Source organism: Mya arenaria, chromosome 10 (genome assembly GCF_026914265.1).
Source record: "Mya arenaria isolate MELC-2E11 chromosome 10, ASM2691426v1".
NCBI classification, from domain to species: domain Eukaryota; kingdom Metazoa; phylum Mollusca; class Bivalvia; order Myida; family Myidae; genus Mya; species Mya arenaria.
The window spans coordinates 61,460,195-61,525,007 of NC_069131.1; the positions used below are offsets into that span (position 1 = coordinate 61,460,195).

Sequence of the window (64,813 nt, forward strand, 5' to 3'; positions counted from 1 at the left end):
TACAGTAATATAGTTTTGACAAAGTCGTTTTGTTTAAAACATTTAAACGTTTAGACGATGACTCGAGGGTGAAGGTTAGAGACAGCGGCGGTACAGACTACATAAACGCAAGCTTTGTTGATGTATGTACACTTAAATGTTATTTTACCATGTTTTAGTGTGCTTTCTCTGGTTTTGTCCCATTTGCACAATGACATCGTTTTAAACCTTGAGAAAAGAAAAATTTAACAAGTTATAATTATCATTTGAAACTATCTTTTCAGGGGTATAAAAAGCCAAAGGAGTATATTGCCACATTAGGTAAGCGGTAACAGGATACATGATACGTAAATTACGAAAACAGGTGTCATTATATGTAAGATAAATTACTTAATTTGAATAATTTTGTTAAATCTGCGGAAATTTATTTTCGTTATTTACCGGCATTAACATTGAATGCATGAATTTTAAGTTATTATGTTAATGATTTTATGGTGCAACGGACTTTCGGCTTTATCTTTGGAATGGAATTTAAATTTCCAAATTCAAAATGAATGTTAATTGAAAGCCCATTATCTTATATAATGAATTAATATTCAATAAGAATATTATACTTATTCTTAGAGATGCCAAACTTTTTAAAAGCAATTAAAACACTCGTATTTTACACTAATTTAAGTTAATTTGTTCATTGTATACAGCAACAGAAAACGATACAACTAGTCAGACGCCATGCAACGCTAGTCCTTCTTATCAGTTTTTGAAGGGGACTTATTTAACAATTGTAAATGTATAAGCTACATCTATTGTTCCTTCCTCACATTTGAATTAATGTATTCCCGTTCGAAACTGTTCAGTGCTATTTGAATATTTCAGTAGTATCGGCGTCATTCCATTCCAGGTCCAATGTCCCAGCAATTAGGAAACTTTAGTTTATTTTGGAAAATGATTTGGCAACAGAGAGTTGAAAAGATTGTCATGGTAACCAACCTAATTGAACAGGGGGTAAGTATACTCCAAAAATATACTGTGAGTTAAAGTATTCGAAACAATATGATGAAGAAACAAATCATTACTTTGTCGAAAAAAGACTAATAGATTTCGTTCAATGACATTCTTGATAATAATATCCTTGTCATCATAACTATAGGAATAATTGACAATTAAATATATAATTTCAAATACAATTCAGTAGAGTCAAGATAGTTTTTAAACTATTTGTCACGTCCTTTTGTAGTTTTAGAATGTTTTGTAACATGTTGAAATAGCAATGGTGTTTTTCTATGTAACCTCGAAAGTTTTTATGTCTTTAAATTAGTATGTCCAATATTCCCAAATCCTTTAAAATAATACGTTGCATGAATTATTAAAACAGTATGTAAATTGTCTGTCGGAAATAATAGAAGTTTTCAAGCTGTACACAACTGTTCCCATAGTCACATAAAACAACAGTATTTCAAAAAGTATTTCATTTCACATGTTCTAAAAGTTGAATGTTGGAAACCCGATAGGTCAACATACACATTTAAGTCATGTGATTTATGCATGTATAATTATAATTTCAAATAGTTTCGTTGTCCGCTTCAGAAGCTGACGTATGATTCCTAATTATCACTTCATAAAGTGAGTGTCGTCCAGGAGACAGCTTGAATTATGAAAACGTCTGTAATACCTAGTTTACTTTTTAAGAGAACACGTATGCATTTTAGGGTTGTTTCCTTGAAAATGAACTGCTATAGGTATATTGATTATCGTTTACACCTTAAAGTATAATGAATGATATATGTTGGCTTTTGTTATTGGTGTATTATTGCAGTCTCCTAAATGCGAGCAATATTGGCCAAATCCTGGGACAACTAGGAAGTATGGCGATATAAAGGTGGAGAGCTGCTCGGAGGATGAGTATGCCGAGTTTACACGAAGGGCTTTCACAGCGACCATGGTGAGTCGACACGTTCTCTCTGTTATTCGATGTCATTGCATATTTATATATGACTCATAAACAAGTAATACAGCTTATACTGTACTAAGTGACAATGGACTAATACCATTGGTCAATAAGCTGTCAAATTGGTCCCAGTCATACCGAGGCTGCTTTTTAAACGTTTTGGCGTATTGGGTGCTTCAAGAAAATCACTCGTCAAGAATTAATTTGATATAATCGAGACAATTAATTTTGATAAAAAAATATGGTATCGTTATCTTCCGAGTTCTCACGTTAATGAAGTATAGTTCATATCGTAATAAAATAAGATATCAGCATGATGCATCACTTACGAAAGCCACTTCGGTTTATACAATTATTTGATCTATATTTAAGACACTTTTTCCTCTTTTGTTTAATGAATATAATCTGACATCAGACCATAGAGAGAACATAACTTCTTACCTAACTTTATTTTCATTCTTTAGTACTTCTACAAAGTGCATGCTTTAGTAATTTTATTGAGGTGGGTTGTCACTTGTCTATATTGACTTTGTATGCTTCAGCACTTAGCTTTCATAGTTCTGATGAGAGAAACTTTACCGTAACTCGAAACTTTAATCTTAGTTTAAATAGACAAATTGCCCACGCTTATTGTAAATAAAGCCCTTTGTGACATGACAATGCCATAAAAATTATCATGATATGAAATTGCTGTGCTAGATTGGTTTACAATTTATATAAGGTGGATGTGCATAAATTATATAAATGTTTTAAAGGTCAGCTATTTTATTTAAGAATTATACACGTTCCTAAGGCTAAGATATGCCTTTATATATATATATGTGTGTGTGTTTCTTTCTCAAATAAAGTGCGTTTTAAAGACAATGCAAATTCATACGAAATTTAACAGTTACACGTATCTCAATCACACTAAGAGAGTTGAAGTTGATATGTTATAAGGGCCTTATAATGAGACAATTGAAATGCAATAATAGCGATGAACAATAAATTCGTGTTTTGTATAAAAAGATACTTTTTGATCATTGTCAGCCGCTAAGTTCGTTTAGTGGAGGGATACATATTTGGCGTTGATCTTCGACAAACAAATAATGCAACTTACATCAAATGTGCAAAACAATAGTGCAAAACACGTGTAAGATTCATCTGGATCGGTTCATCAACCTATTGTTCTTTAATAAATGAATAAAACCAAAACGATGCCGATCCGAATGACTTTTACAGTGACTATGGTCTGTTAGCACGCGATATTATTTAAAATCATAGAGTGATTATTAATGTTTCTTAAAAATAGTTTATCATTGAAGCCAGGGTTAATGTTTGATGAGATCTTTCCTCTAAATATATCATTATTTTTAACAGATAGCATTAACGTAGACTTTTACTCTCATGCCAAGTTATTGTTTTATAAAAGATCAAAGAAGTAATAATGTTGTAAACATAATCTGATATTGTACTTGATTGTAAAAGTTTAACTATTTTAGTGAACTGATTAAGCTTAATTATTGTGAAGAACGCAATTGATACATGATCTTTGCACATTTATCTAATTCAATATTCTGCCCGATCATTTCAAAAGTGACAAAATTGAGACATTTTTTCATTTTTTTTTAAATATAATACGAACAGAGACGAAAACAATTTAAACAGCAAGATGATACTGCAAATTTATGACATCCAAATTGACCGTAAAGCATTTATCATTAAAAACCTTCATATTTAAGACGGTAGTCACACGCTCATTTTCTTCCTGGTTTAAATTACCCATATTCACTGTAATTAAAGCCTTTGGTGACATGACCAAAGTATAATAATTACCCATATTATATTTTCAGCTAGATTGAGTTACATCCTGTATTAAGATTTTCTTCATGAATAATTCACAATTTTGTAAAAATTAATCCGTGTTTATGAAGCGAGTTTTACTTATTTAATCTTTGGATAATTTATCATATTTTCCTTTACCAATTCAAGTACATTTTAAAAGTATAATTCGTTTTATAACAGATAACAAAAACCAATTATACATATTTTAACGTTACTTAAGAGACGTTTACAGTATGAAGGCATTGATGGTGTACTGTATTATGCTTATATGATCATATGACAAATTCTATGTTTGGTCACTACTCTTACTAAATGTACAAATTTCCGCTTATAAATGAAAAACAGGAAATAAGAAAGGAATCATGCAATAATCAGATGGAAGAAAATGCCAAACGAACAACACGGACAATTCCAATAGCACTTCAAAGTACTGAAGGTACTGCGAAGGATTTTTGGCAAGATGATACTGTACTATGTCATGGAAAGACATATTGACATGTTTCTATTGTGTATTAAATATTTGAAGAGCCATTAAATGCTTAATTCTATATATATGATATATATTTAGTTTATAATTACAAGAGACAGATACACAATTAAAGCGTCATCTTGGCAACACCAAATCTTGTATGTTGTTGTTCATTTCTGTAAATATATATGATCAGAGATAATGTTTAAGGTATATATCCATGTGGCTAGGAAATAAAATAATCAGATTTCCCTATGGGTAAAAAATGTCCGTAGTACTTTGTTATGTCTGGTACAAAACAGCCGCTTTAAAGGAGGTAACGGAACATTGATGAACTTTAGTTTCGCGAATGAATATTATATATTTATACACTGCATGTTTTGTGTTTGCAAAAGCTCTACCTTTTAACAGTTTTCAAACTCAAAAACAAAGTTTAATGTTTTTCCTCTAATTATTTTCTGTTCATCCTCATGTATAATTTCAATAAATTTTATCAAATTATCAAACATTTCCATGTGAATTTTTTCGTTCATAGCATTGCACCTCTTTATCGACGGCGCACTAGGCGGTTACCACAAGTTCAAAATAAGTCTTGATCTTTTTTAATTCACGGCAAACTTATTGTAAATACTCAATTTACACAACGATTGAACTGCCACAAGATCATACGTACGTACGATCATTTACAACTTCCGTCCCTAAACCTCACTCAGAATATATATCACACGTAAAAGTGGGACTTTAAGTCAAAGAAACCATTGCTGAAAGCATTCAGCAAAATGTAACATCGTACAATAACATACTAGTATAAGGGCTACTTCATGGAAATTGATAGCAAAACCTCGGGGACAAACGAAGGTTTAAATTTTATAATAAACACATATTAAAAGTGTCATACTCGGACCATTTTATATCTGAAGGGATCCGAGGAAAGAACGTTGCACCATTTGCACTTGACGTGTTGGCCTGACAAAGCAATACCCGACGATGTTACTGCGATGATAGAGTTCAGACAGCGTGTTCTGAGTACGCCAAGTACATTGAATGGACCAACGGTTGTGCATTGCAGGTCCGTATAAACGTTAAAATATAAATAGCGCAATTACAGAGCGATGTAACAATTTTTAGCTCTTTGGGTTAATCCTCATTGTATTATAAATGGTAAATATTTGTTTTTCAAAGCATTTTAATGAAATGAATTATGTTTAAAAAACTGTGTACTTCTAGTGATACTCAGATTAATACGTTGGTACGTGTTCAGACGTTAAAAGATGAAAATGTGTAAACAGAAAAGTGAATTAAGTATATATTCTTGTTAAATAATTATATATCAACTGGTTAACATTTTTTTATTTGATACAATACTGTCCTCTTTTCTTACTTTACAGCGCTGGTGTCGGGAGAACAGGCACCTACATTGCTCTGGACATACTGACGAAAGAAGGGGAAGCCGAGAAAGCCATTGACATCCCCGGGTGCGTCCATAAAATGCGTCAGAATAGGCCGAATATGGTTCAGACACTGGTGAGATATAATGTGTTATGAATATTTATGCAAAAAAGCTGCAGAAAGCTGTTATTGCTTAACACCATAACATAGGTAAATCAAATCAGAGTACATTATTGCATTTTATATAGGCGGATTCTTTTGATTTCGAAAATGATACCATCATGATTGAAGACCTCATGTTATCATTTCGTATAATGGCTGTGTTAATTTATTGCTTTTTCTACTAACTGCGTATGTTAAGCTTGTTCACACTATGCAACTAAATTTTATGCATTAATAAAATATCATATAAAAGGTATATTGTGCACATGGTATTGAGACTGGTTCTTTGGTTATCATACAATTTAGCTGCAACGAAACGAGTCCCATTCTATAAATGGTGCCAATATATATGTATATATCATTTAAAAAAGTATAGCATAGCATCGCTGCTGTACAAACAGGAGTGACATCACATTCTTATGAGTGTTTATGCGTGTCATTTTTACGTTTCAGGGGCAGTATCAGTTTCTGCACACCGCCGTGGTGTATTCACTTACTTTTGACTGCAAACAAATCAAGGGAGAGAACTTCAACGAGTACATGAACAAACACACGACACGAGTACTAAATAAACAGTTTGAGGTACAGTTGATCAAAGTTGGGTTTATTTTTAAATACTGATGAATGAATTTATTGATTTTACTGCATGCACGAATACCTTATGTTTAACAATCTTTTTCATTTGAATGATGAAATACCTTATCATCAACTTATTTTAAATGTACTGTAAGAAGCTTACTATAGGCAATCTGTCACAAGCAGGGAGCCCATGTTTCATACTCAACTATTGGTCATTCTTTCTAAAGCAAAGCCGACAGCCCAATGAAATGGATCTGAACGTTATTCAGCGTGCATATCTTATTTGACTATGTCGTTCTTGTTTTTCTATATATAATTAGTTTGATGTAATCGCCTCACGATTGTCTCCCTTAGTTATAATTGTTCATTTTTTCCATATACAAGGTAGTGCTATCTCATCGTTTGATGGTGTGAATTCAGTCAGTGTGCACAAACAATAGGTTGAGCGCATTTGTTCAGAGTGCTTTTGATTTACTCAAAGATAAATTACTGTTTTGATTTGACTAATATTTCGTTGACAGTTAGGGTAAATATGGACAGTGTAAGACCCGTACCTTGTAGATGAAAAGCATTTGAAATATTCAAAGTATTCAACATGAAATCTTAAGATCATTTAATCATTCACATTTGTTATTCAGTAAATAAATGATATTCAGCTAAAAAATGGTTGTATACCGACCCACCTTAAGTAATTCTGAAGAGGTATGCGCAAGCCGCAAATTTGTATTCTGCCATTCCAAGATTCAATGAATCATGATTCCTTGCACTTGCATTAAAACTCGGTTCAGCTCATCATAAGTCAGTCCGACACAAGTCGCTGGCCTGACTCATTGGAGTTGTAGGCGGTAGTCTGAAACGGGACGTCAGACAGTTAAGATTGCTGGAATAAAAGTGGCACCCATTTTGTATGTGATTATTCTTAATTCTAACAATTTGGTCTTCCAATATTTCCTCTGTATTGGTGTTGGAAGTGTGAAGTATAGTCTGGACGGAAAAGTCAGTGTGTGTGTTTATTTTTTATAATTTTTTTTCAATTAAGAAAGCCAATCAAAAGTAAATTGCACAATGTGAATGTTGCCCTGTCCATGATGTTTGAGAATAATCTGAAATACGAGTAGCTGACATATCCGAATGTAATACTCAGTAATACGTATATTAGTATGTTGCATCATGTAATGATACTTCCACTCTAGTTCTGTACAATTTCAAATATGGTCTTATAATTATATATGTTTTTGATTTTTTTTTCTATTCCAGCTACTTCAGCATACGGTCGAGACACGATCTAAAGATGAAACAGAAGCAGTTGACCGAAATAAACAGCACCTGAGTAAAAACAGAGCACGCGCCGATATCCCGGGTAAATTGCTTAAGTGGGCTAGACGCGTGTTTACGTAATCGTTTAACAAAATTTAGTCTCCATTAATTTTGATCGTTTAGAAATATATGTCAAACATTTGCACCGAAATACTAAAAAAAATGTACATTTTAAATAAAACTGATGTTGATGATTTTTCTTTCCTGTAGGTAATGAAAACAGACCAAGACTTTACCTGAACCTAAAACCAGGAGCGTCAGACTACATCAATGCTGTTTATATTCATGTAAGCGAGTTTCCTTCGTTGGTAAATTATATTTCTTTTAAATTCTTCAAACGTGTCGTTAAAAACCTGTACTTTGCCATCATGTACTTCGTCATAAATCAATGTTGTGTCTAGCTTTTAAAACGTTTCCATCAGTATTTCGGATTGTGTTTGTTCGCTTTTAACAGAGCTTCAGAATGAAGAAACGCTACCTGGTAGCACAAACTCCACTACCAGATACGGTTATCGACCTTTTGACACTAGCTGTGCAAGAGAGGTGTTCATGTATTGTCAGCTTCGAAGCTGACATGGACAAACAAAAGGTAGGATACGATTTTATTGGAAGGATCGTATTAACATCATAAACCATAGATTAATAGACATTCACTGAGCCGGCAAATCAAGAAATTAGTTTAATAAATTATAACATATGGTTATTTTATCAGATCTCGAACAGGCTTTAACAAATTATTTGACGAGGCCAAATACTAAATATCACACAGTTTAATGCAGTATATTTATGAAAATGTTCGCATCAACATGTGGCTTCTAATAATTCAATACAGTAACATGCTATTTCAATTTGTTTGCGATCTCCTTATTAATAACACGTGGTGCAGAATATTGGGATATACTACCCTGCGGCAAACCAAGAAGTTTTGAATAAGGGAACATTCCAAGTTAGCTGCTCCAGAGAGGAAAATAAAATATTCTACGCAGAACGAACATTGACAATACAGCACAAAGGGGTATGATGTAGTACTGACAATAGTTTAATTGTTTCACTTACTAAATAAATGCACACTGATATACTAAAATTATAGGTTATGACAATTCCTGTCCACTGATTGTCCACATACTATATTTTATAAAGTATGATCCCTGTTGTGACACTGGCCTTTCATCTGCAGACAATTTGACGGAAACGTAGTTTGTACAGTAGTTGAACATTCAATACACAAGGTGAATATTTACTAGATAACATGTACATTGGTGCAATCGACAATTGTTTGTATATTGAATGTAAATAACACAAATTGTTCTTAAAAGCTAACGTGTAAATGATTACCGTTTTAGACGAGCACTTATCGAACCATTTCACATCTTCAATTTACTGACTGGGATGAAATGGAGAACATACCACGGTCAACTACAAACTTCCTGTCATTTCTGAACGTGATAGATAATGTCATGAAGCAGCAGGACGACGGACCGATATTGGTCCATTGTTTGTAAGTAAAAATATTTCTTATATATTAAAGTTTTAGTTTCACCCTTGCAAGCGCTACCATTCAACACCAACATTATCAAAATTAAAGGTATGTGCAGTTTTGGTTGCGATAAATCTCAAAATGTACCCTAAAGGCATAACAATGCTAAATATCAAATTGAAATAATGTACGTTATTCTAAGTTATACTTGGTGTAACATGTACGTATTTCTAAGTCATTATAAGTTGTGTAACATGAACCTATTTCTAAGTCATTTTACTTGGTGTGACATATTCGATTGTCTAAGTTATTATAATAGGTGTAACATGTACGTATTTGTAAGTCATTATAATCTGTTTGTCATGTCATGTCAATGACGAATGGGATCTGTTATAATTATTGCATAACTACATATTTATTAAGGTGAAAAGAAACAATTAGTATTATTTGCAATCAAAATTTCTTTAACAAAGTGACGGTGCGGGCAAGAGCGGTCTGTTCTGTGTGGTTTCGTTGCTTCTCCACAAAATGACGGTGGAACATGAAGTCAGTGTACTTAATGCTGTAAGGAAGGTCAAAACCACGCGGAGGCTGGCAATTCCCAATCAGGTGAAAACTTAATCCTATCAATCAAACCATAACGAACAAAACATTAAAAATATGATATATCGTATCACTAGTTTCTATTCTTTCGAAAATCTCTATATTTTTAAAGTATTGATGGAAATGATGCCCCGTTGATTAATTATTGTCTAATACGAAGATGGCACATCTCAATTATGCTACACATATATATATGCACTATATGCTAAATAATTGGAAACCTGTGTTTATTTGTGTTACCAGGAACAATTTGTGTTCTGCCATGGATGCGTTTCGGAGTATCTTCGTGCGTTCGACGTCTACGCCAACTTTAGCGATGACACTGGTCAACTTTAAAGTGCTGTCCTGTCGACTGTCGAGTGTAAAACTGGAGATATTTAAGAATATAGACAATGTAAATAGTACTATGTATGTGCGTTTGGTGCAGTGCCTTGTGCATACACTTATACAAAGTTATGCAATTGTTTGAAAGCTGACAGATGTAAGCTTATCTCTATTTAATCCATTGTTGTATTAATGACATTGAAGTTATGTACAAAAATATGTCCCGTTATCCGTTTTATAAGTGTATTGCTAAAAAAGGAAAACATGCACTAACTTCCACTTTAGCGTTCTTAATAATAAACATCAAAATAATTAGATGTGAGTGATGAAATGTTTACTCATTTACAGTGCATGTATGAAAAATGTAACTATTGCTAGTTTCTATTAAACATACACATACTAGTATGCATGGTTGTATTATTTTTATGAATTGTAAAATTGCCATTCATCCTTAATCATAGTACATGTTACACGATGTCATTGTGGTCTTCATGAGCAAATAGAAAAAATCCATAACTCAAAGAACAAATATGTTAATTTTAGAAACGTAAGTTATTCAGATTTTCATTGATAACACACTCACCCTTAAGTGATATACATCATAACACTGAAGAAAGCAAAGTTAAGTATTTGAATGCTCAAGCTTGATCATTTATCAGACGAGTTGATGATTTTTTGCAATTACTTTGTTTCTGAGTTCCTCATACAAGGAAACAAACAAGAACTACAGTAGGCAAATAGAAAAAGACGTTAACATGTTTAATGTTAGATATAAACATTCAAGTTCAATATAATATGTCATTTTTAAAATACATCCATGGAACATTTAAAACAAATTTTTGACACCAATTTTGTCGGCAGAATTCATATTGTCATTTAAATAGCTGTTTTATATATGATTTCATCCCCCCTTTGCAAAACATCTTTATAAAGGTTTGGCATTATATTTTATGGACAGCCATATATTAATCTTATTTTGTTACATTTCGTAATGCTTTTAATACGTGCAGATTGCTCCCATTACCAATGCTTTATATGATAATCAAGATTTGTATGCATTGGTAATATTTTATACTGTTTTTTATGTTTTTGACCCATTTCTTTTGCACGTACAAATACATGTATGTGCTATATGTATATTTTGTATCAATTTTATACTTTTTGACTAGCATGTACATAGCTTTGGTACTTGATTTCATCCTATAATACTGTTAAGGGTTATTATTGATACTAATTATTTTAATAAAACGACTTCACACCGATCTTCAAAACCGAAAGTTTGAGTAAATTTGTGATCCCTTTTTTCAAACGTTTTTTTCTTACTGATTGTTATTTGGACATGATATGACGTTAGCAGTAACATGAAGAGACATTTGTGAAACTTTAAAAGAGAAACATACTGTACTATGATACATAATGTATTAAGCAAAAAATGTTTAACATTACATATGTGTGAACAGTTTGTGAGATTTTCTTTGTGCAATTTCAACATTTACATCGGTGTGAGGCTGGTCAGCATTACCATAATTTAGAAAGCAAAAAGTGACTTTAGACCAATATTTTGAACATTATTAGGAGTCTACAAATTATACCTGCCTTTACCTTTTTTGTTGTTTTTCATTGCACAGAAAGAGTTATTGTGTTGGGATTATTTGTAGTGGCTATCAAGTCTGGATATACCTAAAGGTGATTATGTTGACACTTCTCATGTTTTGAATACATTGTGAACATATTCCGTATACCATGATATTTTAAGATACTCATTTACAAATTGATTGTATAAAACGTCTTTTTGTTCTTTATTGTATAGCCATTACAGTTCAGAACAACTTCTCCTTAACTGTTCTTCTCTTTTTTTTCTTTTTTTTATTGTTTGTCCACGATTTATTGTTTCAGACAATGTATGAATATGTTAATCATTATTAATCAGAGAAGTTATATTTGCTTATATTCACTATACTATTATTGTTCTTGTGTGTGTAATGTTTGTTCAATATGATAGGTAATTGGAAGCTTATATTTAATTTTCCTTTATACGAATAAAACTTTTAAATTACATGTTTTCTAAACTTCTTTTCCGTTTCATAATAATACAATGGAAACTCCAGGAACAATCCTGTATATTACGCATGGATATTTCCGTGCTAGCCATCAACGTAAGTGGACTCTCAGGGTCACACATATATCATGGCAGCATTCACCATTATTTAGTTCATACGTACATTTACTTTAACTTAATCTTGTTGATAGCTACATACTTCTAAAATTCACGATCGAGTCGAGGAAGAACCCAAACATACTGTCCATTTTAACGGTCTAGGGATGTAAGGCGTGAATATTACCGTGCTAGCCATCAACGTACGCTAATCCTCAGTGTTACACATATATAATGGCAGCATTCACCCTTATCTAGTTCATAGTTACAAAAACTTAATCTTGTTGACAGCTACATGCTTATAAAAGTTCACGATCTAGTCGAGAAGGAACGCAATAAGTATGTCCACTTTAATGGCCTAGGGATTAAGGTTGTTTCTTAATTCGGCTTTTGGTTCCCTGTTTTCGAAAAGGGCACAAATAAATCTACAAGAAAATCCAACATTCGAGTGTCTCTCTTTACTCTCTCTTTACAGAAAATTGTCGTAAAAAGCACGTCCCAAACTTTCTGTAAGATCTGAAGTTTGACATTCATAAGCGTCAACCACTCAATGGCTGAAAAATATTTTTCTTTTAACAATTGTTATTCGTCACAAATCGTACAAATCTTTAATGAATAAATAAATAGGCGTCATTGTAGTATTCCTAAATCTTAAAAGCTGCAATGAAATAGTGACAACTGAGATTTGAATGAATGCTTTTCTGTCAGCAAGTTCCCCTGTGATAGATAATATGCTTCTCATATAAAAAGGCGTGGATAACTGCCGAAACTGCCAGGCAACAGGTAAATACAGACAACGAATTACGTTATTCCGAATAATTCAAGGAAGAACATGGGATGCTATAGATTTCAATAACAATAATAGGCTTTTTTAAAACATCAAATTGAAAATTATTTTCAAAATAAATAACAATGAAAAAGCCATCCTGAAAATATCATGCTACATTTAACAAAACAATCAACACTGTGTTTTCCTGTCATCTATGTAATTTTTTACTGTTCTGAGTGCAGCATTTTGAATTGAAAACAAATGTCAATAATAACTAATACAGTTTAGACAAGATTGTATTCCATAGCCTTCAAAAAAGGTAAGCATGAAACACTATCCTGCGTATGTTGTTTTCATGAACAAACTGCAATGAACACTTGTGATATCAAAGTTACGTTAGGGGTCAAAACCATTTACGAATCAGAGACGTATACGCATCTTGGAATACTGACTAGTGATGTATTGATGTAAAATTTCTCAATTCATAATTCAAATTGCGAAGTGTTGATTAATGTCAATTAAGGTAGCTGTCAATTTTCTGAAAGCTTTTACTTAGATGTTAATAAACGGTGCAGGTTTGCCGTCTGTCCATAATGGCACACCTGCACCGTGTTTTAACCTTTTTATTGCATATGTTTTTTTATTTCATTTTATAAAAAAATAATAAAAAACATTTCGGCCTTTACTCTACAATAGGTATTTTTTTTGTTTAATTCGACAAGTATCTAATATCGCACTGATTGACCTATGATGCAGCTATTGCATTCGTGACGTCATCAGAGTCATTATTTCTAGGTGAAAATAGTGTGGTGTGGAATGATAAATCCTGGATAAATTTAAGATATTTCCTAAGGTAAGGTCATTTAAAACATAGATATGCTATATATCTATAATATGTTTAAGCAACATCAAAATCACACCACCACGTGTTTGTGTTTTAATTAATACTATCTTACTATTTTTATTATTGAGCTGTTACAAAAAATGGATGACTACAATATGTCGATGACATATTCTTGACAAATGTAAATGCAGAACTTGGAGTAATATAAATGTGAGGTACCATCATGTGATGAAAAACGCCAATGCTTGATTTATGTATCATTTGGTCGTGGATTACACTAGACATCGATTACTTATACTGAAAATGGCACTGGAAATGATGGTAAAAAGATGTATCAGGTAAAAGCATACTCTAAGGTAAGATTTCGTTAACATCGATATTATTTGTTATTTAAATTACTCGCGAAATAGGGGCTTGTCATGCAAGCTACCTTTCTCCGGCCAAGTTTGCGTTGCTTAGTACGTCGAACTCTTCCGTTACCTGTTCAGGTGCGCGTTTTACCGGAAGTAGTCTCATTATGGATTTTTGGCACATCTCGATGTACCAATGATATGACCAACACGAGGCTAGTCAGTGAGCTGTGTGAAAAAGTTGTTATTGTTTAGTATATTCAGAAACAGACAATTAAAAATGTATTATTATGATACACCATAGCTAAGGTAGGCGATAATTAAGACAGCATGTTGGTGCCCACCTCATTCTGTCCCACTACTTCATTGTGTCAACTTAAATACCGGTTTGAGTGAGTCCGTATCATGCTATACGCTTTGTCCACAAACTGTTATCTCGACAACAAGTCGAATGAATATTATATTTAAAGCGTTTTTTTTAATTGAAGTATTGTTACTATCATCTTGATTATAAAACTTGGATAAAAGTTGGTGTATGAAATTGAATATTAATATTTTAGAGGGGTATACAGGGCGGTTAGTCAACATTCGTTAAGTTTTGATAACCTCGGCTGCTTTAATGGTCGACAGTTTTCCCTTCCGGCGATTAGATACACTGTTTTCCTCTTAGGAGGTCATTTATTATAACACTTTAAATAGTAAAGTGTTTTTACTCCTCATTTTCTGCTCGAAAATATATCTGGCCATTGCAAGAGCGTGTACGTCATTAACTTAATAACTAATGTGGTCCAGTTATCAACATAATACATTGCAGTATCAAATATAGAGTGGTATGAACACAATCAATAATGTCATTCACAAGTGGGAAAGAGCATATTGTCAACCCTTTGAAAACATTGCGTGCCCTAGAATTGATACAATGAGATTGGATTGGAAATTATTTACAAATACACCATGGCAAAATGCCCATAAACGGATAAATGATGACAAACATATTACAAAATATAATCTAGGCACAAAACAAACTATAGAAGGAATTCTAACTTCCGTACGATCCCAGCAATTTATCGTAAAGCGTAGAAATATTCAATGGTGTCCGTATTACGCGTAATACATGATGAATATTTCCCGTATTTCAATTAAATTATACTTTGTACATAAACATATTCTAACTTGCCCTGTCCCAAACGTGGAAGGCAATGTGGTTTTATAGTTGATAAATTATATGAGTTAAATTATTATATCGATGCTATTAACAATTATAATAGTATTAATTAGGTGATTGGATATTGGCGCAGTTATTTGTCCAATGTGAGCTGTATTGGCCTGCGCCCAAAGGGCGAATACAAATAATGTTGACCGAGGACAAATAAATGGGCAAATATCAAATCACCTAATAAATAAGTATTTTATTAATTAACTATTACGTATAATACGATATTTTGATTGCAGTGTACAGTTTTACAAAACACTTTTTGCGATTACTGCATAAATCGTTTGCCAAGTGTTCAAAATGATTTTCGCGATTGTTTTCACCTTCGTCGTCCATTTTGTCGGTTTCCAACATTCAAAAGGAAATGTCATAAAATCAGCCAAAAGGTTGTATACAACTTTAATATTAAACCGTACAAGGTAGTTAAAGTATTTTATAGGGTAGTTATTCCAAATATGTTTCAAACAAGGCACACAAATTTCTGTAAAACGGAAAACAAAATGGCTGCCTTTTAAAATAATTAACAGTATTCTAATATAAGGGCGAGCTTAGACATCCAATGGGAATGCTCCGTTCATCAAATCCCGTATTTGGCTAGATTTTAAGGAATCAAAACGGCAGAATCTCGTATTGGCCGACTTTGGTGGATATTGGGCCAGTGTTGTCATATATTGTCGTCAATGATCGAGTTTTAGTACTACGATTGTTCCGGTATCGCTTCAATAATTAATAGCTGATTAATAATACTTTACATTATTGACTGACTTACTAACAAGACTGACAGCTTAACCAATAGACGGATTTTATTCACGCTCAAGTTACTACTGAATTTGAGAAAGAGCAATAAAAATGTTCTAGATTTTTTTTAATTGAACAATTAAAAGTTGTCAATAAGACGAAGAAAACTTTAAGGACATGCCATTCAGTCCACCATCAAGATGTTAAGGTAAGATACTTTACAATTTAATTTATTGTCACTGATATTTTAGATTAAAACTCTAGTTGCAAAAATATCCAAGCAAAAAATAAGACACTTTATTTAAGCATTTGAAACTTCTACAGTATATCATATGTTTGTTGAGTAAGCAGTGTCTAACTTATATACCAATTCAACATCAGCTTAATTTAATGTATAATGATTTATGATTGCTTTGAATATTTGGAAAACATTTTTATGATTGTATAACTTTTAGGCCAGAATAGTTTTTCTCTCTCACATACATCGAGGTTACAAGCCACGCTCATACAAAGGCCATAATAAGGCCATCTTATAAATGGGCGTACGACAAAATACCGTAAAAACAAGATATCTGGTCAAGTACTATTTCAGTGTTACAAATTTATTTTAGCTTCTTAATCACATAATCAATTTAACATTGAAGATACTGACGAATTAAACTCTTTGTTTGGCGTCATTAAGTACGTCTTCTCAAATACACTTCGAAATAGCAATCGCACGATACTCGCGGTGAACAGTTGGTAACACTCTCCTGCTTTTGACACATGCCTGGTCCCAATTTCAGGCAATTATTGCATTGAACTGAGGTTAATGTAGCCATAGGTTAATATCTAATCAGATATTATTCGCACCTGAAATGCAATTATTGTTTTATAATAAGATAAAATGGTGAAAATCATTTATCATTTTAGATCTAATAAGATTTTAGTTACAAACAAAGTAAAAATTAATTTACATTTTACTGATCGTTCGAAGGGAATATCTAACAATCCTTGATAAACACACCTAGGTTTTTTAATATATAGTTTATATGAACTGTGTTGTTTCTGGCGTTTTGTGCTGTTGTTCTATTTTTTTAGTTTGTGATTGTTTGTCTTTGTGTTCTATGTCTTGGGCGTTCACCCAGTGCCATTAAACGGGGTTAATGTTTAAACTTTCGGCTACTGAGCTTGTTTCTGTAGCTTTTCATATACTAAATATTCTAACGATACCATATCAATTATCATATATAGTTCATATGTGTGAACAACACCAATTGAGTTAAGCCTTGTCCTTAACATATGTTTGGACCATACACTCGAACCCCGTTGGATCGAACTCGCTTGGTTCGAATTCATTGTTGGCTCGAACTGATGTTAAGGACCGATTTCATTATACTGAAGGAAAGCATTACCGCTTGGTTCAAATTTTCCGAAGCTCGAGGTATTTTCGCCGGTCCCTAGGAGTTCGAGCCAACGGGGTTTGACTGTTTTAAAACAAGTACGAAGTATTACAGTAGTAATAACCCTTTAAAAATAAAAACCTTAATTACTAACAGTACTCTACATATATCATCATATACAGAAATTAACTATATTTAACTTTCAAAAATCAGTTACAAAAAACGCTGGTGGTTTATGACAACGAAACTTCTTTTTGAAGCTTCTTTTAACATTTAATTCAAATCGTATGTATGGATGACGTCAATCAAAATGGCTTTTCAAATGATATATTATTTTTGTATACATAATGCATGTTTATTTTGTCATGTAAGCTAGCGTGGTGCACTGTGAAAAATAATCCGATTCAATAATATCTCGTTCACTAATAGTATACATCGTAAGAAATATATCTTGTTACGTTAGGACAATTATATATCAAAGCTTTCCCCATGAATCAAACTTGTTTAACGGCCAATATTTAATTGGCAGTTATGACTATATTTAATTAACAATAAATATGGCCAACATTAGTCAGAAAACCGTTTTGTAAGATGTAATATGGATTTTAAAGTTCTCTTAAATATGTGAAAAGCCGTCCATTTGCTCACTGGGAAATTATCAAAACAGTGCAGTTACAATTTTAGGAAAAGTGTATTAAAGTCATCGGTAAAAAATGTTTTGTAGAAAAAAATCAAATTTGAAATATGATTTTTGTCTGATGTATGTATTTTGAATTACCTGAAATGTACCTGAAAGACATACGCAGGAAAGGAATTTATTATCCTTACACAGACAAATTACCTAAGAGTAAAGATGGTTTAGAAATTTAAGATTTCCTAATTCACAGTTGTATCGCTTTATGTGTTTGTTTTGGACTGTCATACCTGTAAAACGTGATATTTCTACTGACGCCAGATCCGTTTATTTACATTACATGATACCGGAAATTAAAATTGATATGAATTGTTTACTAGCATACTGTGTTTGGTATGAGACTTTACTCGGACTGCCGATCGTCAAAAGTTAACTCGGAATTACAGATATGTTTTGCACACTTTAATCTCGAAACGAGCATCGGAAGGTGCTTATTTGTTTTGTTGTTTTTCTTACCTCTGCAGGAAAAGTAAATGGTTCGTCAGAAAAATATTTGTGTCTGATGTCTCCGAGAGTTTTTGTCGCGGTAGGCTACTGCAGTTTCGGATTTTTTTTCCGAATTCAACTTTTACCCTAGAATATGATTTATGTCACGGAAGGCGACTGTTATTTGGGAATTAGAATTATGTCGCGGAAGGCGACAGTTATCTGGGAATGAGATATGTGTCAAAGTAGCAGACTGTTATCTGGGAATTAGAATTATGTCACGGAAGGCGACTGTTATCTGGGAAAGAGAATAGTGTCACGGAAGGCGACAGTTATCTTGGAATGAGATTTGTGTCACGGTTGGAGACTGTTATCTGGGAATAAGATTTATGTCTAGGAAGGCTACGGTTTTCTGGGAATGTAGTATATGTCACGGAAGGCGACTGTTATTTGGGAATGAGATTTGTGTAACTGAAGGCGAATGTTGTCTGGGAATGAGATTTATGTCACGGAAGGCGAATGTTGTTTGGGTGTGTGATTTATGTCACGGAAGGCAAATGTTGTTTGGGTATGAGGTTTATGTCACGAAAGGCGAATGTTGTCTGGGTATGAGAGCTATGTCACGGAAGGCGAATGTTGTCTTGGTATGAGATTTATGTCACGGAAGGCGAATGTTGTCTGTTTATAAGAATTATGTCGCGGAAGGCGACTGTTATCTTGGAATGAGAATTGTGTCTCGGAAGGCGACAGTTATCTTGGAATGAGATTTGTGTCACGGTTGGAGACTGGTATCTGGGAATAAGATTTATGTCTAGGATGGCTACGGTTTTCAGGGAATGTAGTTCATGTCACGGAAGGCGACTGTTATCTGGGAATGAGATTTGTGTAACTGAAAGCGAATGTTGTCTGGAAATGAGATCTATGTCACGGAAGGCGAATGTTGTCTGGGAATGAAATTTATGTCACAGAAGGCGAATGTTGTCTGGGAATGAGATCTATGTCACGGAAGGCGACTGCTTTCTTGGAATAAGATTTGTGTAACGGAAGGCGAAGGTTTTCTGGGAATGAGATCTATGTCACGGAAGGCGACTGTTTTCTGGGAATGTAATTCATGTAACGAAAGGCGAATGTTGTCTGGGTATGAGATTTATGTCAAGGAAGGCGTCTGTTATCTTGGAATAAGATTTATGTCTAGGAAGGCGACTGTTGTCTAGGAATAAGATTTGTGTTACGGAAGGCGAATGTTGTCTGGGTATGAGATTTATGTCACGGAAGGCGACTGTTATCATGGAATGAGATTTATGTCACGGAATCCGAATGTTGTCTGGGAATGTGATTTATGTCACGGAAGGCGAATGTTGTCTGTGTATGAGATTTATGTCACGGAAGGCAAATGTCGTTTGGGTATGAGATTTATGTCACGGAAGGCGAATGTTGTTTGTGTATGAGATTTATGTCACGGAAGGAGACTGTTATCTTGGAATGAGATTTGTGTCACGGGAGGCGAATGCTGTTTGGGTGTGTGATTTATATCACGGAAGGCGAATGTTATTTTGGAATGAGATTTGTGTAACGGAAGGCAAATATTGTCTGGGTATGAGATTTATGTCACGGAAGGCGACTGTTATCTTGGAATGAGATTTATGTCACGGAAGGCGAATGTTGTTTAGGTATGAGATTTGTGTCATGGAAGGCGAATGCTGTCTGGGGATGAGATTTATGTCACAGAAGGCGACTGTTATCTTGGAATGAGATTTATGTTACGATAGGCGAATGTTGTTTGGGTATGAGATTTATGTCACGGAAGGCGACTTTTATCTTGGAATGTGATTTATGTCACGGAAGGCGAATGTTGTTTGGGTATGAGATTTATGTCACGGAAGGCGACTGTTATCTCGAAATGAGAGTTGTGTCACGGAATGCGACTGTTGTATGGGAATGAGATTTATGTCACGGAAGCCGATTGTTATCGGGGAATGAGATTTGTGTCACGGAAGGCGACTGTTGTCTGGAAATGAGATTGATGTCACGGAAGGCGACTGATATCTCGGAACGATATTTGTGTCACATAAGGCGACTGTTTTCTTGGAATGCAATTTGTGTCGCGGTTGGCAAACTAAAATCTTCGAATGAGACTTTTGTCGCTGTAGGCGTCTTTTATCTAGGATTGAGATTTGTGGCACTAAAGACTACTGTTGTCTGGGAATGAGATTTGTGTCACGGAAGGCGACTGTTATCTGGGAATGAGATTTATGTCACGGAAGGCGACTGTTATCTGGGAATGAGATTTGTGTCACGGAAGGCGACTGTTATCTGGGAATGAGATTTATGTCACGGAAGGCGACTGTTATCTGGGAATGAGATTTCACGGTAGGCTACTGTTTTCTGGGAATGAGATTTGTATCACGGAAGGCTACTGTTGTCTGGGAATGGAATTTGTGTCATGGAAGGTGACTGTTATCTTGGAATGGGATTTGTTTCACGGAAGGCGACTGTTATCTTGGAATGAGATTTGTATCACGCAAGGCGACTGTTGTCTGGGAATGAAATTTGTTTCACGGAAGGTTACTGTTGTCTGGGAATGAGATTTGTATCACGGAAGGCTGCTGTTGTCTGGGAATATGATTTATGTCATGAAAGGTGTCTGTTATCCTGGAATGAGATTTGTGTCACGGAAGGCGACTGTTGTCTTGGAATGGGATTTGTATCACGGAAGGCGAGTGTTGTCTGAGAATGAGATTTGTTTCACGGAAGGCTACTGTTGTCTGGGAATGAGATTTGTGTCTAGGAAGGCTATTGTTGTCTGGGAATATGATTTGTGTCACGGACGGCGACTGTTATCTTTATGATATTTGTGTCACGGTTAGTGACGGTTATTTTGGAATGAGATTTGTTTTAAGGAATTCGACCGTTATTTTGGAATGAGATTTGTGTCAAGGAAGGCGTCTGTTATCTGGAATGAGATTTGTGTCGCGGTTGAGGAGTGTTGTTTTCGAATAAGGTTTGTGTCCAGAAGGCGACTGTAATCTTGGAATGAGATTTGTGTCACGGTTGGCTACTGCTATCTTGGAATTAGATTTGTGGGACGGTTGGCAACTGTTGTCTTGGAATGCGATCTGTGTCACGGAAGGCGACTGTTATATTTGAATGAGATTTGTGTCACGGAAGGCGACTGTTGCCTCGGAATGAGATTTCTGTCACGGAAGGCGACTGTTGCATCGGAATGAGATTTGTGTCACGGAAGACGACTTTTGTCTGAGAATTTGAAAGTGTCACGGAAGGCGACTGTTGTCTGGGAATGAGATTTGTGTCATAAAATGCTACTGTAGTCTGGAAATGAGATTTGTGTCACGGAGGGCGAGTGTTATCTCGAAATGAGATTTGTGTCGCGGTTGACAACTGTTATCTTGGAATGAGACTTGTGTCGCGGTTGGCGACTGTTATCGGGAATGAGATTTGTATTGTGGTTGACGATTGTTTGGGTACAAACATGTTAAATGATATTTATCGATTAAAGCATAATGTATTTTTTTTTAAAAGGTCATGAGTGAATTGTTATCACTCTCTCATGGTTCAAGCTTATCTTTTGTGCTTGGTGTAAAATCTGTAATCAAACAGTATTTGGTCAACATTTAGGCCTTTGGGCTAGTCCTTGGAGTTCCTTTTGCTTTATTTGTTTTTGATAGACGGATTGCAGTAATAGCTACGTAATCACATTTTTTTTTATCCGTTCAAACAGTAACATTTATTACCGTATGAATGAAAGGCAGAATCAAACACAGTTAACATAAGTAAGTTAGTATGCTACAACCAGTGTACACTAATAGGGCGTCCTTTTTAATTCAGCGTTGACAAAGAAAACATATTTCGACATCAAAAATACAAGGTACTTGTTTATTTTAGAACAGTAAGTTGTTCTACTTGATAAAGGGTTAATTGCTTTTAAGCTGAATTGTGAAATGCAACACATGAAACGTAGGTGTGTCAGTGACTTCTACATAACAATTTCGGATAGGCTTTAAAGCAAATAATGGAAAACGAATTGGCAGCACCAAGTTGTTTTAATTTTTCCGACTTGGCTTAACTAGTCTACTCATAATCCTGAAGCTTGAAGAAGACAAGATTACAACTGGAGTGGAGATTAACGTTCAAATATAATTTCTGAACAGTTATTTAGAACAAAAGAAAAAACACATTTGAATTGTCTTGAAAAAAAATTAAGCAACACATGATAACAAAGTACAATAAATAGTTTACTTTCTTGAATGGAATAAACTCGGTTAATATCATTATTGATATGAAAAACTACAGAAACAAGCTCAGTAGCGGAAAGTTAACATAAACATAACCCACGTTTAATGGCACAGGGTAAACGCCAAAGACATAGAATACAAAGACAATCAATCACAAACTAGAAACATGGAACAACAGCACAAAACTCAACAAACAACAACTCATTTCAATTCTTATTTTATTTCCCTTGTGTGAGCAGTAGTAGTAGTAGTAGTAGTAGTAGTAGTAGTAGTAGTGGTAGTGGTAGTGGTAGTGGTAGTGGTTGTGGTGGTGGTGGTAGTAGTAGTAGTAGTAGTAGTAGTAGTAGTAGTAGTAGAAGTAGTAGTAGTAGTAGTAGTAGTAGTAGTAGTGGTAGTGGTAGTGGTAGTGGTAGTGGTAGTGGTAGTGGTAGTGGTAGTAGTAGTAGTAGTAGAAGTGGTAGTGGTAGTGGTAGTGGTAGTGGTAGTGGTAGTAGTAGTAGTAGTAGTAGTAGTAGTAGTAGTAGTATTAGTAGCAATAGAAGAAGCAGTATTCTCAACAGTGTTTTTATTGAGATTAGTATAGAATAACTCAAAATGAGAAATAACAAATATGGGCGGCGAGGTTTAAATGTTATATTCGAAGATTCTTTAAAATTGCAAATATATATACGAATACTCATTATAGATATATATTGAATCAGCAAACATAGGCTGTTTTAAAATTATCAAAACTAACGTTTGTGTGTGCAAAATGTGAATGTCACTATTTATTTGTAGATTTATATCACGGAGGCTACTTAGCAACAAGGCATACAATCTATTCATGTGTTCGCGTAGCACCAGAATAGACACTTAGCAACAAATATTTTTATCATCATTTATTATATATATTAAAAATCTGTGTGTATGTGTTGTAATAAACTGTACTGAATTACAGAGCCACGCTGTCTTTTCATTTCAATACATCTCTGAGGCATACACTACCGAAAAGTATACCATTAGATAAATTTATATTAATCACATTATGTTTTGTAAGGAGTGATAGCAGATTGTAAAGAAGTACATCTATGTATATGAGCTGGATGTACGCTTTGAATAAATATTCTGACCAGAACGTATCCGCATAGTATTACATGTACTTTCATAATATGATATACATAGCATATCATAAAAATACAACTAAACCAACTAAACATCACATATGTAGACTATTCGCTTTAAGAGCGTTGATACAGCTAAACGTTTCGGTCTGACCGAGTCTTACCAAACATGTTATACGTGTTAACGGTGACTCTCTCACCCTGTTTGTCTCGAAAATATTAATCTCGAATAGACTGAATGCGTGTTGAAATAGCGTAAATTGACTTCAGCGCTTCACACTGTTTACAAAGGGAACGAATAAAAAGAGGGATCAGTGGGACCTTGAGTTTGGACGACTGTCAGTATATGTACACACAAATTGTACATTGTATTATTGATACAAATAGGTTGGCATATGTGTGGTCTGAGTCGTTTGCTTGTTGACCTGCCCTTAAAGTTTCCATTGTAGAATACAATTAGCTTTCAGTATAAGTGCATAAGAATACCTCTAGCTGATGACTTACTGATGCAGGTAAGCAAAGCATCTTATAATGTTATTGTATTGCTATTAAAGAGGGATGTTCATGATTCGTTATCAAAATCATCCATCTAAATGTCTAATATGTGGCGCTTCTTAAGAATCTCTCGTCACATGCGCTAAGTCTCATGTCCAGATTTTGATTCCGGGAGGTGTTGGACCTTCTCCATGATGTGGGTCATCCAAGCCTTTCTCATGTCAGGAGAATATGTCTGGAGAAAAAGGCTCCTCAGGTTGAATCCAATGCCATATTTAGCTGCAAATAAAAGTCGATGAACTGACTAAAATAGTATTTAATATGTGTGGTGCCATTACTCGCATGATATAAAAAATAGAGTTATATAACATGATACACTTCATGATTAAGTTGGATGGTTGAAAGGTTAACAAGAAATTCTATGTCGAACAAAAAAGTGCCAATATTTGCGTAATATGCAAACACGAGTTTACTAACATGAATTCTTACGTAAATTTGATGATTAAAAACCATTGCATAAAGATTGAATACAATTCCTCAAGAATGCCTTACTATTTACTTATTTGTACTTGCAAGAAAATCCTTTATCATAATATCTTCATTGAATAATAAAGGGCGTAAATTTGTATTGTATGCAACATAGCGTTTTCTTACTTGATTATTTGAGTATGTTGGATTGTTGAGAATTCTTTTCTATGAGTATTAATTGTGAATACACTCAATAAAAAAACTAATTTGACGTATATGTGCTTTTGTAGATGATTGTTGAAGGCTGATTAAAACAAAGTCACAATGCATTACATAATGGTTTAGCCGATATATCGATCTGAATGTGCTTCACTAAACCACACTTAGGCAAGGTGTGACGCCGACTCCGAGGCCGACGCCAGGGCAACTAGTATAGTTCTCAGTTTCTGAGAATAGCCGAGCTAACTTCCATTCCTACCGCATTTGTGATTGAGATGTTTTAATAGACTTATCACTGTGTGTATAATGTAATAATATGCTTCTTCAAAACTTCCCATGCTATAATCAATTTTAGGTAAAAGTCATAAACAAGATAGTGTCATAAACAAGAACAGAACAAGTAAGTGCCGACAAGGGCTCACTATTGTTTAGCCCGATTCATAATATTCGGATGTCTGTAGTTTTCCATATAGATAGTGTTATTATCAGCCTGTAGGAATACCAAGTTTGATGTTCATATCTTGATTTGTGCTATAGAACAAAATCAATCTGAGCATAACGACACAGATAGTAGCGACGTTATTGGATATGACAATATATTCAAAAGAACTCAACACGGCAGATAGCAGTGAGTTGAGTCAAACATAATAAGATATAGTAAGTACTCAATACGGGTTTTACTGTAAATGCAGACACCTTTTTTTCGTACCTATTGGAATCCTAGGACATGGTTTAACGCTACCGTCGTCCGTGGCATAATGATATTTATGTACTTTACTGTTACATCCTGCAATATAGTACACATAATACAATATATATCAAACCTGACGTCACATGATTATACAGTTATTAAACACTCATTAACGGTTAAAACCTGCTGAATATACAATATAATTTGAAACCAACTTGATATTTTGAAATTTTATGTCGGCTCATTTGCGAACGATCGTTCATTGTCAAGGCCTAAAAAAAGTTGTTTGGTTAGGGTTACATCCTTTTCAAAAATAGGTAGGGTAGGTAGCTTTTTTTTTATTAGGCTTTATATAAGAATGTTATTTTCATCATTGGAGAATGGTGTTAAAGTTATCTTCTGTATAAGCATTTAAGGTTTTAAACAACATATTGAAAAGCAATTAAAAAAAAAATCTTTTTTTTTCTTTCTTTTTTTAGTTTTTCATTTTTTTTCAAACTGACAATAAAAACGGTAGGGTCGGCGCCTATTCCGTAGGTAGGGTCGGGTACCCCGAACCAAATGTATTTTTTTAGGCCCAAAGAGAAAATGAATCAAAATAAAAATATTAACAGAAATTGTGGGACACTAAAGAAATCACAAGCGGATATACTGAGATGAAACCACTTGCTTTTTGAGTGGCTAAGAGAAAGTGTAACGTTCGGACTCATGTTCTCGTAGGTAAGTGGTGTACTAATATACACTGTACAAGATCATTGGCATCTGCTAGCTAGTTGAATGACACCACTTGAATCTTGAAAAAAGCGTGTTGGGATATATTAACACCTCAACTGCCATTTTTTTTAAATGCCTTTCGGCATAAATGAGCGCAACATCTTTAGATATGATCGGATCGCGTATAAAATGCATGTGTTTTGAAAATTGTTTATTTTATTATTGTGTCAGCAGGCCACGAAAAAAATCAACATGTTGAAAAGTGTTAATTTATGATTTGTTGTAATACTGTTGTCACCAGTATTTCAGTTTTATATTGAAGATAAACTTTGACGTTATATGACAAACAAAGTGTTTCCGGTTACGGTCGGGTCGTTCCATTTACATTATGGGTGAGACAGAAAAACTGAAAGGTTTTCTTAAATAAAAATACAGTATATTTTTACAATTCTGGAAATAGACATGAATAATTGGTGTAAATATAAGTACTGAACTGCGTGATTGATGTCATTATCGGTGATATGAACACAGCTGGGCTGGGAATCAAGGCCCGAGTCTACACACTTGTACCAGCTGAACTGCGTTCATACCCCGATAATGACATCAACAACGCAATCCATACCTTAAATAAAAGCAAATAATGGAATACTTACCAGTGCATTTTACTGCTGGCGGAGGTTGCAACGCGTTCCACATAGATTTCTTACAAGCGTCACACGTTTTTGGTGATCTATATTGCACGTCTTGAAACAGGTGACCTTTATAAGTGCGGTCTCCCGACATTTTCTGAAAGTTGTCTTCATTGTGTTGGTATATTGCATGTGTCCATATACTTGAACCCTGTTATTTTGTAAGTTATTCGACTTTAAGTCATAAATCATGATCACCGCTCGTTGTCAATCCTGAGTCAAGTAATTCATTAAATTACCACAGACTGGCATTAATAACAAATTTTGGAATCCTTTTGTTTTTGACAATCAGATGTTTTCTATTATAAATCAATTGAACATCAGTTGCGGGAAACACACCAGATATGTAACGATTTTGATATTTGGGATTTAGGGTATGTCTAGCGAATCTAGATATCAAATCTCTAAGCTTTATGGATACCTGCACAATATAATTTTTATAGATTTGCTACTAAATTAGCTCTAGCGACAAGGACTGTACCGCACGCATTCAAAAAATTTCGAGAGGTCAATGCAAGTAAGCTTCAATAAAAGCGTTCAAAGCAATCAGACGAGTTTAATTACCTTTTCTTTATCTAGGGACGATCCCTGTACCTTTTCACCTGCTGCGTCATACACCAACTAGAATTACAGTTCATTTGGCATATCAAGTGTCTGTCATTAATCCCTATTTAAACATTGATTAACTAGCTTTTATTCAATATCATGGATTGGAACGGTAGAAACACTATGACAACATATAGTTCCTCACCTTTTGTCTATTATACAAGGACGTCTATACACAAACACATGTACATGCTCAACATAATACCAAATATTAACCTAAGAGGACTGACTATAGCAGAAGAGAATCAAAACTAAAAATTATTTTTACAATATTAGAGAAAATGGAGAACAAAGTGAAATAGAAACAATTTGAAAAATATGACAATCGATCAATGACAATCACATCTTTTCGTTATGTGTATAAAGAGATTGACAGCATCAAACAGCATCTTGCTTTCAAAAACGACGTCGTTTTCATATAAAAAAGGAAGTGGGATTATAATTTCAGTCAAGAGTTGCACAAAATTAAGCATAAGACGCCTTTGATTATTTTCAGAAGGAAGCGGTAAGTCGTCATTTGATTTCCACAGCTACAGAGAGGTGTGGGAAAATGATATTTACATAAAAATATTTCATCTTGGACCAACAAGTGGTGCGGAGGCTAGTGTGCAGGACTTACAGCCGACGTTTTATTTTATAGTATCCGAGGAAAGGTAGGATAAGAAACCAGGAGCATCTCCTGATGCCGTTGCTTAGCTCGGGAGAGAATTGCATGCCCAAATGGTAGAAGATGTAGACAAATGAATTCATATAAAATGATGTACGGGTTCATTATTTGGAAATGTTTGATAAGATTTAAAATGATCTTGTTTATCACTGTCGTATTGTCTGAGAAACCAAATTGGATAAATATAGGAGGGTGACCATTTTTCGAATTGTAAAAGAGAAGTAGCTTGTTTATGTGTTGTCTAGTGATGATGCTATTTCCATTCTGAATGATTTTGTACCACACGCAGAGATATCAGACGAGAATAACCAGTGACAATTTATAATTATCTTTTTCATACTGTGTACAATTAATACAGATAGCATCGGCATACTCAACAATCGTTCCGGTTAAAGAACGCAATATAACCTCAAGGGTTTTTAGCGAAGCTGTTTCATGATGTCAATTCTAGAACAAATCTTGTTTTTAATATATTTCATATGATCATGCCAATTGCCATCATTAGACAGTAAGAAACCATAGTATTTATATGATTCCGGCAATGGGATAGGGGCCGGACATGTGCAGAGGTGTGTGAATTGGCTTGTTTACTTTTCGAGATATAATCATTTATTCTGATTAAGCGGGATTTAATTTGACAAGCCATTTATAAGGCCAGAAAGTTTTTCTGAAATATCAGTTTGTGGTTAAAACCGTTTGTTTCATCATTTAGCACGGACAGCTCAAAAACTATGGATACGTATTTATATACTTTTGATGATCTGGCTCGAAACGTATTAAGCTTTACAGGCTCAAGTAGCTTATTTCACTTAGCAAACATACATACTTAAATTTGATTTCATTAAATGTCACATTCTTTATTGTGATTATCAAAAACATATTTCCTGTGACTATTATAAACGCAATTCCTATTTAAAGTCTTAAATCTCTAAAAAAGAAAATATAACATGAATCATAGGGAAACAACAATATTGAGATTAGCATAATCCTGTTATAAGGGACTTAAGAAGTTTCGAGAAATTGAGGCCAGTCGATATAATTTAGTTTCTTAATTCCCAATTGTCTTAAGATGGTGATGGTCTCCGATTATGCTGATAATTATATTTATAATCCATAAGTAAAACATACGATTGGAATTCCAGGGGCCTTATTACAGAAGCATCTTGAGTTTAAATTGTACTTTTCCTTATATTGAACAATTTCCTTAAATGATTTATTTCACAGCTAGAAAGTGATATGCTTAGTGCAATTAAAATTTGGACATTGAAGCTTTTAAAAATGAAAACTTCATTTTGAAGAAAAGTATTTTGAAGAAATATCACAATTCCAAACTTTACACTTAAGTTAAAATGTGTTTATATCGCATTTATTAAAGCGTTAACATTGTGTAATTTTTATGCGTTTTACCACAAATATTCTAGACAGATCCTTGTTTTTTAGTTCCCGATCCTCGTCCTCAGTGGTAGTTCTAGCGTCCTGAATCGAGCTGAAAATACCCCATACTGTATACTAGCAACCGTGACCTATTGCTTTAGGTGAAATTTTAACCATGTCGTAAGCCAAATGACATCAAATTGGTGAATTGGAAAAATATAAAACATCTGTGCTACTCGGAATTAGGGTAGACAATGTTCAAAATATCGGACCAGCTTACAATAAATTGTAATACTAGTATTACTAAACAACTGGTTGATTTTATGTATGATAAGGTTTCTTTTAATATTTAAATACGAGGAGCATATGTTATATAATGTAACAAGAGCTCGTTTATGATGACTGTTCGAGATATAACTTTTTATCGTTAAATATACATACATCAAGCATACTGAGCAGTTATCAAAATAGTTAAATTCCAGTTTTTTGATTATTTAAACAGGTCTTTTATGTATCCACCATAAGGACACTGCATTTTTTTGTAACTGACTGTTAACGCACAGAACATGTATCGATAACAATATGAATTACATGGATAAATTTTATGCCTTACATGGATAAAATTTATGCCATGTATGCAGTTGTCTGCAAACAGTAATGTTGGATTGCAACGAGTTTCCGAAATATTTAGGGTAATTTATCAAGTATACTTTTGAAGTGAAAATCTTCTCGCTTTTATAGACATTGAAAAGCTGTTGATTTTAACGTTATGACATAATGCAAACACTGTTTCAAAAACAAACAGTTCGTGCGTATTGCTAAAACGCTTAGGTAAAGAAAGTATGTTTCAACCAGTTTGTTTCTTGTTAAAGCATTTAGTTTAATTTGATTTATTGTCATTTAATTGTTGCTTTATCAGAGTGTACTAAAGTTCCTAATATATTTTCTACAGTAAAGGAGGGTCGCTTAAGATGTATTACTAACTGAAAGCCCCATGTATTACTCACACAATGTCTAGCACCAGCATCGGCATAGCTCTCTGCTTTTCCTCGAGGTTTTGGAAGAACATCACGTGATGAAGGCTAACAACCACAAACAGTTTATTCCAGCCAAACATTGAGACATTCAACCAACCTTCCATGTGGATCTTGGATTCCTCTGTAAACACGTAATTATTAACGGGTGATATTTGTCTAGTCCTATAACACCCGAGAATAGGTTCAAGACACAGCATTGGAACGTTCTCTTAGTCTCTAACAATATTTTTTTACTCAGAAACCGGACGTGTAAAAATGCAAACAAGATTAATTTATTTTGAAGTGAGTATATAACTGAGTATACATATGTCATTTGTTTAAAAAAAGAATCTAATTTGCAAGTACTTGAAAATATTGTTCGTTTGTTTTAACCATATAATAATATATCCTAAGAATGTCACACATTGACTTAAGCCGATTTTAAACAACTTTATTTAGAAATGCAACGTCATTTTTCGTGGGTGCCAACGACGTTATGTTCCATGGGTGCCTACGATGTTATGTTTCGAGGTTACCGACGACGATATGTTTTGTTGGCGACGACGACGATATGTTTCGTGGGCGACGACGTTTTGTTTCGTTGGTGCCGACGACGCACAAAAAACAAGTAATATGATGGTAAGCAGTTTGTTAATTTGGAGAAAAATGACATATATGTTATTAAACCTTTTCCGAATTATGTATATGTAGGATAATAAGGGCACATATGTAGCATAACTATATAATATATATACTTACAATACAAATATTGCATGTTATTTCTAAATATAAACTATTATATATATTGCTGTGTTTAAATTTACTGTACATTTATTTATTGGCTTACCAGACATCGGCGTTTTACATTTTAATTCTTCGATTTCACTTTCCTTCGCATCTAGTCTCATTTGTAGTAATACGTAGGTATCTTCTTTCATTTTCTGGGTCAAAACTGTCTCCGTATCTTGCAATTTACGTTTCTGAACAATAGAATATAATTTGTCAGCTGTAAGTATCCAATTTATTTCTTAAAATGATGTTTATGACTTAATGTTTCATTTAATCAAATATACTTTACAAGTATATCTTGTATATACAGGATAAATTGAATTCTTTGTAATGAAAGCTGAAATTAACTATATATTACGTTGATTGAAGAAAATATCAGGCTCGAATTAATAACAAATACATATTTTAAACAGAATGTGAGGAGTACGATTCATGACTGTCGAGTAAAGCTATATTTTTCTGTAAAGGTTATGGCTAAGAAACGCGATACTGTAAGGCTTAAGCGTATGAAAAGAAACGCGTGACAACCACATTCCATAGTCATAAACCTGTTAAATAGTTGTTATACGTCACAGTGACACATCCTTCATATCAAACAATACAAAATCGATATATCCATAGTGCTTGATTTAGGTTTAAAGCTGGAAAATGAAACACGTATATTTCGTTTGTGTTTTTGAAGCGTTTTGCTTTCATCCCCCGGTAAATTAGTATCTATTATACATATATCAAGATCCAATAATCTTATATAAATCCAATTTTACTGACAGTTCCAAGGCGGTACCTATCAATTCTTAATAAAGACACCTCGTTTAAAAAAATATATTTGAAGTGCGCTGTTTGTGGTGAGGTAGTTCCATGTTTCTTATTTGCGATTGTTTGCTGTTGTGTTCTGTGTCATTGGTTTTGACCCTGTGCTATTAAAGGGGTTAATTTTTAAACTTTCGACTACTGGACTAGTATCAATAGTTTTTCATATAAATAATGGTAAAGTCCCTACCGCCGTAGAGAGCCTCTGTCTCATGTCGTCCAATTCGTTTTCCTTTCGTCTTAGCCGAGCAGGCGACATCGGTGATGAAAAAGTGGACCTATTTAAAAGCTCAGCCAGTTTGTTCACAGCCTGCATTTTTTTCATTTGCTCCTCTTTTAACCGTGTTTTTAACTCTTCCACTGCATCTGCCTTTGGTAAAAGAAGAAGAACTTTTGTAGTCGACTATTAGCTTTAATAATACTAAAACGGTATCTTCAAGATGCGGAAAAATGATGATTTCCTAATAATGTTGAAAGGGAAGAATAATACATAAACATATAAAAACACTTTTAAAGCTGCACTCTCACAGATTGAACGTTTTGACAATTTTTTATTTTTTGTCTTGGAACGAACCAATTTTTGCAAAAATCCATGGAAACCAGTTATATAAGACTCCTGACAAAAAAAATATATCGTAGATTGTTATATTTAAGTTCAAATATTGATGTTTTAAGCAATTTTCTTAAACCGTTAGTATATGTTTAAGCCAAAATACATTGATTTTTTGGAATTATGTAAATCTACGATCTGAGTTTTTGCCAGCAATCTTTTATCATTGGCTTGCAGATATTTACGCAAAAATTTGCCCTTTCCAAGACAAAAAATAAAAAAGTAAAAATGGTAAATCTGTGAGAGTGCAGCTTTAAAATAAACCAGACAACGATAACAACATTCATTTGAGTGATGAGTAGAAAGTAACGGAATGGTTGCACAATGTATGAGTTCTTCCTTTTGGCTGCATTTCGAGGGGTGATCTCGATACATGTCGAAGTGACATTTATAATAGAAGCCGATATATATATTGTCCTGTTTATCCCTCGTTATGACATGAAATTTAACACTTAGTTATACAGTCATGTGTGCAACTTATAGTACCACTTTCAGCTTGGGATGTAGCCGGATCAGAAGCAATATAAAACTGATACCGCTGCACAACTGAGAATGATTCAAGATCCGTACTATCAAAATCAAAAATAGTAAAGTGACTGAAAAACTTTTGGCTGATCTTTGTACCAAGAGTCATATATATGTAGCTGTTATTTTTGTGACAGGTATGAGCTTCATATGAATTTTGAGGTCTGATGTCGTTGATGTGAAATATGAATTATGTTGCACGTATTGAAAACCGTGGCTTACAGGCAAATATAACAATCACAATATCACTGATATTGCTGTTAGTTAAATATCACGTGTGTGTCCTTGAGCAGCTGAAGAGCGTTTTCCAAATTTTAAGATATGTTGGACGATTTGCTAAAGATTTTTGAAATTTTGTTTCGTGTGAAATATGTCGGATTAACATTTTTATGACAAATAATGATATGATCAAAAACTGAAGTACTGCTGAAGACAGAAAGTTTTACCAAATGTATAGAAAATAATTCATATACATTTTAAATCGGTTGTAGGAAACGTAAACCCGTTTGAACCCGTTTGGAATAAAATCTTATTAGTAATATTCAAACTTATTTACCTCAAGCCTTTGTTTTATTTTTCTAAAATATATTTGATTGGCATCAAATTGTAGTGTACAAGTGCATGACGCGTTATTATAGCGATTTAAGTTCACCCCGACTAAAATGAAACACATTTTATTTCCTGCGCATACGACGATCACTCGATCCGCCATTGACCTATGAAAAGTTGTACACCCGGGCCCCGTTTTACTAACAGTTCGTAAGTTTTTCGTAAGTTTCCACGTACATTTTCAACTTACGTAAACATACGAATTGCGTACGTGCGTTTTTACTAAAATTTCGTAAGTGTTGATATTTGCGTAGAGGTAAATAATGCGTAACTCTCCGATTAGAGGTAGAAATCTCCCTTTGCGCGCACCTTTCAAAAAAATAAACAAACTTCGTCTGTGAAATCTTCAACAATGGCGACGCCGCAAAAAATAAAGAAGAAAGAGAATTGGTCCATGGCAGAGCGTGAAGTGCTGAGGATTTCATACCTTGATGAAAGCCATGCCATTGAAAGCAAGTTCAACCCTTACTCATGTCGATGAAGAAAAATCGTGGAAGAGGAATGAATAGCGGTACATGGGATAAATTTTTGTAAATATTGTTTTGGAACTTTGAATATGACGGATGACGACAATAATCAGATACAGTTACAGTTTTATTCTGATTTTTGGTATACTTGTTTTCTGTTTAGTTCACATAGTGTAACGATTTGTTTCACAAAGGTATTCATTTATGTTAATTTGTTTACACATGATATTTGTAGTGTCAGCCGTTCGGGCATACACTTTCTTTCACAATATATTGTTTGCATGTTTTGATCCATGATAGCCCCCGCCCGCCCCTGATATTCTCTATGTGAACTTAAATAGTAAAATTAGAAGAAAAACTATTTGACTTTCAGACTGACTCCCCAGGGTACGTGTCTGCATTAGAACTTTTGATGAGTTTAATAAGAACTTAACCAACATCAAGACGGACATGAAGAGGAGGAGGCATCAGATGGCAGACCTGACAGGTGGTGGGCCTCCTCCAACGTTAGATAATCAGGAGGAAAATGTAAATTATTACTTATTTGCAACTTATCTTTCATCTTTAAATATTTCAGGAATCGTAAAATTATAGTTAAAATCACGTTATAATTATTGTTTTGTTACACCACTGTCATTATATATTTGTGTATTTGTTATATCAACTTTGTGATATTCTTCAGATTTTGAAAATGAAATACTTATATGATACAATTTGAAAATTGCATAATGTGCACCAAAAGAAGCAAAAACCTAGATTTGAAAATATAGTATTTTATTATATGTTAGCAATTTTAATACACATTTAAAATTTCATTACAAGATGCTTTTTGTAAATTTGGTATAATTGTTTTACAGATGATTCAGCTGATGTGTGTTCAAGCCATAGGTTGTTTTTTCTGGAGTGGACACCTTTGCTTAAAATAGTAAGATTTTTTATCTGCCTCAAATGAGTATCATGGATGTTTGAGTTTCTGTCAAGATTTATTTATATTTTAGTGTAAATAATAAAAATGAGTATATTATGATGTCATTCTAAAAGAATTGGTGATTCACAGGTCGTTTATATGTACCTTTTTATTTTAAATAACACCAATGTATTTATATTTGTATATATTTTACTGCAGCAACAAGTCTATCATCTTTGGTGCTGCAGCATGCTACCAAAACAGCTACATGTACATCGCCTGCAGTGGAGTTTTGTTAATCAACCTCCAACATAGTATCCCCTGAAATGCCCCTGGGAGCTGCCATGATGCCAAAAAGGTAAACCACAAAATATGACTAAGTAAACATACCAACTTAAGACAGACTGTGTTATGGCAGTGTCTTCCATGCCAATAGAGTCATGCATTGGATACAACAGGTAAACACATTAACTATCAAAACCCCAAAACTGTGAAAAATACATGTATTGAGATGAAACCAAAAGCCGCACAGGGGTCACTGTATTAAGCACTCAGATTTTTCTACATGCTATTAAGATATATACGCATAACAAATATATATCAGAAATTCCTTTTAAAGACAAATTAAGACTTTTAAAAAGTACATATGAATTTGTGTATTTTTATATTTCAGGACAACACCAAATGACAACAAAAGCGACAAGATTTTTCGAGATTCCATCTACAACCAACTTGAAAAGACTTCTTAAATGCCAGAATGAGCTCTTGGAGCAAATATTACATCAACAAAAACTGACAATTGACTCTCCTTTATTACAACTTATATCATAAATGATAACTTAAATAAAATGTGACTCAGCAACTGTTTAGAATCAACAAACATTCTCACATAAACCTTTGAAGTCCTATAGTAGAATGCCTGGAAGTCGTTGATTATTTTATCTACTTTAAAACTCACAATCCACTTAAATATTGCTGACACTTGAAGGTTTGCATATTTCATTCACTTTTGCATTTCATAAATCTTTATTTACCTGTCAACCTATTCATGTTCAAGTAATCTGATAATACATATGGAAAAGCACTTTCATTTAAAGTGACATCTATCAAACACTGTAATCACATAAAAGGGGCTCATAATCATACATTTTATGATATAGCATTTTTTTACCAATAGTTGAATGTGTAAATTGGTTGTCGTTAAGAGAGATTATATGTCAATGTATGTGTTTTGTAAATGTTTTAATTGTTATTTGTACTGTAAACACTATTTTAACATAGGTATGATTGTCAGCCTTCATGTTCTGTTTTGTTCATTATTATAATCATCTTCTCCATAAGTAATGTCAGTGATTATCAAAATGATACAGCATCAAATTCATGTTTAATCATTTTTTAAGGGACTCGTTCATATTTTATAGGGTTAGACATTGATTTTTTATTTCATGTGAAATGTGAACAAAATGCTTGTAGCAATGATAAAACACTACAAAAGTTCAAATAAGCTCTGAAATTATGACATAAAATGCTCTATTTTGCCAAAGTCAGGCTATTAAAAATTGAATCATTTTAGGCTTGGATTTACTAAATGTTGTTCATATGATTATAGCAGTTGCTTTTTGGTCTTTCTTCATATAAGTGAGTTAAATTTCAACAATTTGAAAATTAATAATCTATTAACAGTCCCTTTCTGATAATGATTGCTATTATTCTGTGTTGTTGTTTTTCAAGTTAAACTTCATGTAAAATGTCAATTTAAAATCAAATTTTAAATTCAGACATTTAAAGTCTTCTCTTATTTCACAGATATATATGTTTTATCTTTGTCTTTTTCACTTTGTTGAAATGATAATAATGATACATCTATTGAATTCAAATATTAGCACAGACACTTATGTTTTTCTGCATATTGAGATGCACACTTTCTATTTTGTATTGAATAATTAATAAAATCCCTAGAATGACATTTTATTCCTCTTGATTGCTTTTTCTTCAATACATACTGCAAAAATGGTGCCATCATCAATGCAAAAAGAAACTACATGTAAGTGCAACCACTAACATTTACAGTATTTTGAGTGTTTGTTGTTTACCATATACAGACGAACATTACCTGCCTACAAACTATGAGATATTAGATTCAATTCCAAACTACTTTTGTGATTTTCCACATCAACACTCAGTAATGGTGACTTAGGTACATTATGTCCATAAGTATATACGTATATATACATATCAAATTAATAACAAAAATCACAATAGTGATTACATAAAAAAGAGAAACATCATTTGACATATTACAAAATCGAAGTATTTTTTAAGTTAACCATGTTTAAAAAAAGAACCTCAAATGTCTATTCATTACAATTCAAACAGTTGAAATTGTTCAAAATATTTATAAAAGAAAAAAAATAACAGTTCAATGTTATACATTTAATAACCAAAAGTTCATTAAAAATGGAATGGTAAGCATTTTGACACTTGTGAAGACACACAAAAATAACAATAAATGTGTTGGATAACTAACTAACACATCCAGGGTATTTATATTGAAATCTGGCAATGAGGGCTGCTCTTGCCCTCTGGGCATTGGGGTGAACTGGCCACAAGTATGGTGGTGCATTTCCTGGTGCAACTTGAATCTGTCCATCAAACTGCAACCCTCCATCAATGCACATGTTGTGCAGCAAACTTCTCTGGGGTGATCTGCAAGAATCCTCCTGTTTTATGAAGGCATCTGTTTCAAAATAAATGATGTTGTTAAAATATAGAAAAAAATGTTCATTCGAAAAGAACATATAACAGATGAAATGCCTTATGGCTTTCTATAATATGCTTTCAGATGAACTAAAGAATTTTATCAGAGAAATATATTTTTATAGGACATTTTTCTATTTGGATGTTTATAACACAATTCCACTCCAAATGTATGCAAAAAGCTACAGAAACATGTCCATTACATAAGAATTAAAACTATTGGTACAAAATTTCAAGGGAGCAAAAAAATGCTAATATTTAACAGACTCTTAAAAGTGCACATTCCATTGTCTACTTTCAGTTATGTATTAAAACTAAAATGTTTTATACCTATAAAAGCAAAGCCAATTTAGACAAGTAGGAACATTCTTATTCATGAAAAGAATTAAATAACTATATTCAGTTAATAATTGACATACAGTCTTGCAATGAATTACATTAAAACTTGTGGAATAGCCAAGCAGGCCATTTTTATGTTCAACAGGATTTTTTTATAAACCATTCCTGTTCAATGTAACATAATGTAAAGCTAGTTTTAACATTGTCCTTGTTGCTCATAAAACAGTATCCACAACTTCAAGTGGAACCCATCCAGGGTATTTATGTTAAATTAAACAGATTATAATTTTCTATGAAATATGTATGATAAACATACACTGCTCGTGCTAAGAGCCTATCTTTTCCTGATGAGAAAGAACAAAATTAGTAGGAAAATGTATAGGATTTTTCAAGATCCCATATCACATATTAAATTAATTTATATATATTTCAAATGTCTGTTAAAAAAAGTGTGAAACATCTTTGAAATCACATTTTTTATGCAACACCAAATAAATTAATTTAAATCAATAAATGATCAAAATAAATTTTTACTTACATGTACTTGCAAAACAGATACACATACAGAGCTTCTGGAGACGCCATGAACAGGTCCACCCTCACTATAGAATTCCCCTTTCGCCAAGAACTGCAGTGTTATGAGGAGCTACCGGTACAACAAAGAACCAAACAATTTGATATAATATTACACTTCTTTTTGAAACATACATATATAAAATGAAGGTAAAATGTATATATCAAAATGTTGAACAAGAAATACAGTACTTTTGTTATAGTTTAAGATTATCAATAAGTTCCACCGAGTCAGCAAAAGAAATGTTTCACGAGTGGCTTTGCTACAAGTGTAATATTTACTTTTCGTTGTCACAAGATTATTTATATTGCAATCTTACACTGACAAAAACAAGCTGTTTTTTTTATTTTATGCTTATTAAATGATAGCTTACCAGATAACCACATTAAATTTTAGCCAAATGACATCATACTGGAAACTAAATTAATGACATTGTTGCGTTTCCTTCCCAGCATTTAATGTTTGTATTTATGTTTGTATTTTTAAAATAAAACGGTAAATTTTGGAATGAAAGGAAAATATGACGTTGATTACAGAAGAGGTTGGAGTAATCAAGGCAACAACGGTTGAGTAGCAACAAAGTTTTTGGAGGAAATACACAATTATAAGCGAAAACCCTACCTGAGTGGTTCCATTTGTATCAATTACCGGTGAAATGATGTTTACCTATGTGCCATTGCGGCAAGAGCCGAGACTACAATATTTCCAGTACACACGTAACACAGCACATTTCAGTTTGTAGATTATAAGTTGCAAATAAATGTATGTCATGCAATATCACATATTGGGGATTAAATGCCACCCAAAAGAAATAAAGCACAAACACTATTACAAACAACTTTTTTTAACTCGGACACTCGTTTCCTTCCATCCACAGGTGTTCGTCACATAGTCTGGATACAGTAATACATTCTTTTTTAATTTTTTATTTTATTTTATTTTTAATATTTTTTTTATTTATTTATTTCGGTCAAGATAGTGAATACATGTCATTTAAAAAATTATTCCACAATTTTTCATGAAAGAAAATTAGTATAATATATAAATAAATATAAGGTAAACATGTGCAAAAATTCATCAATTCCAAACGGACCTTATCAATAGAGCATAGTTCCTAAAATAATTGAGATAATCTAATAATTTTACTGTTCTGATAAGGTAAGATTCCCATCTACAAGAAAAATATAACTTTTATGCTAGTAAGATTGACCTTTACGCATATTCCAACAAAATGCACCGACCAGAAGCTGAAATTTGCCATTACGAAAGAACCGGGAGGTTTCAATTTCTGGTCGGTGCATTTTGTTGGAATATGCCGTAAAGGTCAATCTTACTAGCATAAAAGTTATATTTTTCTTGTAGATGGGAATCTTACCTTATCAGAACATTAAAAATTATTAGATTATCTTAGTTATTTTAGGAACTATGCTCTATTGATTATGTCCGTTTGGAATTGATGATTTTTTGCACATGTTTACCTTATATTTATTTAAGGAATGAATTGCGGGGTTGATGTCATTAACGGGGTATGAACGCAATCGGGTTGGTCAATGTGTGTGGAGTCCTTCGGACTCCACGCGTACTTTGACCAACCCAATTGCGTTCATATCCCCGATAATGGCATCAACTCCGCAATTCATTCCTTATATTTACACCAATAGTTCATTATTTCATTCAAGAATTGTTAAAAAAAATACTTCATTTCATTTAAGAAAACCTTTCAGTAATCCGTTTTTACCCATTCTGTAAATAGAACGACCCGACTATAACCGGAAACATTTTTTCAAATGACGTCACAATAACGCGGGAAAAGATCAACCACTTGAAATCACTTTAAAACGTAAAATTAAAACACTTCTGGTACCAATATATTTAAAATATAATAAACTAACACTTTTATTAAAAATGTTGATCTATATTTTATGGGACCTGCAGACACAATACAACCAATAACAAGATCAATAGCTTTCTATATATTGTTATGCAATGAATTACGATCCGAACATATCCGAAGATGTTGCGTTCATCGATTGATGAACGCAATTGCCGAAAGGCAGTTCATTTAAGGAATGGAACTTGAGGTGTAAATATTTATATATAATACTATATTTCTTTCATGAAAAATTGTGGAATAATTTTTTAAATGACATATATTCACTATTTTGACCAAAATAACTAATAATTAAAATTTAAAAAAAATTATATATATATATATAAAAAGCTGCATCCAGGAAATGTGACGAGCACCTTTGCTTCCATCCAGATAGAGACAATATTCGGATAAAAATTTAAATTTCACATTACGTCGATACAAACAATCCACAGTCTTTCTAAACATGTTTAAACCATGATTTAATATCTACGATGTGCTCCTCCGATGTCTTTGTTTTCAAATCAGTTGGAAAAGCAAGTTGTGTGAAAGTTTGTAAAACAATAGTTTCAAGTGTTGACACATCCAAGGTGAAGGTCAGCTTTGAGAAAGGGAGGCTATCGTGAAAGAACGTAGGCTATAGACACGAGCTATAGAAACGATAAGTGTACCATCAGCTATTATCTCGTCAAAAATAAACATTTTTACCTTTGTATTTGGAATGGCATGACTTCGCATGGTTCTTGGTTTTATGTTGTCGTCCTCAATGAGGTCATGCAAAACAATCATTTGCTGCCTGTATAATCTGTACTTAACTTTTACCTCGCTATCATTCAAATTATTCATCAAATCTACTCTATCGCGAAAATTACGCGGTTGGCAACGTCGGGGATTTCTTCCGTCGGCCATATTTACGCTTTTTATAAAAACGGATGCTTTTTATTAACGTAGTTTTACGCAAAAACTTACGTGCATACGTACGTACGAACTATTTAGTAAAACGCAGTTACGCTAAACAATTGTGCGTACGCAGAAATATTGGAGTTACGCTTACGTAAGTCCGTTAGTAAAACGGGTCCCCGGTCAATAAGGTATTGTTCAACAATTTATTGCGAAGCAATACAATTTTTCCCTATCACTTCAAACCCTGTCAGTATACCAACCATTTAATTCCAGTTGACAATAATCTGCTATAACTCGTTTTCTTACGTTCTACTTTTGGTTTAGCTATGTTTCCAGCTTGTAAAAAAACAACTGTTTGATAGAATTTATTTAAGTTACCCTTCTAGTTTGAATGCCGATGCGTTACACATGGAGATAAGTCATATCTTCGAATTGACTTTTCACTGATTCGATAATAATCGGCCATAACAACATGCATCGTCAAGATTGCTTGATCTATATTTGTTTGTTGTTAACTTGTTATGAATTCCACATCACGTAGTTCTATAGATTTATTACGTATGGTGTAATGGATATATTCACATTCAGTCAGACAGTCTAATAATTGGGACGATGACCTATTCTTTTGATAAACAATATTGCCGGGAGCCCAGGCTATGAATAAGACAATATACTTGTATACAATATACCCATCACCAAAACGGCCGGGACAAGACATTTTCTCAATACACGATTAAAAACTTATCATGATTTATGTAATTTAAGTGTACTCTTTAGTATCAAATATATTTTGTTTGGTATATTGATATGCCTATTACCATAGCAATCATAATTGTGGAGAGAAACGAATTGTCTACATATAATGTCCACTCCAAATACTAAATATTATAAAATCCTTTTGCCTAAATGTTTTACTATCTTTACATGTTGCCCGTTTCCATATATATGCACTATTTTGTGTTCACCACACAAAATAAACGACGTGAATAATCGTGCATAATTTTTCCCAACATTGTAAGGGAACTATTGAAGGGTCACGTTTTATTCAGATAAATGGATAGACATTCACTTTTTTGTGCTGATAAAGCAACCACATATTTGTTACCAATGACAACATAAATAACAGGCTTGCGTGCTTCATTGGAATGCCAGTCTGACATTTGTCATTTAATATTGCATATATGCACTGGAAATGAATGTCACTCCTTATTATATTATTAAAGAATTAAGATTTAGTTTACTGTAAACAAAGGATTTTAAGGTATTAGCAAATGCATATGAAAGTAAGTTGTTATTGCAATTTGAATGGTAGAACGTCGCAATTATTGTGAATCTGTAATATAAATAATATCAAATATCAAGCTCTTCAACCTTATCAAAATACTCAATTTTTATCATTATCATCATCAGGTATTGTCATAAATACAGCAGCATTAATATGAATCTAAGCACATATATCAGCCAAACAAACCTTCGAACAGGTTTGGTTTATCCACGCAGTTTTACTTCAAAGGGACATTTAAAACATAGACTAGACATAGACTTATCACCGGTGTAATAATTACAGCCGGAACGCCACTGCGATGGTATTTCCCTTTGTAGAACAGTGTGCTTGACTTAGGCATTAAAAGGTATCAAATGATTGTGTCATGGTCAAAGAACAAAATGTCCTACAATGCCGCTTACTTTTCTGATAACTTCTTCTAAATATGACGACATTCTTTAAAATAACCATTCCAAGGGCGATAATTCTTACTTTTCAGGGTTAATACAAATATTTGCCGCTCTACTAGTCGTCATGCTTTTCATTTCTACAAATGATAAAGTCGTCATAAAAACTACTATTGAAGAAGTTCTTGTCACGAAGTGGTCGTCAACGTGAATATAAACTATGTTATGTATGAACATTGCAATACGCGAAAGTAGCTAAGATTAAGGTCAAGACAATTGTCTTGAACACCTGCTCAAAATGCATATATAACTTCTACACTTGATAACTATTCAAGAAGCTGGAATCACGAATGGGTCTCTCAAAGTGGATCGATTGTATGTAATGTATGTTCGTTGAGTGGGCAAAGAAAAGGTCAACAAGTAATATGTCTTACACCACATTTTATCGTGCCTGTCACTTTTACCATCTATAAAATTATTCAGTGCAAATAGTTGGCGTCATGAGATTTATATTGCAATATTAAATTATGCATTTGTACATAAAATTGATGTCACAAGCGGATGAAGATGAAGAACATGAAGAATATTAGAAAATGCAAGTAAGTTTGTTATAACTAAAACGGTAAGTTCATCTTATGAGTTTGTTTATTTCAAACCAACGAAAATTTATATATTTGTAATATTGTTCTAAACTGTTGAAATATGTTATGGCCTTGGTTGGCAGAACAAATCGGTTCAATATAACAACTAATGAGGACTCTGTTTCGCTTCGAGCCATTTAGAATCAGCCCGACTGCCAAGTATATCCATCCCTTCATTTTATATTTTATTTGTTAAAGTGATGGACGGACGGACGGTTTGAATGCTGGATAAACTGAGGTACCGTTATAGTGAATTCAATAAAGCCATTTCAATACTTTGTTTGTTGGAAAATAACAATCATTTATATTGTTGAAAAAAAATCGAAACAATAAACAATCGAAAAATGCCTAAATACCTGTCTTCTATCATTGTCCGTCAACTGATGTTGTTCGTACTCTTCATGTCTGTCAAAATCAATAGAATTTCAAGAATATACTACCATAATTCATTTGTAAACAACAATAAATTATAAATGACAAAATCATCATTTAATTTATGCAAATACGGTCAGCATTGGTTTTTAAATCGCAAAATTTAAACCAACTTCAGTAATTATCGCACCTTGAATTGTTTGTCTCCAGCTCCACAATCCGCTTTTGAAGACACGACACAGTGTTGTGTAACTCATCTAAAGCCGTCAATGCACTTATAAAACATAAAGTGTAGAATATTTTTTAGAAGTGCATGAGTAAAAAAACGTCATTAGATCAGTGTTGTCATGCTCTTAATAATAATAATTTGATTAAACAATAACGTAAGACAATGGTTTCGATTCATAATAATTTTAATACTTTTTGCGTACGCAAATGATATGTTAAATAATTTTATACCGTATGTGTTCAGAGTTAAAGTGTTATGTGCACTGATTGCCTGTAAACATAGTTATTCTTCCAAAGATGTTAATATAGTATTGAAAACATGACTTGACAATATTCATTATTGTGAAAAGCGTAAGTATGTTAACGCTATTGGAAATGTGTTGAGTTTGGGCTTCAATTGACTAATTTCTGTTTGATAAGGTAACCCTTTTCATTTCATATTGCTGTGTGTTCACCGCGAATTTTGCATGCTGAATTTCAAATGATAACCTACTTCCAATAAGTTTTTATAATATATACATATATATCTTTATAAATATTAAGCAAAAACAGCCAGCAAATAAAAATAAAATAATCAAATAGGTAAAAATCTTACGTAATCTGATGTGTTTTGCTATGGTAAATTTCTGTCACCTCTTTGTGTTGCAAATCAGCCAACTCTTGTCTGAAATTGTTACATTGTAGCCAAATCAACAAAGCAGTATTTGGCAGTATGAAGCATAGTTTGCAGTGTGTTAGTTATATCCGATGAAAAGAATGGCAATGCTTTCTAACATAACATACAAGAAATAAACATTTAGAGAATGCATATAGACACTTAATCATTATATTTGTCTGTATTAATGAATAAATAAATACTGAAATAGAACGTTTCTATCTGCAATCAAATAAGGTCAAAAATAAATCGCTTTTTTTGTTATGAAGGGAAAATCACCTATAACAACAAACATAAGCATTTGAATGTTCACAACTGTTTTGGACCTAAATAAATTAAAAGCCTTCTTTGCCCAGTTCTACCAACCTTTTAAAAGGGAAAATATAGAAACGTGAATATCAGATAAAACTAGATTTTCATTGTGTGTTATTGCTACAAGTACCAATAAACGATTATTGTTTGCAATTGTATAATAGATTATATATTTTCCGATGAACGCAACATATCCGGATGTGTCAGCAGTGCACAAACAATTTCAAACAAGATGTTGAGAAGTTTTATTTAAAGTTTGTTCAATGTATTGTTGTCATAAGCGTATTTTTACAATACAAATAACAGTGATTTTTAATTTAATTACCTCAAAGATGTAGCCTCTGATTCTAAAACGTCTTTTAGATGCAAACAGTCATTTACTTCGTCTCTGAAAAAATAAGAACACATTTCCATTGAATCCATTGATATTGTTATAATATCTTTATTCAATAACTTATATCAAAATAATGATGAATATTTGTATTCTTGATTATTAAATATTTTATATAGTTAGTATCATATTATTAATATGCATAATCCAGACGAAAAGGTCAGATACAAAAAAAGCAAGTACTCAAGTCTTGATATCTCGGCCTCGGAAAATCTTAGAACCAGTTTGAGTGTGCTTTCCTTCCTCTCTATCTTTGTCCTGAAAGGAGATGCCGCCAAATCGTGACTTTAAATATAACAGTAAATTAATATGCTTTTCCTACGCATATCATAAATCAAAGCGAGCCGTACGAGTCTATCTTGCCAACATTCACAATTATATTTTAACGCCTACACATTATGGCCAAGTGTGGTAAACATTTAAATATAAATAGCTCATCTTTATAGTAAAGAAAGGACTGTAAATGTGGGAATTAAATGGCGTTAACTCTTAAATGTCTGAGGCGATTTGGCTTCTGAGATATTTTAAATTTGAAAATTGACAAATAGACTGTTTATTGAAATTAAAAGCTTCAAAGAGAGTTGTGTTGGTTCGTCTCAAATAAATAGGGATCTTAACATGAATTGATACCAAATTTGCAATATGTTCTTATGAGAACTGATATGTTAGCCAAACATTGGCGATTTATATTCCATACCTATATTATGTATACAGCGATTATGTTGATCAAAGGCGAGACCGCCAAGGATACGTGGAGGGTCATTACACCGTTACTATAGCGATATGAATTGCTAGTGCACTGGTTTTTAGCACAGTATGCCAATTTATCTTGACAATAGATGGATAAACATTCATTGACCGTCAATTTACATACATATAACAAGAATGCCTACTCAAATTTCCATTGACCAACACTGCATTTTGTGACAGACTATTTTATGATGGACTTTTGTGGGCTTTAACGGTGTTACTGCAACTGCTATGTATAACCGATGTTACTATCAGGGATTAAAAGTATTAAAATGCACTTTTAAGCAAGAGATCAGGACACTTGATAGACGCCACTCGACTAATAAGTCATCCACAAGAATGCGTACTCTAATGCAGATATTTCTGTTTCTGCAAACGTTTCCGCTAATTCAAGAGATCTTTTTTTGTCTTCTATGATCTTCCTGAAACATAACATACAGCTTTTACTCATAAGCTTATTCATGTTCGAGGATAGCATTTATTTTTGTAACACTAGATAAAACATCGTGTCAACAATATCATTGCACAGTGCATGCAACTATCTGGCGACCAACTACAATCAAGAAAGCTTACAATGGTCTTCATTTAAAGACTAGGAGTTTAAAACCATTCAGAGACTATACAATAAAGTTTAGGTTAAACTGATTGATTTTGCTTTACTTTAATTAGCATACTTAACAAGACTCTATCATTGCTTAAGAAGGTTTGTTCATTTGAATGTAGGATCAAAACCAATGTTTTTAATATTTTATAGATTAGCTCTTAATATCTCTCGTTAACACACATTTAATGAAAGGTCGGATAAGAAAGAAAAATACACTACCTACAAGATTATTGACGCGAAAAATTATGAATGACGCCAATTGACTTTAGTGTATTGTATTGGTGATGATGGATATGTGGTCTAAATTTTAGGCCAGTCGAGGTACCTAAAAATTAGGTCCGGACCGGGCATGCGCTTTTCAACTTTACGAGCGAATGGGAATCGGAGATATGTTTACCTCGTGACTGGTAACCGTCTGCGCGTAGAGCCGAAAAACGCATGCCAGGTTCGGCCCTTATGCATACTCAAAACCACTGACGAAGATCTGAGAGTCGGTATATAAACAGTTTTCTTGGCAGAGTTATCAAAGAAAACTGCAAAAACGCTTCAAGTTTGAGCTTGTTGAGCGATTGCATCTTGGAGATAGCTTCCATCTGAACATGCATGCGACATATACAGTTGGTTTATCAAAATATTAGTGTAGATCTGAGCTCGTTTCCATACATATTCCTCGATCCGAATTCTGTTAACCTTCATTACTTGTGAGTGTTAAGTTTGTATAAAATTTTAAAATATTTAAATATGTAAAAATATACGACTAAAAGTGGATGATTTGTTTATTATATGTATCATAGAGTACTTAAATACAGTTGTATGCTTCTCTGTCCAAGAGATCACCCTAGGGGTCAATCGCTCGAATCAGGTTACTACGGTAGCTCGACTTGCCAAAAATGCAGTCCCAATACCAAGTAACTGTGTTCTTCACAAGAGTTTGAGGATATACAACTCAATTTGTTATTGGCACAGGATAACTTTCAGTTTTTTCTCTAAATGTTAAAAGCTCTTACTCCAGTTTCAAGATTTCCACACTTGCATATTTCTCGATGAACCTTCGGTTGTCTTTTTGTTCTTGAAGCTGAGACCTGGAAAATTATTTGAGATAACATTTCACTTAATGGCTGTAATGTCGAGACATTAATTTTGCAGTGTTTGGACATGCATATCATATGTTATGTAAGAGTTTTATTAGACAAAATACAACCAATTATATGTACAGTGTTATATCTGACAAAACATATTTACTCAAGTTTGTCTAATTCTTTGTCTGCGAACACTTCGGCTGTTACCTGGTTTTGTTTTCGTTCTTCTAGTTCATCTCTGTAGGAAGTAATTAAGCTTTGTGTTTATTTAATAATATTGTTTTTGTGTATTACAAATGTTCTCAAAAATACAATATATACGTATAGCGAGCGAAACAAGTCTTATTGGTTGACCGACAACTGTATGTGAATATGACATATAATAAACCATTAGCTATATTTAGGACCTTTTGCTGAATGTTATTTAAGAAATGTCTTTGTGCTTTGAGCCCCGGACATAAGGGCCAAATTAATAAACCTTATTATTGAGAACCATATGTTACTTTTTGGAAAATTGTTCATCAGAATGGCAATTTTCCTAACCATATATTGAATCAACATTTATGCGATTATATAATACAACTGCAATCAATTGAATATTTCAGATAACGTGAAATCGTACTTACTCTAACTTTGTAATTTCTTCATTTGCAATTGATTCTGCCACACGTTGATCGTTTATTTGCTTTTGAATCTGCTGTCTTATAAAAATAAAAGCATAGCATTTGTTGGCAAAATGCAAGAACAATAATGTACTTGCGGCTTCGTCGTTATTTAATGAGTCAAAGAATCAATGTTTAGAATCTTTTAAACGACGTGTACATGTTTTAATAATACTAACGTGTTTTGCTTAAATTAAGGATTAGGCAATTATATGAAAGAAAACGTAAAAGTTATGAATTTCAAAAATGCAGAAATAAGAAATACTCAAGGTAATCTATTTGGCTGTTCCCAAATTCTTCGGCCGTCCTTTGGTAACGTGTTCGTTCCTCTTTTTCAGATCTGTAAGTTAGGATGAGGAAAAGTTATTCGTCCAACAGTTCAGGAAACATTCACTTTTATTGACCAATAGCCATGACTACAATCATGAATAAGACGCATTGATTGAAAACAAGATAACAACAGTACACTAAACAGATTTTTAATATAATGAATCAGTTCAATTCATCATAATATTCTATATAACGCTAGTAAGTTGTGGATGATAAGAATAACAATTATTTTTGCCAATATAAAGTTACTTCCCTAATGTAGTTTTTTAGATTTGAAATGAAAACGCATTCTTATATGTAAGTGAAATTGGAAAACAAAGGCGTTCCTCACAATTCTTGAGATATATATATATATATATATATATATATATATATACACCACAACATTTCTTTACACAAATATTGTATCTACACCATAATACTTTCTGTATATATTTATCCTGTCAATTGCATACAAATCGATTCAATATCAAGCATGACCTACTCAATTTTTAATAGTTTTATATCCACAATATTAAACAACTAATTTCAGTTTTAAAACATAGATAGAGCCGTTTTCTTTCGATCTACCCAATATAAATGAATGTTTGTAAACAAGCTGTTGCATCATCTCTATCGGTTGTCGGCTGAAAGAAATCAATAATTACTCTCCAACTAGCGTTTCCATTACAGTAATAATTCCAAGGAATACTTCAATGAATGAACTATACTTCAATCGATGATCATGAACTTTAACCTTATTACAAAAATTTTAACAGTTTTATAAACTGTTATTATGTCATATTAAAGTGCTGCAGAACGTTTCAAAATATATATTTATCTTCCTTTCTTATCCATTTTCTTTCCATGTATTGGACACTTTCTATCCATAATAAAGTTATTTTGATGACGTGAAAGAATTATTATAGCCTTGTTGAAAGATGAAATTAAACGGTTTTAAAGTGAACTAATTATTGTTTAATTTAATTTATTTCCCCATTCTTGAACATTCAATTTGATAATTATTTAGCTGAAATCATACAGACAATGTAGTCTTGAGAAAAAATACTCGGTATATATGAATGGTTTCAATCATACCTTTATTAAATTGACCGCTGGGAAAGAATAGTAACCTGTCGCTCGTTGCACTAGTATATAGGGGTGGTTGCAGAAAGTGAGACCCTAACATACATTTTGCTAGAAACAAGTCTTACTGTAAGGTCTGTATTTCGGCCTCTAAATGAATTTGTACAAGCTGCAGCATCGATCTCTCTTCATCGTCCAACGATAATGCACTGAAATCGAAAAATGCCATGTTAGATTATCAGTTTTGAAATAGAAAGTTGTAAAGTTTACTGGTTGACGGTACATTTCCGAACAGGGCACAGATCCCGAACACCAGCTAAAACACGCGTTTGTTTACCGTGATCGAATTTTCAATGATCTAGATCAATACAAAGGTTTGCGTTGGTCACATTTGCGAAGTTTCATCTTGATTTGTTGAGTATTTTTCTAAAAAAATGTTCAATGTTTATACCTTAAAGATCAAAATGTAGCACACGGGGGAATGACGTCAGAGGGCGCACGCGCATCTTTAGGTTTTTCAGTTTTGTTGACCTACATTTATGATATTTATAAATAGAAATCACGCTTTACATTTGAATTTCATGTTTTGAAAAACATCGGTATTACCATAATATTTTGGTTTTCAACGTTAAATGAAAATAACGTTTAATCTTTTGACATCCGAAACACTTATAACAACCAGTTCTAAATGATTAAAATTTAAAAAAAAAAATCTGCTACAAAAAATAGTGTTATCCCTGATCTGACTTAATGTATTTTGTTGATTTTCATGAATTTTCGGAGCGTTTGTTAAAGGTGCACTCTTACTCCTAAAAACGATTTACCACAATTAATTATATTGTTTAAACATTCCAGAAAGGATGAATTATTTTCGAAAACAATGGTTCTAACGAAGGATACCAAGTCAAATTTGAAAGAAATGAGCAAAAAACTCGGTATTTGTACCCTATGAGAAGACAGTAGATCACTGTAAATATTTTAGTTTTCACCAATCATTAATATATCAATTCTTATCAATAAGTTTTGCGCTTTCGGCAATTACATACACGTGTACAATCATGTTATTAGTAATTAATATTCTCCACAAATGCATTATTTAGTAAGTAGTTAAAGGTTTATCAGTCAAAATTGTATTTGTATTGATTTTGAATAAGAGTGTCACTTTAAACAGACCTGTTGTCGATCAAAATTCTAAATCGTGATAATAATTTTCAATTAGATCTAGTCGTTTCTATTCAGAATCGCATTTTTTACACAATACTATTATTAATTAATGGTACCCTAAAGCATAATTGGGCATAAATACAAATGGATTAAAAAGTATTTCTCAATTTTGTTCACGTTATCTATATTTCAGAAAAATAGCGTAAACAGATTTAAAATAAAGGAACAGAACAATATCAAATGATATCAGTCTTGACTATTTGCATGCTACGATGTATACTGCAACGAAGACGTCACGGAATGGCCCAGTAGATTTTTTACGAAGGTCCTTTTTTAACAAAATAACTTTTACTATTGAACATTAAAGATTGATGCAAGAGGCGACTTAAATATGAATTGGTTTTAATATTTATGCGAAAAGCTACAGAAACAAGCTCAGTAGCAAAATGTTTAAACATAAACCCGGTTTAATGGCACTGGGTAAACGCTAAATACATAGAACATAAAATCACAAACAAGAAACATGGAAGAACAGCACAAATCTCCACAAGCAGCGCAGTGCATACATGCTAATTATATATATAAAAAACTTGGTATGTATATCAAGGATTGTTAGGTACCGCCTTGGAACGGTCAGTAAAATGTGAATTTACTGGGGGTTTAAACCAGTTGAAATGCACAAACCCCTCTTATCCAAACAATCCTAAATAAAGATAAAACGCAAAAGGTAAATCTTATCAAAGTATGCATTAACTTGAGGAAACAGACAAGAGGGAATAACACAAAATGAATAACTATTGCCATTATAGGTATTTGAATAACGCTGCTCACCTTGATTGCCTTAGTCTATCCGTCAGTTTTGTTAATACCTCTTCTCTAAAATACAAATTCATTCCATTGAAAATTTCACAGAGTTTATAGTAGTATCAAAACGTTTGTGTATACATTCCCAGCACTGAATATGTATAAATATTTTAAAATATATAAATATCATCAGCCATGGCCTGACGTTGCAACATGTAGTGTTGCACGTAAATCATGACTAATAATGATCGGTTTTAATATAACTGTGACCCCTGTTTTAATAATTTAGATGTGTTTGCGCAGATGAATATCAAACGTATTTGAAAAGCATGTTCAACGATGTAACGTTTATATATCAGTGCCATTCGGGTGACGTTTGCCTGTATTTAAACTAAAATGAAATGAGGTGTACACAACATCTTTAATGATTTACAAGACACGTATATCAAAGGATAATAGATCTTACCTTATGTTCTTCAATTTCGTTTCGTTTGTTTTGTTTGGAGATTGTAAGCCAGCATAAGCTACATCATGGACAACAATGCTCCTAATTTTAGATAACACCTGTTCATCGTGCTCATAAACTGTTTGTAGTTCGACACTTCTTTGCTGTAGCTCAGAGGAGAGATCAGTAAGTTTCTTAACTTGCAATTCATTGACTTCAGCAAGTGCATTCAATTTTCTGTTAAGATTTTCAATAATATCTTCGTATTGTTTTTGTTTTGACTGGTCAATTTCCATTTGTTCCTTTTGTTGGGCAATCCTTTCATCTAACGACTCTTTAAAAGAAAGTTCAACTCCGTTTAATTTACTTTCAAGTGCAAATATTTTGCCTTCATATTCAGTAACCTGTTTCCTTATTTCTTCTTCCCTTTGAAACCTTGCTTCTTTCAGTGTTTTTATTTCATCTAGTCTTCTTGTTGACGTTTCATGTTCTCCTTGGAGTTTTTCCATTGCAATTTCCAATTCGGCATTTAAATTGATATCATTGTTTTGTCTGCGCTGATGTTCTTCAATATGTTTTTGTAAAGTATTGTTTTGGGCATGAGCCTCACGTAACTGTTGTTCAATACTTTGCTGGGTATGAACTGCAATAAAATGGACATGGAGCAGACTATAATAATCACTTTTCCGTTGTTCTCAACTACATTACAGGCATTCCTTAACGAGATCATCAGGCAGTTAAGTTTTGATTCAACACAGTTTTAATGTCTTAACATGAAAAACCCCGAAAAGTGACAACAACGACACCGAAGATAAAAACGATGGGATCAAACCGAATGCCTGATTTTTAGCTTCACCAATCAGCAAAACAAACCAACACAATAACAATACAAACATTTGAACACAATACATAACAAAACAATAATGGTTGTGTTTCCTTAAGGACATAGTAGGTAAGTGGCTGGCCACAAGGTACTGCACACTTGTTGAAGTTGCTTACACAGAGTAATTGTGATATTGAAACTCAAACCATAGCACACAATACAGTTTAAATGTACATACCAGTTGATAGCATTTTTTGCAATCCTAAAACAAACTTGTTCGGTTCACGCATCGCATCCTCAAGACATTTGACTGTATATTCCATGCTACCTTCAACCTAAATTCAACAATAAATTCTATGAATAGCTGCTAAATCATCATATTCAAAAAAAAAAGAACAAATGATTTGTCTATTTTAATGTGTTCTACAGAATAGGCAAATAAAATTTCAGTTGGTTTGTTTGGCTTCATCTATGTAATTATATGTTTGTAACGATTGAAATATATTTAAGTGACACAGTGATACAAATACCTGTGTAGTTATCTATATAATACAAACGTTTCTTGACGAACGATAGGTCAGACCAAATGAAGAGTGTGCTTCAGAGTTACTTAAATGGTATCGTTTAATCTACCTTATTACATATTGTTGTAACCACTTTAACATACGAACTACGTTAATTTTTAAGAACATCTAAATGGATTATGTATATTCAGTAAAAATTGTAACTTACTGCATCTGAACCTTGGAGTAAAGAAGGTTCTTTCTTTTGTTTATGAATATCATCTCGTTGTTTTGATATCAATGAAGGCTTTGGCGAGACAGGCGGGACACGTCTCGAATTCGTATCAGCTGCTAAAGAGCTCTGGTATATAACATGCATGTTTTAATCAATATTTGAATATAGAAAACAATTATTTTGTGCGAGATCTGACGCGGTTCAAATGAACTCCCTTGCCAACTAAGCAGACGTACATGTATTTGTCCGAAAACACTTGATGTCTACAAACACTGTCGGTACGCGTAAAGATAAATCCTGCGAACCAATAGTTCGTTCAAGTTTAAGTTAACAATGAAAAATAAGTTATGTTTATTGCTATTGGTATTTGCCTAATTGCTTACGCTTGCCAGTGTACTTGCCATCTTATTGTTGGAGATGAGGATCTATTCCATACCTTGGACAGGTCACTCACAATGTCCTGAAGAATATGAATGAAAATAACTCTTACTTTAAAGTTTAAACTATTAGTGTATAGTATAGTTTCACTGTTTATGACAAATAAGGCCGTTTCACTTTGAGAAATGGACTTCAAGGGCAATCCGTCCTGGACAGAAATATATGACGTCAAAGAGCTAACATTATGCGCGAATTGTTTTAATTACAGATTTCATTTAACATATTTTTTTTAAATAACATTGTTTATTAAAATGAAGGTCGACAAAATAGTTCTTTCAGTGTAAAATATCAATAAATTTCATTTGACGACAAAAAATAACTAATTGTAATGTGACCTTTACAATTTTCTTTTCGGTGCTCAGACGTTAAAACATACATTTAGTTACTTGTATCTTACGCTGGAACAGACACTAATGCTAAACAGTTTTGTCCCGTTTTTCATATCTTTTCATTAGGCATCACTACTATAGCAAAGTTAAACACACATTGGTGAAATACTCACTGTAAATAATGGGGCAAGTGTAATGTTGTGCGCATGTAAACCATTTTAAAATACAGTTAGCTCTTTCTTAGTTTTAACAGACCGTGCTAAATGAATTACCCCCAATATGTTCTAATAACGACATTTTGACAGTTGTCTCTTGTTTGTTTGAATGTAGATGTGCATGCATCTTGGTTATTGTTTGAACACGAAATACTGTAAACTCTTTTTTAAATAAAGAAAACTACAGAGACAATCTGGACACTGAGGAGAGACAAAAAAGTACCAAAAACCCAGATCATACACGCATTACAAAACAGCTTTATCGCTGGAATATTATTTAATGCATTGTGTACAATTACGTGAGTTCTGTATCCCTCAAAGACCTAAATAAAATAAAGACAATACAAAATACATAAAAAACAACAACAACATCTTTACGTTAATATTATTTGTTTTTGGTGTCGAAAATGAGATTTCGAACATCTGTTTTCTATACAATATGTTAACTTCATGATTTAAACACTGATTTTTTTTCTTATAATAAATTGAAATATAAACGCCCAGAAAATCGTTTTCATTGATATATGCCAAGATATCTATATGCCAAAGCAATGCTTATTGACATCATAACAAGACTTTTATTCAATGGCGATTTCTAACTTCTTACATGGATGTACGTTTATACCCACAACTAGTGACACTTTTTCATATTTGAAGTATTCAGAGAAAAGCAAGTTCGTTTGTTGTTGTTTTTGTTTAATATAAAATAAAACTCAAGCATTAAAGATGCACTCTTACTCCCGAATAAGATTTACCACAATTAATACAAATGTTTTTATATACCAACAAGAATGAATAAATGTCAAAAACAAATAGTTCTTACGAAGGATACCGAGATTAATTTTCAAAGAAAGATGCAGAAAACACGATATTTCTACCTTATAATACTATAGAAGATCGCAGTAAATATTTTTGCATTTACCAATCATTTAATATTTTTGAGTATTCAGCTGTGAAATACACAGTTACAGTCTTGTAATCAGTAATAAAATTTTCTATAAATTAATTATTTTTGAAGAAGTTAAAGGTATATCATTCAAATTTGTGTATGTAACGATTTTGAATAAGAGTGTCACTTTTAATAATAAAACGGAAAATAACTTTGGCAGTACCTAACAATCCTTGATAAACATACCAAGTTTTTATATAGTATATATGCACAGTGCTGTTTGTGTAGTTTTGTGCTGTTGTTCCATATTTCTTGTTTGTGATTGTTTGTTTTTGTGTTCTATGTCTTTGGCGTTTACCCTGTGCCATTAAACGGGGTTTATGTGTAAACTTTTGGCTACAGAGCTTGTTTCTGTAGTTTTTCACATCAGTATTGATATTTCAAATAAAAAATCCAATGTATGTTTATGGGATTTATACGTCTTGTAGTCAGTTTTCGATTTGGTCCCTGTCTTGTGTCTCTTAACAGGGATTAGTTATGAATTTTCGACTTCCATTGTATTGTGCTTCTAAATTAGGTTGATTTTTCTTAGTCGACGACTACGAGGCTTGTCCTTGTATATTATATTATATAATTGGCCCAGTAATATCAGCAGATTCTCTAATGTTTGCTCAAAAAAGGTTTCGATTGCATTGTTTGTTGAAATTATCAAGGTAATTCATTGGAATCAAATAAGTGCATTCACTTTTTTCCCCACTAAATCTCAACCAAACAGTTTATTTTAAACATGTTTAATGCTTATTTTCTTCTGTATTGGCTACTGTTTGAAATGAGAAAATTAATGATAAGGTTAAAGATATAATTCATATCATATAATATGTATTTTTTTATATATAGATATATGGAAATGAAACATCTAATGATAAGGTTAAACATATTATTGATATCATATAATATGCATAATTTTTATATATAGATATATTAAGGACAAACATTTATTTTATTTTGTTGTGTGAAATACATGAAGGATAGAGTAGATATGTGAAGTATATCAATGATTGTTGCGCGTACTTAATCTAAAGTTAAAAACGGAAATTAATCTTGATATACTACAGTAAAGATTTACACTGTTGTTTATTCCCGAATGACATGTTTAGCTATACATATAGCTATAACTGTTATGTTGTACTTCACTTGCTGGGTTATGAATTAACACACATGTATCTCCATTAATTAAATTAACCCAGTCCGAAAGCTAACCACATGCATAAGTGACAACGCTAGATGCTCAAAGCCTTTGAACATGACTGTATGTTTATGTTCTTGTAAACAACAGTACGTTTTCATATAAATTTATTCAGTATTTCGCTTAAATGCTTTTTTAACCACTTGACCTTTAACCAAGAAAAAGACTTGATACATTATATTATATGATACATTACTGTTGTGTATAATTATATTCATAAACTGCAAATCAATGTTTAATTACATACACTTTGACAAATATAGATTAAGATTAGGGATACCTTCACATATGTATTTCCATTTATCAAACGATCGGAGTAGGCCAAGTGTTCTATCGCTGCAATCAACACATGAACTTACGGAGCACACAACACAAATCGAATGAAGTACTAAGATAACAATATAGTTGACAAATCCCATAAGTGCAATTATATAGCTATCGGTTGCTAAAAAACAAGTTATATGAACTTGATAAAATTTAGCCATTTTGATTCAAGCCGTTGCAGACAGTCTTAATATAAACAATAACTTTAATATTACCCATATTTTTATTATATTATTTATACGAGTTTTTATGCCATTTGTGTCATGTATTTATTATTACTAGGAAACACAAGGAGACAATGCATTCTTTAAGACGTTTAATACCAGACTGATTCATTCATGATATTCTCTGAACAACAAGGTAACGAGAGGTCAAGAGGCATAGACCATAGAGGTCATATACAGTTCACATGACATCTCCCCTCCTTGCAACTAGTTTCCAACCGTCAAATGTAAATAATGTACGGCAAAACAATTTTGGGGGTGACGTGTAAGTGTTACTACCATAATGGGCTCCCAACACTTCATTGCTTGCCTCTAAGAGTGACAATTGACTAAAGGTTCTCTGTTTACTTTTCCGCTCCAATGAATTAGGACCTATGATAGTTTGAGCTCTATTCTATGATACAAAACATATAATACACTTTTTTATTCTAAATAAACCTTTTGAAATAATTATGGTAGCAGACCGCTGTGTCAACAGTTTACATAGGTATCTAACAATAAAATACATTCACTTGTTCCTGGTTGACAATATCATTCGGAATTTAAGTTATGTATATATACGTAAGAACGTTAATATATACAGGAACTACTTAATACGTATATATATATATATATACATTCAATCGCAATACTCTGTCTCATCATGTTTATCCCAGAAATCGTCGAATATTTTCTCTTAATATTTTTGCATGACGTAGACAGAACTTATCATCGGAGCAATCCTATGACGATGACTAAAGTTGCTTTCACTGGAGTAACAAAGAACCTGTTCCCATTGGACTAATTATAGCAAGCCGAGCAATCTCTCTTTTCTTTGTGAATATGTCACTCTTGATTACTTATACATACCTTCCATTCGTTAGTCGGTAGTATCTTGATCTTCAGATATAACTCTCAGTTTTTGTCAAGTTTGATTAAGACAAAGCGTCTTTATAATGGTATGTTGATATATAGATTATTGTATATGTACGTTCATATATTAATGAATGTAGCTGTTCATAAAATGCATATTATGTGGACAATAGCAAAAAGGATATATGAGTAGATTTTATGTCTTTGATTAATAGCTAAACTCAAATACAGAGATACATTGTTGGCTGCTGTAATTGACTGTTCAGTGATGTGGAACCATCGATCTGTGATAACTATTTATCTTATACCATTTCAAATTTATGCTCAAATTAAATGAAAAAGATTTTTATTTGACTATACTCAGTAGTGCTTTTAAAATTTGTTTTATTTTTTTAACACTGCAAATGCATTCATTGGGAAACCATATGTTACTGGCGGCTCCATGCAACATTCTATGACTAATCTTTAAACATGCATTTATGGACATTTTAAATATGTACTTGCAGGAGTCAGCTAGGATAAATTTAACGGAAATTTTGATCCGGATGGTTCTACAAACAGTTTCTGCGACAATCGGATTCGATCCGCTTGAACACACGGATTGTCCGGTGGAATGCCTTTTCGAATTTCTGCGAAAATTGCAACCTTTAAATTGACACTCTTATTCAAACTCAATACATACGCATGTATACCAAACATCAATTTTGACTGATAAACCTGTAACAACTTACTAAAAATGCATTTATGAATAATATTAATAACTGATAATAAGATTGTAACCGTTTATTTAATAGCAAATTGCGCAAAAAATATTAAATGATTGCTGAATTCTAAAAGATTAACTGTGGTCTACTATTGTCTCATAAGATAGAAATAACTTGCTTTATGCTTATTTCTTTCAAATAAAGCTTGGTATTCTTCATTAATACCATTGTTTTCGACATTTGATCATCCTTTTAGGAATATTAGATTAATATTATTAATTGTGGTAAATCTGAAGTGCATCTTTAAGTGGTAAACACATGTATATCAACGTTATATTTTTCTTTGAAAATGGCATAATGTTCTAATACAGTCATTGCTTATGTTTTTTCTAATCAGATTTATGTCAGCATTGTAACCCAGAAATGCCATCTATAAAGTATTAAACAACTCTTGTTAAGTGAGATATTGGCTTCAATTGATATTTCTGAGTAATCATATGTTCTATTTGCATTGTAGATAAAACACAGACAAACGATGTATTAGAAATAAAGACAGAAATTTTAAGTAATTGAAGTAATCGATGGTTCGTGAATGTCTCTTTTGGGGTTCTGTGTAATTGGCGTTAAACTGTCCCTTTAAAGGGGGTTTAAGTTTAAACTGTCGACTACAAAACGTGCTTCTGTAGTTTTTCATATAAATATCAATACAAAGCTGTAATATACTCAGGTAATACGGCTAGAGCGAGTTTCGTGCTGCGATGAAATTTTCTCAGGCAATGCAGTTTACAACCAACAAAGAATGACTCATCGATCTTAACAAGCCGTTGTTGAATCTCGATTAGATACGTGACTGTCTCTAGGAAGCACTAAGTGGAAGAAAACTATTCGCATCAAAATATTACAATACATCAAATTTTATATTGATACCAAACTAAATACGTGTGCTGTAGTAAAATTCAGATATGTCTGCACTGATTGTATGTACACATTTTACTGTTATTGTTTATCAATAATGGAGATTTTAAATGAGTTTCCAATGTTTACAGTTAGTAATGTTCAAGTGGTATTTTAAATTATATAAACACGAAACTCGTACTTTTTTTGTTTATGACATTTTTATTATCAGCTGCCAAACAAAAGAATTAATTTTAATCTACGTCATTTTAGCTCGTTATTATACAGAGTGTTGCATACTGGTCAAGACAACAAAAACAGAGAGACACTCAACGCCATCTCATTACATAATATGTTTGAATTGCACAAGCAGTGACAACATAATAAAACTCATTGGCGCGAATAATCAAAAATTGAAGTGCCTCTTTTAAAAGTGTGTAATTCTTTGAATCAAAAATCTACACATCATGCATATTTTCCTTAAATGAAATATCAAATATTATGAACAAAGGCGCTGCATTTACGGGCTTAAAGTGTTATTGCCGGACACGTGAAAAGTTTTCAAATTATGTAATTCGATAAAACAAAATCATTCATCTCAGTTAAGCTCACCTTCACAGAATTTAATCAGACTAATTTGCTCTGCTTCCAAAATGGCAGTTCGATTTGTTATTAGTCCAAGTTCTATATAAACAAATATGGCGTCCAATGTTCACTGTTCATTGTAGCATGAAATGCGGATTAATATATTCAAATTCCATTCCATAGATATTCAGTTTCAGCGATACTTAGTGAATTTGTTGTGTGTCATAACTGTTTTAATGACAATAAGCAGTTTGCTACATACTGTATTGAACAGTATTGAAACTTACTTTCAAATATAGTACTATTTTAACGCATATCATATATGGAAGTGCCGATCAAAAAGTATATGTACCTCGGGTGTTTCCCTTTTGACTTGCATAGGTTAACGGAGGTTAAACTTCGCCGTTAACATGTAAAACTTGCTCGCCGGCCTGCACTCGCTTCACATGAGCAATGACTGACAATCTTTACAGGATCCCATTTTAACGGTTCAGTGGTGCCCCCCAAAAATATTGCTATCACTCCGGCAAAGAAAGGAAGTAGTCCTGGCTATAACGTGTTTGCCGAAAAAGGACTTTCGTCAAGCTACGCTGAACTTCAAGCCCTTACTACTAATGCTTCATGTTGAACAGCATTCTCTAGATGTGTACATATAACCCTAGTTTAAACATATACTGTATAGCAAATTACTTGTAAACCTTGGTGTCGTTCAACACTTGGTAATCTGTGCTGCAAAATCAGTTTTATTCAAAACATAGACTTTTAAACAAATACAACAACAATAATCGTAGAGAATGGCACCTTACATATTTCGACAAGTTTTATATTACAGTATGAGACAATATCCGGAACTGAAGGAATCCTTTAAATTAAAAATGATGTCGGTCAAAGTAACACTTTCTAGATTTTTTTAATGTTTATTTCGACAGTCAGACATCAATCATCTCTGTTATATAATACTTAAGGATGAAAAAGAACGGATTACACAAATACAATAAACTATGTATGCATTAGTGTCAAAAAAATGACAGTTTGTAAGTATCTTTCATGTGTTTCCGATACGTGTGGAACACCAACAAGCAGACACGTGCGACAGTAAGAAGAATGGCCGAGTAATGGTTACGCAGCGCATACGTTTATTTACGCTCATCATGTCTCGAATTAATTTGAAATTACAGTCGGCTTCAAAGAGTATTTTTAGACAAATCGCATTCTTCAGACTGCAAATGCGTTTTTAATGTTAATTGTGTATTGCTTTTCTTTGAAAATGTTGCAATTTAAATTGAGAGCTTCTCAATTAAGGCAGAATTTCGTAACACAATCGCGATTGCTTTCAAACAGTCAATTGCTTCATGTACGGTCTTGTGGTGATTAAAATTCATTAACGGTTTTTTACCAAATAGTCAATGGAAAGCACTTCAGTTGCTGAGTTATATGAGAATGTCACCAAGAAGCAACAATCTATTTATCATAAGAACGTCTTGAACAGGCTGATACAAACGCATGTTTATATTATCAAAGTACTTTTTTTTCGTTTGAATGCAAGCGGGATAACAACAGCTTTTGGATCGAAATTTCTGTTGTAGAATGACCACAATACTATTACACGCCAAGCCTATATCGCATAGTATGCACTGCAATCGGTAACATACTGTTAAATGGGCATGAGAATTAGAAGCCCTGAGTTCTACATGTATGTGTTCAACACTCTCAAATTCTCATATTTGATTGAACAGTTTTGCACAATATTTTAATAGGATGATAGGGATACAGGATTAGAACTCTTTTTTAGTAAAGCAGGGAAAGGGTTTGCGTACTCAAGGCTTTGGTATGCAGGGCTTGGGTTTTACTTTCGGCTTCCATGTCTGTCCAGGAAGACTGGGATATTAACTTAATCAGTATACAGTTAATAACCAATTTAGTTGATTTGTTCTGCTGGGGTCTGTATATTTACCATATGTGAATTTTACAAACAAAACAATGAAAACGAAAACGCAAAGACAGAGGTAACTGATGGGTGAGGGGCCAATGCCTATATTAGGAGTTGATAGAAATGTTAAGGTTGACACTTGCACACGTATTATTGTAACCAAGGAGACGTAATGAACTTATGAAGGACGATTGATGGTCGTTTGCAGTATGGGAACGCTTTTAGCCATATTCAAAAACCGGCAAACACCTTCGAATGTGGATATCGGATATACTGTATTGAAACGGAGATAAATTTAAAATGCAGTATTCTAAAATTGGCAAAATGTGAAATCAGGTAAACTGCCTTGAACGAGAAAGAATTTTAATGCAGTGTTTTAAAATTGGCAAAATGTGAAATCAGGTATACTGTATTGAAACGGGGAAGAATTTAAATGCAGTATTTTAAAATTGGCAATATGTGAAATCAGGTATACTGCATTGAACGGGGATGAATTTAAATGTTGTATTTCAAAATTGGCAATCTGTGTAATCAGATATACTGCATTTAACAGGGAAGAAATTAAAGCTGTATTTTACAATTGGCAAAATGTGAAATCAGATATACTGCATTGAACGGGGATGAATTTAAATGCTGTATTTTAAAATTGGCAAACCGTGATATTAGATATACTGCATTGAACGGGGATGAATTTAAATGCAGTATTTTAAAATTGGCAAACCGTGATATTAGATATACTGCATTGAACGGGATAATTTAAATGCTGTATATTAAAATTGGCAAAATGTGAAATCAAGTATACATCATTGATCGGGGAATAATTTAAATGAAGTATTTTAAAACTGGCAAAATGTGTAATCAGATGTACTGTATTGATCAGGGATGAATTTAAATGAAGTATTTTGAAATTGGCAAACTGTGAAATCAGATATTCTGCATGGTACGGGGATGAATTTTAATGCTGTATTTTAAAATTGGCAAAATGTGGTATCAGGTATATTGCATTGATCAGGGAATAATTTAAATGAAGTGTTTTAAAATTGGCAAAATAATTTGGAAGTTTTCTGTAATTGAAATTATTTTTGTTCAAAGTTTAACTATGTTAATATAAATACAGAATACATCGGAGGTTAAAAATCGAGAAAGATTATCTCGCGTGCGAGAAGAGTGCTTCGCAAGGACAGACTTTTTTGTACTACATTTAAGATCAAGTAAGAGTTTGCAGTAAGCAACTAAGGAAGATATCTTTACAGTAACGGCACACCTCAGATTGGGCAACTCTTCCTACACGATATGTTGAACTATTTTAACCGATAACGCGTTATTCCACCAACATCATTAAAAAAGGAGGTTCA

At 33.0% G+C, this 64,813-nt stretch overlaps 2 protein-coding genes across 2 annotated transcripts in view; one reads left to right on the forward strand and one right to left on the reverse strand.

The window, feature by feature from the left end:
• Positions 1–12,114, forward strand: part of LOC128204889 (receptor-type tyrosine-protein phosphatase kappa-like) — a 17,209-nt gene extending 5,095 nt beyond the window's left edge. Inside the window, exons 8-21 of the mRNA XM_052906290.1 lie at positions 55–122; positions 264–300; positions 881–984; positions 1,796–1,921; positions 5,141–5,289; positions 5,609–5,744; positions 6,225–6,353; positions 7,608–7,710; positions 7,878–7,954; positions 8,122–8,256; positions 8,542–8,682; positions 9,011–9,165; positions 9,618–9,753; positions 9,991–12,114. Of these exons, the coding sequence (XP_052762250.1) occupies positions 55–122; positions 264–300; positions 881–984; positions 1,796–1,921; positions 5,141–5,289; positions 5,609–5,744; positions 6,225–6,353; positions 7,608–7,710; positions 7,878–7,954; positions 8,122–8,256; positions 8,542–8,682; positions 9,011–9,165; positions 9,618–9,753; positions 9,991–10,083 (1,589 nt within the window). The 3' untranslated portion in view covers positions 10,084–12,114. The remainder of the gene's footprint in view (positions 1–54; positions 123–263; positions 301–880; positions 985–1,795; positions 1,922–5,140; positions 5,290–5,608; positions 5,745–6,224; positions 6,354–7,607; positions 7,711–7,877; positions 7,955–8,121; positions 8,257–8,541; positions 8,683–9,010; positions 9,166–9,617; positions 9,754–9,990) is intronic.
• Positions 12,115–22,874: 10,760 nt separating this feature from the next.
• Positions 22,875–58,256, reverse strand: LOC128206533 (rho-associated protein kinase 1-like). The gene is made up of 25 exons (XM_052909081.1): positions 58,226–58,256; positions 55,265–55,288; positions 54,823–54,954; positions 54,329–54,425; positions 53,289–53,910; positions 52,850–52,894; positions 50,983–51,063; positions 49,725–49,799; positions 49,424–49,498; positions 48,961–49,035; positions 48,726–48,800; positions 47,462–47,536; positions 46,548–46,622; positions 46,299–46,361; positions 45,602–45,670; positions 44,969–45,052; positions 44,763–44,811; positions 32,724–32,903; positions 31,782–31,914; positions 30,926–31,076; positions 29,952–30,030; positions 27,836–27,892; positions 27,236–27,368; positions 25,887–25,964; positions 22,875–24,769 (listed from the first exon to the last, which is right to left on the reverse strand). Exons 4-25 carry the CDS (start codon positions 54,411–54,413, stop codon positions 24,633–24,635), a joined length of 2,496 nt encoding a protein of 831 aa, XP_052765041.1. The 5' UTR covers positions 54,414–54,425; positions 54,823–54,954; positions 55,265–55,288; positions 58,226–58,256; the 3' UTR covers positions 22,875–24,632.
• Positions 58,257–64,813: the final 6,557 nt, after the last annotated feature.

Bases quoted from the DNA above. Each gene is read 5' to 3' on its own strand.
- LOC128206533 (XM_052909081.1), bottom strand. From the start codon at position 54,413: ATGGAATATACAGTCAAATGTCTTGAGGATGCGATGCGTGAACCGAAC. The intron at 46,623-47,461 runs GTACGCATTCTT...ATCTCCTTTCAG, and splicing joins ACAGAAATATCTGCATTAGA to GACAAAGATAGAGAGGAAGG. The intron at 44,812-44,968 runs GTGCGATAATTA...TGATTTTGACAG, and splicing joins CTGGAGACAAACAATTCAAG to ACATGAAGAGTACGAACAAC.